The sequence below is a fragment of the Neoarius graeffei genome, chromosome 4 (genome assembly GCF_027579695.1).
Source record: "Neoarius graeffei isolate fNeoGra1 chromosome 4, fNeoGra1.pri, whole genome shotgun sequence".
NCBI lineage: Eukaryota > Metazoa > Chordata > Actinopteri > Siluriformes > Ariidae > Neoarius > Neoarius graeffei.
Window position 1 is genome coordinate 101,947,042 of NC_083572.1, and position 65,568 is coordinate 102,012,609.

General features: G+C 43.6%; 1 protein-coding gene across 3 annotated transcripts; it reads left to right on the plus strand.

Moving 5' to 3' along the window:
- Positions 1-28,476: 28,476 nt before the first annotated feature.
- LOC132885421 (gastrula zinc finger protein XlCGF7.1-like) lies at positions 28,477-60,723 on the plus strand. 3 transcript variants are annotated; one of them, XM_060920081.1, is made up of 3 exons: positions 28,477-28,656; positions 53,598-54,063; positions 54,968-60,723. In XM_060920081.1, the coding sequence occupies exon 3, from the start codon at positions 54,974-54,976 to the stop codon at positions 55,838-55,840; it is 867 nt and encodes a 288-aa protein (XP_060776064.1). In that variant the 5' UTR covers positions 28,477-28,656; positions 53,598-54,063; positions 54,968-54,973; the 3' UTR covers positions 55,841-60,723. The 3 variants fall into 3 exon arrangements, with proteins under 3 accessions (XP_060776064.1, XP_060776065.1, XP_060776066.1); XM_060920082.1 differs by lacking the exon at positions 53,598-54,063; XM_060920083.1 differs by lacking the exons at positions 28,477-28,656; positions 53,598-54,063 and adding an exon at positions 47,083-47,124.
- The last annotated feature ends 4,845 nt before the right edge of the window (positions 60,724-65,568 follow it).

Here is a 65,568-nt window from a genome sequence, read left to right on the forward strand (position 1 = left end):
CATCTCTGAATTTTATAATTTGCTGCAAGACTGTTCTCCTGACTCTTCTGAGTCTAAACTTAATGCATGGAAAACAGATCTACAGGAGGAACTATCACTGGAACATTGGCGCAACACATGTAAAGTAGCCCAGACAGGGACAGGCAATACACGCCTAAGACTCCTACAATATAACTGGTTAATGAGGGTGTATATTACTCCAGCAAAATTAAACAAATTTAACTCAAATATCCCAGACACATGCAATTGATGTGGGGTAGATAAGGGCAATTTATTTCACTGCCTCTGGCAGTGTCCAAAAGTGAGGGAGTTTTGGGAGGAGGTTAGACTGTTTGTACAGGAGATTCTCTCAATTAGATTAGAACTGGAACCTAGGCTCTTTCTGCTAGGTCTTTATCCAGAGGGACATAGAATAAAGCATCATGAAAAAATGTTTATAAATATGTGTTCCCTACAAGCAAAAAGGACAACAGCCTTATCATGGAAACGCTTTGGTAAACCCACTATTGTTGTGTGGTTTAGGGAACTGACCTCTTGTTTACCTCTGGAAAAAATTTCTTACACTCTTAAGGACAGACAGGATGTATCTCAAAATGTATGGGGTTGTTTTATCACTTACATGAAGGACAAGGATTTGTCGCATCTGTTGGACGAGCCTGGAACAGTTTAGGTGCACCCTCTGCACGTCCTAGTTTCTTTTTCTCCTGCTCTCTGGACTATATGATGTTGTACTTTTTGTGGACTCATGATAATGTGCCTTCATTGGGGAAACCCCCGGACTGCCACGTTTCTGTTTTTGTTTTGTTGATATGGTTGTATGGAGCAAGTATGTATAGTACGACAAAATTTGATCTGACGATGTGTTTGTACTTTTTTTTGTGTCATTTTGCACACTTTGCTGTTATTTGTTCTTGTGTCTTTTTGTAAAATGAAAATCCAATAAAGACATTGGATTTAAAAAAAATATCATTTTCTTTCTTTGCTTAAGTTTTGCCTTCTTTCTTTTTCACTTTCCCATCTTCTAAGTTTTTCTTCTTCTGTTAAAATTCATTTTCTTTTTCCTTTGTTCTCCTCTGCCATCATTTCCAGATGTATAATTCCATATACTTTTAAACTGGAAGTTGTTATTATTTATTTCGGCCCACGCGAGCGGAGCACCATACCTAAAGAAAAAATGGTAAACTCATCGAGTCAACTAACCGGCTACTTGCTCCCGGCCGTTTGAAATTTACAAACGCTGACAAAGTTGGTTGTTTTTTGCAAACACTTTGCAATGATTTGCTAGCTTTGAATTCCCTGACCTTAACTTGGACCAACACAGAACGACTATTCTCGATCCTTTTCGTTTGCAAACTTTTCGAAAGCAAAACTGGGCTTCCTGTGGTGGTACACGGACAAACCACAAAAAATCGACTCGATGGGTTTACCATTTTTTCTTCAGTATGGTGCTCCGCTATGACTGGTAATTACTAACACTGACCACTAGGTGGTGTGTATGACTGACTGGTGGTACACGTACACGGACAAACCACAAAAAATCGACTCGATGGGTTTACCATTTTTTCTTAGGTATGGTGCTCCGCTGGGAGCTCCGCTATAGAGGATGTGCAGTTACGTGACCCGTCCGTGTTTACGCCGCCATATTGGACGGCTTCAGGATTGTTTACCTTGTGCGAGCGTAATGGATCCAGGGAGTAATCCCCAAGAAAATTCGGAAAATACTCCATCTACATCGCGTGATAACTTGTCTAAGTTTGTTCAGCATCTTGAAGGTGACGTGAGGCAGCATCAGGGGTGATTTCTCAGAGACAACAAGGGAAGCCGAGCTTCCCCTAAAATTCTCTCCCCAAACTGCGGCGTCTACGACGTTGAATTCTCATTAAAACAATAACTTGCATACCATAATATGTGCCCAAGATTGTATTTATGTTCATAACTATCCTGTAACTTATTTGAGTGATGTCTGATGAACTTGCAGTTCGCTACGAGAATCACCTTTGCTGCCAGGCTGTAACCTTTCTTATTTCAATGGGCTCTATGGACTGGCAGCAGTGTTGCCAGATTGGGCGGTTTTAAGTGCATTTTGGCAGGTTTTGAACATATTTTGGGATGGAAAACGTCAGCAGTATCTGGCAACACTGACTGGCAGCCAGGTATCCGTTGCAGTCTACGAGACGGCTCTGAACAGCCAATTTTGGCTAGTTGTTATTGGTTAAAATCAACAAAATCGTCACTTCCAGGGAAGCCGGGCTTCTCTGGGACTAAACGAGACAGTGGGAGGGACAAGAAGCCGGGCTGATAAAGGATTATTGGAGGTAGTGTTTGAAAGACATGAGGAGGGCGGTACTTCGGCGAGGAACACGGAAGTATGATCAGTCAGTCCCTAGCGGATGTCGAGAAAGTGCAGTCGTGTGCCAAAGTGCTGTCCGAATTTCTTTTCATATAAACGTTTCTTCTCATTGATGTCTCTGTACATTACTCTGTAAATAAATGTAAATATTACTCGTTGTGCTCCGTTAACTTTCATCCATTCTATCAGTTTGATCATTCGTGAATTCACTCGTTTATTTCATTTGTAGTTCAATCTGGTTGTAGGCTAGCTTGAGCCTTATTGGGATCTGCAGTGCTAGCTGCTAACAGAAATTGGTGAAGTCTCTGGAAAGCACAACCAGCTGGTATGACAGGGTCACAGACCATTTTCTGGAAAAGGAGCGGAGGGCAGAATTTGTGTATAAATAGTGTTCATGTTCATGAATCTGAAGTGTGTATATTGTTCAGTAATGTTAAGAGAATGGTGGGCTCTGTGTTATAGGTTATGCCTGGGTATGATATTCAAGGTTCTGTGTGTTGCATAGCCTACCTGGTTATGAATTTCCAGACTGTGTTGCAGAAGATGTTCAAGGATGTGTTGCACAGCTGGGTGTTGTGTTAAAGACTCTGTGTTGCATATCAGGGTATGATGTTCAAGGCTCTTCATTGAATAGCCAGTGATTTTTGGATGTTTGATATTTTTGATTAAGGATATGAGGCACTAGCCTGGCAAGCCAGACTATAACATGAAATGTACAAGCAAAAATACTTTCTGCCACTAGGTAGGGTTGTCTAGTTCACTATGCTAATGGGGCACACCTTTCTATGCTTTGATATCCAGCCTACAGGTTTTAGGATGAATGCGTAAAATGGGCTTTCCCTGTTTTAAAAACCAGCAGCCGCCACTGGGCAGCGTTACGTGGAAAAGTGTTCCAGGTTGGGGATTGCAGATCCGTACAACTTGCCGCAATCCTTGTTCAGGGAAATTCAGAGCTGCGGTGCCGGCGATTTGCCCGATCTGGCCTACCAAGACATTTACAATTTTCTTGTTAATCGTGAATCGTGTTACACTGGCAAAGCCCTCAAAGCTTACAAGAGCCTGGAAGCTTATAAATATTTTGTTGCGGGATGGGTATCCCAACTATACCTCTGGAAGGTTCTGAAGAAGAATGTCTACTTGATAACCTCACGGGTAAGTGGCATTAAGACGTTTATCATAAAGAGACTATGCAGGACGTTTTATCGTAAGAATGTTCGAAATCTAAACTCAGTTCCAGATAATGACAGGGTTGTAAATATGTATGTTTTTGTCTGAAAAAAAAAATCACAAATCACAGACTATGCAGTTATCATTCAATCCGAAAATCAACTTAACAGATGTACTAGGAGTATTGAATTAGAAGATTACACCTACCTGATATGAAGTGTTCACTACAAATTCGGTTGGTAGAACTGGGGTACCAGTTTTCTCTTTGCACAGCGGACACCCATTTTGCGCGTCTCTCCTTGTCTGCGGGGAATCTATAAAATGACAGGCCCTCCTTTTGGCCCTGTCTATTGGTACAACCAAATGCTGAACAAGATATAACCATTCTCGAAAGATCTGCTCCCACACACTTGATAATTAGAACAGGTTCATCTAAGTTCTATGCGCGGCCATGCCGTCCAAGATGGCAGATAAACAAATATCACGTGACCTCGTGACGTCACGTGCATGCTCTCTATAGACCCTTTTTCAGCGTTGTGTGATCAAACAGTTGCGCACGCACCCTGGCAACAGAAGCAGTAAGCTTCCCAATTGATTCTGGGACAGACTAGCCTACTTATCAATCATTTAAATGTGGATATATACTGTTCTCAGCATCAACATGTCTGGTTGTTGCGTATACGGTTGTACGAATCGCTATTCCACCGGCGGACGAAAGTTTTATAGTATTCCTAAAGGATCACACCCATTTCAGAGCAACAGACGGTGGCTGTGGCTGCAGGCGATTAAATGTGTGGACTGGAATGAGGACATAATAAAAAATGCTTGTCTGTAGCACCCACTTTATATCAGGTAAGGTTATCTATCTACTGATTTTAATGGAAGCCTTGTTTACATTAGTGATTACCTGCATGGTGTAGAATAATAATCAAAAGCAGCTTAAGTTGTTGGATAAACTGATGTTAGCTTTGGCTAGTAGCACTAGCTGCTACTTTGCTATGCAGCTAAAGTTTTATTAGATTTGCCCATTAGCTTGCTAGGCAAAACAAATGTGTTTGTGTTTTACAGGCGAGATGTCATTGGACTCCAGTAGTCCTGATTTTGTGCCATCTGTGTTTACATACACAAAGCCAGAACCCAGGTGGAAAGATGGACAGGTAGGATTAGAGTTGCTCTTCTCAGTCATTTTTTGTTTTGTTTGTTTTCCTCTGTTGCATAAGCCAAACCTGTCAACCCTGAGACTAATCTCGAATTCCCTTCAGTTAAACTGATGTGTCCAAAGTCATAATAGGTAATGTTTCGTTAGATCTAGCTTTGCTGCTCCACCTCGTTAAGTCGGTGCTACATTGTTTTGGTGTCTACATCTGCTGTTTTGAGATATGGATAGTATACCTGTACATTTCTGTTGTTACTGTAGGTACCATAGGAAAAGGAGGAGAGATGACAGACCTGGTACCGCAGCAAACCAACATGTTCCTATTGAAACTCCAGAACAAGAATGCAGCATGGATCATTGTCCTGGTATGAATATATTTATGAATATATGAATGTATCATCTTGCAATTAACTGATTGATTGTCAGGTTTCCCACCCTCACCGGAAGAGTCAGCGAGCTCTGTGTGCGCGCGTGCATGCACGCTCCTGCAAGGCCCACTGCTCCAATTGTATGTATGTATGTATGTATGTATGTATGTATGTATGTATGTATGTATGTATGTATGTATGTATGTATGTATGTATGTATGTATGTATGTATGTATGTATGTATGTATGTATGTATGTATGTATGTATGTATGTATGTATGTATGTATGTATGTATGTATGTATGTATGTATGTATGTATGTATGTATGTATGTATGTATTTGTATGCATTGGTTGCAGCACAGGCTAATTTTTCACTTTTCTATTATAAAGCTGAAGAGGACATCCCAGTTCCAAAGAGAGAATACGATGATCTGAACCTGAGATACAGTCAGCTTCAGGAGGACTATGTCAATCTGCAACAGGAGTTTGACACACTACGAGCAGAAAATGTAAAGCTGAAAGAGGAGCTGCAACAGTCTACATTCTCCTACACCAATGTTAAGTGCAACATTAAACAATTGGTTTTTCTCACAGGACTGACCTCTGTGGTCTTTGAGTGGCTGATTACAAAAATAATGGGCAGCGTAGAGAGAATTCACAACAAACTTACAGTAGAGGACCACCTACTGATTATATTGATGAAATTAAGGTTAGGCCTATGTAATACTGACTTGGCTTATAGATTTCAGGTATCAAAAAACACCATATCAAATATTTTGCGGAGCTGGGTCCCTGCTATAGCCTTCATCCTCAAACCACTCATTAAATGGCCAAGTAAGGGTGCAATACTTAAGAATATGCCCAAAATATTCAAGCACAACTTTAAAAGATGCAGATGCATAATAGATTGCACAGAAACTTTCATTGCAAGACCCAGTAGTCTGACTGCCAGGGCCCAGACATGGTCAAATTATAAACACACCAACACCATTAAATATTTGATTGCCATCACTCCAGCTGGTGCAATTTCATATCTGTCCCCTGGGTGGGGTGGACGGGTTTCAGACAAGCAGAGCACGACGAATGAGTCAGGTTTCCTTGAACTTTTAGAGCCTAGGGATGAGGTTTTAGCCGACAGAGGATTTCTCATCAGAGATGAGCTTGCAGCCTATGGTGCAACCCTTCGTATCCCTCATTTCACAAAAGGAAAGAAGCAGCTTTCTGCACAGGAAGTGGACACAGCTAGACAACTTTCTCGTGTGAGGATCCATGTAGAACGAGTTATTGGTCGGTGGAAAAACTTTAAGGTTTTGCAAACCATTATTCCAGTGCCACAGGTTAACATACTAAATGATGTTATTGTATGTGGTGCCCTTACAAACCTCTGTAAGAGTGTTGTTCCCAAATTTGCTACACATAACCATGTATGACATGTAAAGGGAATTTACATTTGTAAAACATGTATTTAGGTCTACTGTTCTTAAAACTGCATTTTAATAAACCTCCTCACGTTGGCTGCTACTTGTCATCACCCCCCCCATACACACGCACGCACACACCCCAAACCATTCAGAATGCAGTATTACTTTTATTCCTAATGTTGTTACTAACAGAATAAAACTTTAAATATCTTGTAGTACTGAAGTGCATAGACACAGCAGTCAATAACATGAAATGCACTGAAGTGCATAGACACAATGGTCAATAACAACATAACGTAAAGAAAAGACTGCTGATTAATTCATTGTTTCAATACCTCAATATGTATGACTATTGGTGCTTTCACAAAACATTAACACAATGAGATGTTTGATAGGCAGTACTTTGGATGGTCAGAATTCAGAACATCATTTAACTTTTATCTGATTTTAGAAACCATGGAAAAACATTCCAGAGTCAACATCTAAGACCATCTGGTCTTCTATCACCGTACAATACATTATTGCCCACTCCTACACAAAGGCATTCAAGTCTCAACTGTCAGACATTTCCTACATAACCATGATGCTCACTTCCTTTTTATTTGTGCACAACTGTAGTGAATGTGGTTGTTGCATTTGGCATAGATTATCATTTTACCAAAATGTGGTCTTTCACAGTATTCACAGACTCTCTGTGACACCAAGACAGGATCATGTACGGTATTCTTGTCAGTAATTCTGGCAACACACTCGAGATAAAGAAGTTTTGTGCTTTTGGCAAAGCCTCCTGCAGAAACGTTTCATTTCTTACGATACATTGCACAATGAACTTCTTCATCCACAACACAAAGTCACAATAGCTTACACCACAGACAAACATGTGAAGTTGAGTGTGACAGTTTGTATGGGTGGGTGGAGCACAGAAGGACGGCAGGCCAGAACTGAGTTCACAAAACTCTTTTTATTTTCACTTTTCAGTGCAAAACTTTAACTCTCCAAGCCACACACACAAGACATCTGGTTGGGGAGAGAGCCCCCTTCCTCTCCCCTCTCTCTCCTTATATAGGGCGTGGTTGCTGGGAAGACACACAAACGCAGGTTAATTCACATCAGGTGTAGTGATTCTGCCACTTACCTTCCCTGATTCCGCCCTCTGGTCACAGACCGACGCTTGACCACGCCCCCACTGCCACATACCCCCACCGCCCGACTCAGGCCGGGCAGCCATCCGGCCCGCAGCCAACTCCCCCCCCCCCCCCCCCCTTGACAGGAGAGAAAGTCCGCCATGACCATCTGCGCCCCCGGCCTGTGGACCACCTTGAAGTTAAAGGGTTGGAGTGCCAGATACCAACGGGTGATCCGCGCATTGGCATCCTTCATGCGGTGGAGCCACTGGAGGGGCGCGTGGTCCAAACAGAGGGTGAAAGGGCGTCCCAGCAAGTAGTAACGGAGGGCGAGGACCGCCCACTTGATGGCCAGGCACTCCTTCTCTATGGTGCTGTAGCGCCCCTCATGCACTGACAGCTTCTGACTAATGTACAGCACTGGGCAATCCTCCCCCTCCACCTCCTGGGACAAAACGGCCCCCAGCCCTCTGTCTGACATGTCCGTCTGCAATATAAAAGGGAGAGAAAAGTCAGGGGAGTGTAACAGTGGCCCCCCACACAGTGCAGCCTTTACCTCAGAAAAAGCCCGCTGGCATTGCTCCGTCCACTGGATCAGATCTGGTGCCCCCTTTTTAGTCAGATCAGTCAGCGGGCTGGTGATGTCCAAATAATTAGGTATAAACCTACGATAATAGCCAGCCCCAGGAACTGTCTCACCCCCTTTTTGGTCTTGGGCCTCGGGCAGGCCGCAATCGCTGCAGTCTTGTTAATTTGGGGATGCACCTGCCCATTGCCCAAGTGGAAGCCCAGATACCATACTTCCACCCGCCCAATCGCACACTTCTTTGGGTTGGCTGTGAGACCCGCCCCCCTCAGCAACCTAAGGACGGCCCTCAGGTGTTGTAGGTGCCGCAGCCAGTCATTACTATAAATAATGATATTGTCAAGGTACGCGGCAGCATAGGTGGCGTGGGGGCGGAGGACCCTATCCATCAGCCGCTGAAACGTAGCGGGTGCCCCAAACAGCCCAAAAGGAAGTGTGACAAACTGGTGTAAGCCGAACGGTGTGGAAAAGGCCGTTTTTTCTCAGGATAATGGAGTCAAGGGGATCTGCCAATAACCCTTTGTCAAATCCAGAGTTTGAGTAGATTGAGGTGGTAAATCTATAGTGCCCCACCCCTGTCCGTTCGCCTCACCTCGTAGTCGATGTCCCCGACTCGCCGTGTGATTTCAAAGGGTCCTTGCCACTTGGCGATTAATTTGGAGCTCGATGTGAGCAACAGTACGAGTACTTTATCTCCTGGTGCGAACTCCCTAAGGCGCGTACCCTTGTCATACAGGCGGGTTTGCCATTCTTGGGCCTGCCGCAAATTCTCCTGGGTTAGGTGCGTGAGTGTGTGGAGTTTTGCGCGCAGGTCAATAATGTATTGAATTTCATTTTTCCTTGGTGAAGGTCCCTCCTCCCAATTTTCTCACAGCACATCTAAAATGCCGTGCGGCTTACACCCATATAACAATTTGAACGGGGAGAACCCCATGGAGGCTTGTGGGACCTCTTGCACTGCAAACAACAAGGGTTCGAGCCATTTATCCCAATTACGTGCGTCCTCGCTTATGAATTTCTTAATTATATTTTTGAGGGTGCGATTGAATCGTTCAACTAAACTGTCCGTTTGTGGGTGATAAACGCTGGTGTGGATCGGCTTAATACCTAATAGCCCATACAGTTCGTTCAGTGTTCGTGACATAAACGAGGTGTCTTGATCAGTCAGAATCTCTTTCGGGATTCCAACTCAGGAGATGACGCGGAAGAGTGCCTCTGCAATACTGCATGCTGAGATATTGCGAAGAGGCACTGCTTCCGGGTATCGCGTTGCATAGTCCACCAGAACTAATATAAAGCGTTACCCTCGTGCTGACCGATCTAATGGCCCGACGAGATCCATCCCAATTCTTTCGAACGGGGTCTCGATTAACGGTAGAGGGCGCAAAGGCGCTTTTGGAATGGCCGCTGGATTTACTAACTGGCATTCGCGGCATGCCGTACACCACCTATGGACATCACCGCGAATCCCTGGCCAATAGAACCGGGCCATTATTCGGGCTAGTGTTTTATCCTGCCCTAAGTGTCCAGCCATGGGATTAAAGTGAGCCGCCTGGAATACCAATTCCCGGCAGCTTTTTGGAATCAAGAGCTGTGTGATTTGTTCTTTAGTCTGAGTGTCCTGCGTCACTTGGTATACTCTATCCTTCATAATAGAAAAATAAGGGAAGGACAGGGTGGCGTTTGGCTGGAGCGTTTGACCATCGATTACTCTCACTTGGTCAAACGCATGCCGCAGAGTCTCGTCTTGCGACTGCTCTAACGGGAAATCCGCGAGGGATTCCCCGAGAGAGGGAGGAGGAGCCGGTGGCTCCTCACTCTGACGCGGAGATGACGTAGACGGCTCTGTGACAGCTGCTCCCGCCAAAGCGACACCGGGACCTCCCCTTGCTGAACTACGGCAGGACCCACTCTTTACGAAATGACTCATTAATTCCCCGAATCCCGGCCAATCAGTCCCCAAAATTATCAAGTGGGTGAGGCGAGGATTAACCGCCGCCTTTACTCTAAATTTTTCCCCTCTGAAAAAAATGTGGACTGACACCAAAGGGTAGCTGTGAACATCCCCGTGCACACACAACACCTTCACCCCCTGTGCTCCCCCCAATGCCTCGTCTTGCACCAGGCTTTGGTGAATTGAAGTTTGATTGCAGCCAGAGTCCACCAAAGCCTGATATGTATCCCCTTGGATACTCACCGGTATGCGATACGCTCCGGCCCTATCGAGGGCGGCTCCTGGCGTGTCGGGGATCCGAACCACCGCGCCCACTTCCATCACCGAGCACTGCTATTGGAGGTGGCCTGGCTCCCCACAGCGCCAGCAAACCGGCCCGGGCTTTCTTTCTGCACCAGTACTCTGGGGCTCACTCATCTGAGGGGGGGGGGGAGAAACAGACACGGAAGTGGGAAACGGGAGGACACCGCGGGTGCGGCAGACCTGCTGTGAGGGAGCCGGCCCCCGCCTCCGTGGTGGGGGAACGGGGCGAGGACGAGACAGAAGGGGAGGGGGAGAGAGAGAGAGGAGAGAAGCGAAGAGGGGATCTGTGATCCTGCCCCGGGAACAGCCGCCAAATGATCCTCCACCAACTCGATGGCCCGATCCAGCGACACCGGGCGATGGCACGGGACCCACTCTGCCATTCCTTTGGGAAGTTGTGCGATGAACTGCTCCAGTGCCACCAGGTGGACGACTCCATCGGCATCGCGGTTGTCAGCCCTCAGCCACCACCTGCAGGCGTCCCGGAGTTGCTGGCCAAACGCGAATGGGCGGCCGACCTCCTCTAGGCGCAGAGCGCGGAAGTGCTGACGATGTTGTTCGGGGGTGCGCCCCACATGCTGGAGGACGGCCCAGTGCAGGTCCATGTAGACCAGCCGGCTGTCGGCGGGGAGCTGTAGCGCGGCCAGCTGTGCCTTGCCCATTAGCAGGGGGAGGAGGCGCGCCGCGTGCTGTTCCACCGGCCACCCCAAGGCTTCTGCTGCTTGTTTAAATAGCGTAAGGAAGGCCTCGGGGTCATCGTGCGGGCCCATCTTCATCGGGGTGAGGTGGAGTGGACCCGCAGCGATGGAGATGGTGGCCCCCGCCGACGCGAGCAGGTGCCGGAACACCCGACGATCTTCCTGTTGCGCCAGCACCAGGGCCTTGAACCGTTGTTCTTGCTCCTTTCGGAGGGCGAGCAGTGCCTGGTGCTGGCTCTGTTGGGCCGTGGTGAGGGTGTGGATCAGGTCTGCGAAGGGGGAGGACTCCATGGGGCTGTTCTCTTCTGTGCTCGGTCCCGGGTTTCGGCACCACTGTGACAGTTTGCATGGGTGGGTGGAGCACAGAAGGACGGCAGGCCAGAACTGAGTTCACAAAACTCTTTTTATTTTCACTTTTCAGTGCAAAAATTTAACTCTCCCAGCCACACACACAAGTCGTCTGGTTGGGGAGAGAGCCCCCTTCCTCTGCCCTCTCCCTCCTTATATAGGGCATGGTTGCTGGGAAGACACACAAACACAGGTTAATTCACATCAGGTGTAGTGATTCTGCCACTTACCTTCCCTGACTCCGCCCTCCGGTCACAGACCAACGCTTGACCATGCCCCCACTGCCACATTGAGTTTGATAGGCTACGTTCACACTGCAGGCTGAAGTGACTCAAATCCGATCTTTTCGCCCATATGTGACCTGTATCCGATCTTTTATTGACAATATGAACGACACAGATCCGATTTTTTCAAATCCGACCCAGGCCGTTTGGATATGTGGTCCTAATTCCGATTCCTATCCGCTCTTTTCATATGCGACTTCAGTCTGAACCGCCAGGTCGCATTCATCCGACTTACACGTCATCAACAAGCCACAAACGTCACTATTCTGCACTGAAGTAGGCGGCGGGTCTCTCAAAAAAGTTACAACAACATGGCGCATAATCACGGGCGCAGATAGAGGGTGGGACGAGTCATATTTAAATTCACCTCGTTCGGTCCCCCCCACTTATAAGGAGGAAAAAACGTCTATGCTGTCTTTGCATAAGGCAAACCTCACGGAAAAATCAAAAGACTAATTACCATTCGGTTTATTGAGGTGCACAGCAGTGTATACATAGTTGCAACAACTCACATAAAACAAAACAAAGACTGATATTCGGTTGGTTGAGCTGCGCAGACTGCACAGGTTGCGAGCTTGAGCTTGGTTGCTATGGTTACTAACAACAAGTTTGACAGGCATATCGGGGTTGGGGTTGGTTTGCTGGCAGCTTTGTCCCCCCCAGTTTTTTGTCCCCCCCAGTTAAAAAAACGTATCTGCGCCCCTGCGCATGACATCAATGCGAGGGACGCTTCGGGCTGTGAAGGTTCTGAATCTTCTCAATGGAAGGACGCAGAGGTTAGGGAGCTGATTTCCATTTGGGGGGATGCAGCTATTCAAGCTAGATTGGATGGGTCATACCGCAACCGGGCGGTTTTACTTCCGTAAACACTGGCCATGCTCACTGCGTGTGACGTCGTCGTATCCTGCAATGCGCATGCGGAACACTTTTAGGTCGCTTTTCGTTCATACTGAGGATCACATACAAGTCGCATATATTTGTTAATGTGAACGACCTCACAAAAAAATCGGAATTGAGCATTAAGCCTTGCAGTGTGAATGTAGCGATAGTAGTATGTGTGTGAATGTTTTAACGACCATGACTTGTCCAGACAAAATTGCTTGTCTTCTGTACATCCTTGAAGGCTATTCCTGTATTTATAGGGGCACTTTATCTCTACCACCCCTTTGCCACAGCAGGTACATCTTGCTATCCCATCTGGCGATGAGCGAAGGTGTGGCTCAGAAGGTGCACTACTAAGCCACATGAGCTGATACTGAAATCTGGATGGCTTTGGGACATGAATGTAGTGTAAGCTTGTCTTGCCGTTTCCTCCATGTTTTGACCCCAGAGCACAGATGGGACATTTAATTCTGTTTTGTTGTAGTGCATTATATCATTTAAGTACGTTTTGCTCATCTTGTCAGTTGTGGTTGCATAGTGAAATTTGGTGCTAGTGATCCGACCAGCCCTATAGGTCTGCCACTGATTTGACCTCGACTGTTGCCTTGTCACAAATTCCAGTTCCTCACATTGCTGAGGTTGTAGTGTAGTTTTTAGTCTCTGAAACGTATCCTCACATTTCACCTGCATTTCCTGTGGTGAGAGCTCCCTGAGTGTTGCATCAAATAAAGCTGTCAAGGGCTCAGGTAAGTCTGGATGCTCCTCTGAATCACTGTCAGATGATGCAGTGTCTGTGTCACTGTTTTCCAGGCTGGTCAGCACTGCAGCACCTGGGTACACATCCCACAGTTCGCGAATGTCATTATCTGTCAACACTGACAATGAAGCAACAAAAAGACACAATTAGTGTGCATTATTGTATTTATTTTATTGTCTATTATGTACTGACTATACTGGCACAGTGTTTAGTATAGGGCAGTGTGCAATATACATTATTTAGAATAGGACAGTGTGCAATATAAAATATTGGTGACTATTGTGTATTTATGTATGTATTTACTGATCAGTGTAGTGCTTAGAATAGGGGTGTGTGCAGTAATAACTATTGGTCTCTTTTTAACACCATGTGCAATATTGTAATAGTGTTTGGGATGCTGTGTTTGTTGTTTAAAACTTGGCTGTGTGGAATGCAGACTATGCAATATTGTATGCAATATTAATTGTGGGCTGTTGGAATGTGGGAGGGGGGAGGGTCATTCCACGTCAATTCAACTGGGGCCCGCGCACTTAGGTCTCAAAAAATTCTGAAAAAATCACCAGATTTACCCATGTTACCTAGGAGAAACACTATAAATTTATTTGAATGTAAGATGTATACTCTCCATGTTACAGCCAGTTTTACTGGGGGAGGGGGGTGTCAATTTTGTTCAGACTTTTTTTTATCAAAGTTCACAAGCCCATAGCTCAAGAACTAAACCATGTAGGAGGCTCAAATTTTGCATGCTGGTACATAAATAGGAATAGTATGTAGCAAAACTGTCATTTTGGGTCTGGGTGATCCTGCATGGTCATAGCACTCCCTCAAAGATGATCAAAATTTTTTTGGAGTTTTTGGCTGTCTCTGTTTAGGCCTTCAGAAGACATATTTTTACCCAACATAGGCTCTTGATTTTTTTTCCCTTATTGAGATAAGTAGAAACACTCTCAAAAAAAGCAATAAACAGAAAGGAAACTCTATCAGTGTTTGAACAGAAGACCTCACAAGTCTGACAAATCATTTTGGATGTCATTTTCAGAGCACCGTAACACCTTGTGGGAATGTGCATAGATTTTTAAAATATTTTTTTCTTTATTCTCCATGATCCCTTCTTTTTAAAAACACCAATTTGGCTTGTCTTACTCGAATCTTTCTTTTTTATTTTCCACCCTGAACATGGGCAAAATGCACCATTGAGAGCAATATGTTTTCTATAACTTTAATGTAAAGAGTAAATAACCAAAGGCCAATTTTGCCCTGACATGATCACCTGAGAATGCCTGTGCAGGGGTGGAGGTATCCTTTTCAATTTCAATGATTCAGTGATTTTAGGGGCACCTGTGGTACTTACTATAAATAGTAAGCTACAAGTGATATGCCAAGCAGGGGCATCGTAGCTCAGCTGGCTAAGGTGCCATACCATAAATCCGGGGACCCAGGTTCAATTCCGACCCGAGGTCATTTCCTGATCCCTCCCCATCTCTCTCCCACTCATTTCCTGTCTCTACACTGTCCTATCCAATAAAGGTGAAAAAAGCCCCCCAAAAAAGTAATATGCCAAGCAAACTTAAAGTATAACAAGTAAACTAGTGAAATAACCAATGTTTATAACAGTATACTTAAAGTATACAATAATAAACTAAAAATAGGGACTCGAAGTATATAACTAGTACAATGGCAGTATATCGAAAAGTGTACTTGTGGCATACGAGAGGGATATACCAAGTACATTGATAGTATATAGATGAGTGTACTTGTTGTATACTTTAAAGTGTACTTTTGCAAACTTAAAATGAACTTTAAAGTATACTTTTATAAACTTGAAATGTTCCAATTTAGTCCAAAAAAGTATTAAATTTGTATACTTTCTAGTACACTAAAAGTACATGGTCTGTAGTATACTTGCTATACTTATACTGAAGCATACTTAATAAAATGAACTTTAAGTATACTACTTTTTGCTAAGGGCATGCAGGATCATCCAGACCCAAAATGACAGTTTTGCTACATACTATTCCTATTTATGTACCAGCATGCAAAATTTGAGCCTCCTACATGGTTTAGTTCTTGAGCTATGTGCTTGTGAACTTTGAAAAAAAAAAAAGAGTCTGAACAAAATTGACACCCCCCTCCCCCAGTAAAACTGTCTGTAACATAGAAAGTATACATCTTACATTCAAATAAATTTACAATGTTTCTTCTAGGTAACATGGGTACATCTGGTGATTTTTTCAGAATTTTTTAAGACCTAAGTGCGCGGGCCCCAGTTGAATTGATGTGGAATGACCCGGGACTGGTTGTGTGTGGGTACTATGGGTGGGTGAGTGTGTGTAGTAGTAACAAGTAACACCTTTCTCAGGCTATTATGGTGTCAAAACACTGAGGAGAAATCCTTGAGAATTAATTAAATGCACGATGGCAAAAGGAAACTTATCTAGGCTCTGTCAATTATTACACACACACTACATGCCTCTGGGTGTTGTACTACTCTTCCTTCTAGCTGATGCTGAAGCTGCCGGAAGTTGCCTGCCTAGCTTTGGTTTGTGGAAGCTTATTTCATTCACTGCAGTAGGTGTAACTTCTTTCCTGCTGTTATTCCACATGCACACTCCAGATGTAACTGATGCCTTTTCTGTCCTTCCCATCCTAACATATAACTCAATCTTGAACAGTATTGCAGCTGTATGGCTGCAGCATGACCCTAGCCTGAAATTCACAATAACATAATAAACATTTGCTGATCAATACATAATGTTATGACCGGGGATTGAAAGTAACACTCAAACAAACCTCGGCTCTGGTTATGAGGAAGGTAAACATCTAACTTACTAGACATGTGAGTAAAATCCTAAGATGAATCAGTTTATGTAACTGAATGGTGTTGGCTTCTGAAATTTTGAACCCTGTTGTCACTGTGTTCATGAACGGTAGTTTCAAACCCTGGTTATGAGAAAGTTGCAAGGCATATGATTTCTGATATGTAAAGGAGACTAATAGCCAACTGAAAGGACAACATAGAAGCATAATTCATCTTTGCATAACTAGCAGCTACATACTGCATTTCCCCAAACCAAAAACTACTATGTTTTGCTAACCTGTTATCAACTTGGCCAGGCAATGGGACATTGCATTGCAACCAACAAAGTTGCCAGCTTAAGTTTGTTAACTTAGGGGTCATCCATAATTTTCATCATTATCACGAGTCTACAAAGAGTAGACTTTTGAGCAACCCCCCTCCCCCCCCCCCAAAAGTGTACATTAGCGGACAAAAAAATGATGATGGATCTACGTGGAATAGGAATTCAAAATAAAACCATGTCTTGTATTACTTTTTATTAAAACATGTCCACATAAAAAAAACCCCAGAATGCTACACAGGACTCAGTTTCACATGCAACATAACTGTCAATCACTGTGTTGGTCTTCCTTTTTTCAGCTTATGTCCTGTAGAATCCTGATGACGCTGAAGCTGGTAACAATTTGGGAAATTCTGGTGACATATTTTACAACAGTTCTTGCGCAAGTCTTTATCCTGCTCTTCCTGAGCCAGTGCCCTCTCGCCTCCATGTACTTGAAGCATGTGGCGATTTTCGTTGGTCTTTGAAGTGTAGACATATCTGTGGAAGAAAAATTAGAGACTTATTATTTATTACTCAATGTAATATATTCTTTGGGCTGGGAGTAAAATTCAATTTGACCATATATCTTGTTATAATGGGCGGCACGGTGGTGTAGTGGTTAGCGCTGTCGCCTCACAGCAAGAAGGTCCTGGGTTCGAGCCCCAGGGCCGGCGAGGGCCTTTCTGTGTGGAGTTTGCATGTTCTCCCCGTGTCCGCGTGGGTTTCCTCCGGGTGCTCCGGTTTCCCCCACAGTCCAAAGACATGCAGGTTAGGTTAACTGGTGACTCTAAATTGACCGTAGGTGTGAATGTGAGTGTGAATGGTTGTCTGTGTCTATGTGTCAGCCCTGTGATGACCTGGCGACTTGTCCAGGGTGTACCCCGCCTTTCGCCCGTAGTCAGCTGGGATAGGCTCCAGCTTGCCTGCGACCCTGTAGAAGGATAAAGCGGCTAGAGATAATGAGATGAGATGAGATCTTGTTATAATCAGCCAAGAATGGGCTGAAGCAGTGTACCTACCTGCATTTTGAGCAGCACTCCTTTCCTCCTCCAGACAGATGCTCATCGGGTTTGCTGAATTTGTCACTGGTAAGGAGTTGTTGCATGGTCATATAATGCCCTGGGTTATTAGGATCAGGAGTGATGGGTGGCAACAGAAAATCCTTGGAACTGGGTATCTTCCACACATTTCTGGCAGTGATGTCACTTTGGTCACTGAAAGATTGGAAAGAATTTGAGGGCTATTAAAAAAGTGGTAGACACCATAATGTATTATCAGTGACTGATTCCTGATCTTTTGGGACACTTTTATTTGGCCACCCTGTAGTATATTTGAGAAAAATATTACCTGCAGGAACAGCTAGCATCCTCACAGGAAAGCTTCCTGAACACCAGAACTCCATGCCAACGATCCATGTGTTTCACCATGTGACGCCATTCATCACGAATCTTGGATAAATCATCAGAGTTCTGAATCGTGCGAAGGCTTGAGTCAAACATCTGTTTCACCATGTCATAATCTGTATGTCTTTTCGTATCCAGGCAGTTTGGATGTCATTCCTACTGATGTCACTCTGAAACCATCGTGTAACTTGCCCTCCTGGTACATGTCAAGTCTGTCCAGGGCATTGTCAAATACCTGCTGTTCTTTTTCCAGCCTTTCTTCTTGACTTAAATGTATCAGCTGTGGAGGAGGCTTTTCACCAGGCAAGTGATCAGGTAGAGATACACCGGCCAGCCAGCGGGAACATGATGACCACAAATGTTCGATTGGGTTATATCGAGAAAGTCCGGGAGCATTGCAAACACACACCAATAAGTCCAATTTCAAGTCTCTCCACAGCCTGCCAAGAAAGAACTCATTAATGTTGGACTTGGGGGTCCAATCTGGACCTCCATCTGTTATGAAGGCTAACACAGGCTTTTTCAGATGGGGGTTTTTCCGAAAGATGTCACTGATGTCATTGACATGATCCTCAATTGAAGTGGATGTGTTTTTGACACAACGATTATACACAAATAGAGGCCCTGTCCCAGGTAGTTTGCAAGTTTCTCTGCCAAACTTGTCTTTAATACTTGTCTCTAATTGGGAGTCTGATGCCTGCTGCTGCACCACCAAGTAACCATCTGGCTCTATCAAATATCCACTGATAGGGAAATCATGGTCCTTAAAATGAGCTTGATCCTCATCCGGAAAGAAATGGTGCAGTTGATGGTATCTAGAAACAGCCTGTCCACCGATGTGAATCTTGGCTTTGCTGTCACAAGGCAGCAAAGCACATTCATCAGGATACATGGCACACATCTCTCTCACATTTCGGACTGATGCAAAGTACTCATGGGCATTTTCATGTTCATTGCTGATGTCACATGACTTTACACCTACCCTGACATCTAGGCAATCAGTGTGCCTAGCTGCTTCTGCAGTATTCTGCCTGGATGGTTTCAGAAGATTATACACTTTTGAATGTGATATAGTGGTCAGTCCCTCAACATGCTTCACAACATGACTGTGAATATCTTCCAAGGTGACTCCACAAGATGTACCTGTGCCCTCTCTCCTGCGAACATGAGCAGCAAATCCGTGAAGATGTATGAATTCCATCATGACCGTCAAAAGTTCTGAGAACTGTTTCTGCAGGGGTACAGGGCCTGTTTTTCTGTAAATAAAACTTCCCTCATTGGGTTCAAGCTTTACCTCAAGGCATTCAGTGCCGCTGCTATCGACATCCCAATCAAGAGTCAGAAGGTCATGTACCAAATCAGGGTAAAAAACCATCTCCGTGTAATCCACAAGAACGTACTGCCTCCCTTTAACAACACAGAGAAGAGGAAAAAACTCTAAAAGTTGAAAGACAGCATCCTTCACAACGTCCGCATCAAGTGAATAGTGTCTCAATAATACTTGTGATGGTATACCGCACATACCCTGGTGGTGACAGGTCTCTTTGATAAAAGGGAACAACTTGACTTGAGCTGCAGATAATGGAAAGAATTTCCCACCACTTTCCTCAGTGTCAATCAATTTTGCCATCGCATCAACCCAAGACATTCCAAGGCTATTTGAGGCTATCAGTTTATATGAAGTCTGGCCTGTTAACTTGTTGAATTTCCTTGCCTTTTGAGCCCGTACACATGCCTGCAGAAATGGAATAGCCATCTCCATTGCATCTTTCACTTCGAAAAGTACAGGCAACATTGAAAGCATTTTAGTCATTTTTTGCTGACAAGATTGAAGCTGGACAGCAAGGTTTGTAGTAACCACTTTCAAATCAGAAAGTTCAATCAGTTTCTGTTTCAATTGGTTTATCTCAACTTTAGCTGCAGACACTGCAGTGCTTACTTTAGATCCAGCTTTTGTAAATGAACCAGAACCTTCCCACTGCTTCAACAAAGTGGAGAATTTCAGGTGTGATGAGGAAACTGTCACCAAAGCCCTCATAAATTCTGGATGACTCTTGACATCTTCAGACAGCAGTTTTGCACACGAAATTCCCAATGCAGTGCACAAAAGTGAACTGGCGTTTACTTCATTTTCTGTCAAACGCTTCTCTCTAGCAGGTTCATCAGCCGTGGCCTCTGGTGTTGTAACCGAGGTAGACACACTGACCAGTTTTGGAGCTGGGGCTGGTTGTGCAGGACTTTCATTCTGAAATGGAAGAAAAGAAGACTGACTGTATTATAATAATAATAATAATAATAATGTTAAATTTATATAGCACCTTTCAAAAAACCCAAGGACGCTTTACAATTATAGACAAAGAAAGACAAAAATAATAATAAAGTTTAAAAAAAAAAGGTAAAAAGACCACCAAGTAGGGGTCAGGATGTAATTCCTGTGGTGTAGCAGCCACAGTCCCACCAAAAGGCGCACGAAAACAAGTCCCACATTTCCAGCACTACGCCATGCCATGGATCCACAAAGTGAACAGAGAAGCTCCACCACACAGAGCGCTGGTGTGTCCCAAACCGCCTGCACAGCCGCCGCGACACCACCGAGCAACATCGCTCGGAATATCACGCCAAGCATTAAAGCACAGAGCGCTGGACAACCACAATGTAAAATGAGCAACGAGCTCACTGCAGTCCATAGCTCGGAGCGCAGGCATCGCCTACGGCGAACCAAGGCCTGGAGGGAAAACCAACGCCCAAAACTAGGCCCGGAGCTGCTACACCACCACCGGCGGACAAAACACTCAAACAAACATCAAACTACACAAACACACAGAAAAAAAAATAAAGAAATAAAATAAAAATTATATACTACATACCGTTTTACGAGAGAAATAATCCCGAATTGTCAAAGCCGACTTGATTTTTTCCATCCGGACGATCGCTTGCCGGCACAGCTCAGCTTGCTTTGAAACGTTCATTTTTGCTTCTTTCCAAGCAGCCTGTCCTGCCCGAACTGCCTCCTGCTGCATCTCAGATGAATGCAGGAAACAATAAACATTTAAAAACTGCTCATACTCGTTTAAAGGAGTCTTGTGAACAGCGGTATTTCTACTATTCACAAATTTGTAAACGTGGTCAAAATCTAGGTCAGCCATTGTTGTTGTACTGAAGAAAGAAATTGTAGAGCTAGCTGGCAACACCGATGTGGCGCGAAATTGAGGGATCATCATTATTTTCATTTTTAAAAAGTGTACGCCTGGTCATTGATCTCCTCCCCCCCGCGTACGGTTTGTACGCTCGTGATAATGATGAAAATTATGGATGATCCCTTAGTGAGCAACTATGGTTTTGGGAAACGTACCTCTGAACAGTTAGCTGCTATCTAAGACTCTACAACAACAAATAGCTGCTAATAGGCTAGTGCTACTTACCCCGCCATACAGGTGCAATTCCCAGTCAGGACATAGTTTTCTTGCTGGTTGATGATGACCCACGCTTGGTAGATAGTGTGTTGTGCCCTTGTCTCTGACTTGGTAGAACATCTGACTTTAAAACACAAAATTCTGCATCTATTTGATGGTACTGGACTTCCTGAACATGACCACAGACAACATACTCGTAAGCATCTAGCGATTTGTAGGCTCGTAATTTGTCCATGGTGTACACACTTTCAAGCACTATGTGAACCCTTTAGAATTTTCAATATTTCTGCATAAATATGACCTAAAATATCATCAGATTTTCACACAAGTCCTAAAAGTAGTGAAAGAGAACCCAGTTAAACAAATCAGACAAAAATATTATACTTGGTCAGTTATTTATTGAGGAAAATAATCCAATATTACATATCTGTGAGTGGCAAAAGTATGTGAACCTCTAGGATTAGCAGTTAATTTGAAGGTGAAATTAGAGTCAGGTGTTTTCAATCAATGGGACAACAATCAGGTGTAAGTGGGCACCCTGTTTTATTTAAAGAACAGGGATCTATCAAAGTCTGATCTTCACAACATGTTTGTGGAAGTGTATCATGGCACGAACAAAGGAGATTTCTGAGGACCTCAGAAAAAGTGTTGTTGATGCTCATCAGGCTGGAAAAGTTTACAAAACCATCTCTAAAGAGTTTGGACTTCACCAATCCACAGTCAGACAGATTGTGTACAAATGGAGGAAATTCAAGACCATTGTTACCCTCCCCAGGAGTGGTCGATCAACAAAGATCACTGCAAGAGCAAGGCGTGTAATAGTCTTTGCACTATCCCCCTATTGGTGCACTCACAGTGACTGAATGTGGAATATGCATTCACCATGAATGTCCATTCCATTGGTGTTGTGTTTTTCTTTGTCCTTGTGTGTGTTGAATGTACGGTATAAGTATGTGTCTTAAGAGCTACGGGATGTCTAAATTTCCTTTTGGATCATTAAAGTATCTAGCTAGCTAGCTAGCTAGTCGGCAAGGTCACAAAGGACCCCAGGGTAACTTCTAAGCAACTGAAGGCTTCTCTCATATTGGCTAATGTTCATGAGTCCACCATCAGGAGAACACTGAACAACAATGCTCTGCATGGCAGGGTTGCAAGAAGAAAGCACTGCTCTTCAAAAAGAACATTGCTGCTCATCTACAGTTTGCTAAAGATCACATGGACAAGCCAGAAGGCTATTGGAAAAATGTTTTGTGGATGGATGAAACCAAAATAGAACATTTTAGTTTAAAGGTCACAGGCAATGGTTGGCGGTGAAACATAGAATATCAACTTTATTGTCTAGAAGAACGACCCAAAAAGCAAATTCAATTTTCCTAGTGTCTGATTTGCACCCTAAAATTGAATAAAACGGTTAAAATATACTGTTTTGCCCAATTTCCAAAGGTTTGTTTACATCTCACTTATGCGCACTTTCACCACCAGGGGACCGTCATCGTGACGTCTCATCTCATCTCATTATCTCTAGCCGCTTTATCCTGTTCTACAGGGTCACAGGCAAGCTGGAGCCTATCCCAGCTGACTACGGGCGAAAGGCGGGGTACACCCTGGACAAGTCGCCAGGTCATCACAGGGCTGACACATAGACACAGACAACCATTCACACTCACATTCACACCTACGGTCAATTTAGAGTCACCAGTTAACCTAACCTGCATGTCTTTGGACTGTGGGGGAAACCGGAGCACCCGGAGGAAACCCACGCGGACACGGGGAGAACATGCAAACTCCGCACAGAAAGGCCCTCACCAGCCACGGGGCTCGAACCCGGACCTTCTTGCTGTGAGGTGACAGCGCTAACCACTACACCACCGTGCCGCCCATCGTGACGTCATTTAAGCCAAACAGACTGGGAGCAGTTCTGTGTTCACTTGTGAACCGAGCACACGTGTACGGACTTTGGTCATGAGAGGTTGTGTAAAATGTCTGAAAGCGATAGCGATTTTGAAGTAGGAATTCTCCAAATTGAATATCGAGAGGTGAAACCATGTATGTATAAACCTATGGCCGTTGCGAAGCAATCAGTGAATGTGGCTCACTGGTTTGACCGTGCGGCCTCAGAATCAGACAGCGACTTGGCCGACTCTGATCGCGGTGACCCCGGACCTCAACAAGACTCGCACCCAAACGATTTATCCTGGTAGTTATTATAAATTCTTACTTTCATCATAATACTAAATAAGAGCCCTTTTGAAGAATAATTAAACTGCCCTCCCTAGTGGATATAGGGAACGATTACTTGACAGTGCACTGGTAGGCCACATTATCCTGCCATCCGTGGCATTATACTATTTATAGCTGACTCTAAGCGAGGAAATATCCCTTTGTCTCATTTCCACAATGACTGTACAGGATCCCTCAGGATTCTTGACTTGTCAATTGCAAGAAAAAGTAAAAATGTTTACCTCCAATCTTCTCCTTTTTGCTTGAGCGTTGCTGCTCCGTTTCTTCTTTGACTGCTTGATTTTGTTTCACGCGCACAATCCACTCTCTCTGCCTTGTCTCCTCTTCCGGAAAAAGCCAACCCACTCACTCCGCCTCTTCTCCTTTTTCATTAAAAGCCAATCCTCTCACTCCGCCTCTTTTCCTTTTTCGGAAAAAGCCAACCCACTCTCTCTGCCTCTTCTCCTTTCTTGGAAAAAGCCAATCCTCTCACTCCACCTCTTCTCCTCTTCCCGAAAAAGCCAATCCACTCTCTCTGCCTCTTCTCCTCTCTTGGAAAAAGCTAAAAACTTCTTTCTGAACCGGTCCCGTTGTTACAGTTCACTGCACAACAATAAGGCATGGTTTTTCTTTGGAAATTCCTGAACGCACATCTGCACTCAAGCCGAATGGCAATGTAAGTAAACGGAAGTGGACTCAACTCAAGCGGTTTGTTTGACTTAAATGACGTCACGTGCCGAGTGGTCATGAAAATAGCCGAACAGAAATTCGCCGCAATCTGTGCTAACTTGCCATCATTGATGGAACAACGAATTCTGAATTATACCAGCGAATTCTAAAGGAAAATGTCAGGACATCTGTCCATGAACTGAATCTCAAGAGAAGGTGGGTCATGCAGCAAGACAACGACCCTAAGCACACAAGTCATTCCACCAAAGAATGGTTAAAGAAGAGTAAAGTTAATGTTTTGGAATGGCCAAGTCAAAGTCCTGACCTTAATCCAATGGAAATGTTGTGGAAGGACCTGAAGCGAGCAGTTCATGTGAGGAAACCCACCAACATCCCAGAGTTGAAGCTGTTCTGTACGGAGGAACAGGCTAAAATTCCTCCAAGCCGGTGTGCAGGACTGATCAGCAGTTACCGGAAACGTTTAGTTGCAGTTATTGCTGCACAAGGGGGTCACACCAGATACTGAAAGCAAAGGTTCACATACTTTTGCCACTCACAGATATGTAATATTGGATCATTTTCCTCAATAAATAAATGACCAAGCATAATATTTTTGTCTCATTTGTTACCTGGGTTCTCTTTATCTACTTTTAGGACTTGGGTGAAAATCTGATGATGTTTTAGGTCATTTATGCAGAAATATAGAAAATTCTAAAGGGTTCACAAACTTTCAAGCACCACTGTGTGTGTGTGTGTGAAGTAATTACACTGGGGAACAATTTGAAAAAAAATTTCTGTTGAGTTAGATTTTTATGCTGATTCCAAAATTGTAGTCAGTTTTTTTTCTAGCACGTCAAGTTTTTTCTCCACAGCTTACCCTCCAGATAAGCAAAATTCCACTGATTAGCTGTAGTAAGACTATTTGAAGGTTATGGAAGAACATTATCAGGGTAGATGGGATGTACATATGATGGCTGACTATTGTTGGAGCATCAAACGCGATAGTCCTCAAGCTGAACACTCAAGAAAGAGCTATAAATGTAAATTTTTACCTTAACTACTTGCACACAATTATAATTACAGTAGCCATATACTTTGTAAAAACATAAGTGTTAAATAAACATTGCAGTCATGCCTGTTTCTTTCATATTTCATTGTATGTCAATATTTGTAAATTTTTATAAAACAAGCACATATCTGTTAAGTACAGTATTTTTCATATTTTTTAAGAAAACGGGGATCCTATAGACCCTTTTCACGTGACGTCACGACAAACGCGGCCGCCATTTTGGACATGTACTACCAGTAGTTTACCACAGCCAACATTGAGGAACGGCAGCAAAGAAAGTTTTTACTTTCAGCAAGACTTCCATCATGCCACTATATTGTTGTGCACCTGGATGTAGTAACCATCAACAAACAAGGCAAGGTTTATCATTTTATCAGATCCCGACGGAGAAGATGGATAGCGGCCATTAACAGATTGGCAGCCCTCGGCATACCAACGCTTGTGTAGTGACCACTTTGTTGGAGGTAAGACGAATAAAATTAGCCAGAAAAGGCATTACATTGCTGTTAACATTCTGTGGCGGCGAGTGTGTAACCAAATAGGTTAAAATAACCCATTGTAACCTCTTTGTTCTTCTGTAGTAGCTATTGTTGACTAGCTAATGTCAACAACATCATAGCTGGTATGTTACTGTAGCAATGTTTACGTTCAGTCATTTGGATGACTGTTAAAACCTTTCAGTCTCAAGTTTTTCCTTTACTGTATTTACTAGTTTACTGTAATTATGATCCGGCAGCTATTTACACCGGATCCAGTGTAAATAGCTGCCGGAGCCAACGTCCGAGGTTCCGGAGCGCGCTCCGGCTTGCTCCCCCTCAAATTAAGCAGCGCGCTCCGGCTTGCTCCCAGAGTGCTCCGGCCGAGGTTCCGGAGCGCACTCCGGCTTGCTCCCCCTCAAATTAAGCAGCGCGTTCCGGCTTGCTCCCGGAGTGCTCCGTCCGAGGTTCCGGAGCGCGCTCCGGCTTGCTCCCCCTCAAATTAAGCAGCGTGCTCCAGCTTGCTCCGGAGCAAGCCGGAGCTCGCTGCTTAATTTGAGGGGGAGCAAGCCGGAGCGCGCTCCGGAACCTTGGACGGAGCACTCCGGGAGCAAGCCGGAGCGCTCTACGGAACCTCGGACGTTGGCGTGTATGTGTACGGCGATGGGTTTTTAACGACATAGGTATACAGATCATGTGGGCCGAAGTCAGGTAAAGACGAGGGCTTTGTGTACTTCCGTACGTCAGTGAACAATCCTGGTGGAAGCAGGTAAACGTCGTTCTCTAAGCCTGCTAACCTCAATTTTTGCAAATACCTCTCCCTCTGCTCGCCCTGTAAATGCCCTACGTCGCTGGATAGTGAAGGTGTTTTCTGCATCTCGCTCCTTTTTCTTTTATGTTTTTCGTTTGTCGCCTTCCTCGCATTCAAACGGATTCGAGCCGAAGTCCACTACATGTCCAAAATGGCGGTCGCGTTTACGAAAGTCACGTGACTGAAAAGGGTCTATAGGGGTTGTTTTACAATCAGGGTACAAAGTTTGTGTCACAGGGGTCCAAAATTCAAATTGATTCAAACTGGTTCTTGTACCAGTTTTTAAGTGAAGGACAAGTTAAAGAACAGATTTCAGGTAATTTTTTGACATATGTGTATGGTAGTTTTGTGTAATCTGCTATAAGATGGGAGAAACAAATGAAGTGATTCTCGGAGAGGACTTTTTTTTTTTTTGACAATTCAGAATCCACTACTTCCATAGTGCTTTTAAATATAAGGCTGTAAGCTTTGTGTTAGTTGTCTCTAATATTTATGTCCCAATATCTTGACCACATTTTAGGATGAAAATAATCATTTTAGATATGTTATTTTATATTGAAAAATTAGCTGTCTCGGAGAGGACATTTTTTTTGACACAATTACATACTAATTTGATCAAAATAGTCTGAAAACTTACTGGCATTCAACATTAAAACTTAACTATGTTTCTAATGATATGGAACCAAATATTTGTTTTTTGGTATAAAGAATGATTTAAGTGGTCAAAAAAGCACTTTTTCTAAATGACACGAGTAATTTTGCTAAATATGACATATATTGCCATACATTCACCAAAAATAATGTTATCACCAATTTTTTTTTTTTGCATGGTAAATAGAGCTGTCACAGGGCTACAATAAACAACCAAGTTTATTTAGTCAAGCCTTTTGATATTGAAGATAAGTGTTAAATGTGATTTTTAGCTTGAGTACCCTGATTATAAAACAACCCATAGATCAAAAACTTGACGTGATAGAGAAAAACTGAGATCAGTTTTGGATTCCGCACCCAAAAATTAGTTAAAAACAGCTGTCAGACCTAACTCAACAAAAATTGTGTTCCCCAGTGATATAGTAGTGAAAAAGCAGTTCAAAAAATGATCAAAGACTGGACTGGAAAAGGAAAAAAAAAACAATAATAATGAAGGGGAGAACTATAAAGATATGTAAGGAATGGGGTAAAGGTGACAAAATAAGAGGAGGTTATGAAAGGGGAAAAAGTCAGGAGATACTTTTCTTGGGGCAAGTTTGATCGGATGGGGCGGCACGGTGGTGTAGTGGTTAGCGCTGTCGCCTCACAGCATGAAGGTCCAGGTTCAAGCCCAGTGGCCAGCGAGGGCCTTTCTGTGCGGAGTTTGCATGTTCTCCCCGTGTCCACATGGGTTTCCTCCGGGTGCTCCGGTTTCCCCCACAGTCCAAAGACATGCAGGTTAGGTTAACTGGTGACTCTAAATTGACCGTAGGTGTGAATGTGAGTGTGAATGTTTGTTTGTCTATGTGTCAGCCCTGTGATGACCTGGTGACTTGTCCAGGGTGTACCCCGCCTTTCGCCCGTAGTCAGCTGGGATAGGCTCCAGCTTGCCTGCGACCCTGTAGAACAGGATAAAGCGGCTAGAGATAATGAGATGAGGGAGAATTTTTAAAGCCTAATAAATCAGAAAGTTTGATTTCTTTTAGAGATAATGAGATAAGATGAGATGAGAAGTTTGATCGGATATGACGGTTTAACACACAAATCAAAGACACCCGATGAGAGTGGTAAGATGGCGGCCAGATGGCTTCATTCTGACGAGCCGGTGAGCTCAGGGCCAAAATCGGGCAGCGATTTACGGTAGGGGGCAGTAATGCACTAAAAAACTAACTCCCAATAAATCCAAGAAGAAGAAAAAGAAGACGAAGAAGAAGCGCGGCGATTTTGCAGAGCTGAGTCTTCTGACTCGAATGTAAAAAATAGGACACATTTTTTCCCCACAGAATTATTAAAAAAAACCCACAATTTGATCTCGTCAAGTTAAAAAAAAAGATTGTTCTTGTATCTGAGATGGTTAACTACGCTCGGCTTTAAAGCCTGTTTAAGGTAAGTTGTACTAAACTGGAGTAAAGTTAGTAGTGGGTTCAGTTTTCCTCAGCTAGCCACAGATGTTTCTCTGCATTTACTCCATAACAAATATAACAAAAATAAGCAGGGGTTGTTTTACAATCAGGGTACGCAAGCTAAAAATCACATTTAGCACTTATTATCTTCAATATCAAAAGGCTTGACTAAATAAACTTGGTTGTTTATTGTAGCCCTGTGATAGCTCTATTTACCATGCAAAAAAAAAAAATTGGTGATAACGTTATTTTTGGTGAATGTATGGCAATATATGTCATATTTAGCAAAATTACTCTTGTCATTTAGAAAAAGTGCTTTTTTGACCACAGGTAGCTCCAAAAGGGATGCACTTAAATCATTCTTTATACCATAAAACAAATATTTGGTTCCATATCATTGGAAACATAGTTAAGTTTTAATGTTGAATGTCAGTAAGTTTTCAGACTATTTTGATCAAATTAGTATGTAATTGTGTCAAAATAAATCTCTCTGAGACAGCTAATTTTTCAATATGAAATAACTTATCTAAAATGATTATTTTCATCCTAAAATGTGGTCAAGATATTGGGACATAAATATTAGAGACAACTAACACAAAGCTTACAGCCTTAAAGCACTATAGAAGTAGTGGATTCTGAATTGTCAAAAAAAAAGTCCTCTCCGAGCATCACTTCATTTGTTTCTCCCAGCCCTGCTTAAAGCTACACTTAAAGTGCTGATGACACATTTTTGACATCTTTGGCAATGTTTTATAACATAAAAAGTAATTCCCGATGATCCATATATTCATTCACGAAGGCGCCTATTTTACAAGTTATGATAAAAAACGCGGCTATTTGGGCAAATTTGACAGGGCTGCAGCACCCAGGAGACGGAGGAGGAGCTATATGACGTCAGTGAAAGAACCTTCCTCCTAACTTACCAGTTTATTGTTGATGCGACAGGTGTTCAGTTTGTCATTATTAGTATTATCATTATACATTATTTTATATATATGAGTGATTCCACGCTTATGGGTACTGAAATGGGGACATGAACTTATTTTTAAAAATTCACCTAAAACCATTTCTTTTTTTTACCATCAGGTCACAAAACATGTAATCTTTAATGAATGATATGTTAAAAGATAACTTTAATTTTCTGAGATGTAATAAAAACATATTTATATGCCAAAGTCAGAACGTAACAGAAGTGTTGTGGACATATATATTCATATTCTCAATTTTAACAATGTAGAATTACTTTTTGAAACATAGGAAGGTGATGTTTTAGCAACTATAATTAATAAACATGTGTAGTAGAATAAACATACACATTCTTTCAATAAGATTAACATGGTATATAGCTAGATTGTAATTAATTTGTAACAGACGCGAGATGGACAATCGTAACAGAAGTAATGTAACAGACATCATTTTGGAACTCATAGGCTTGACTTTGGCATATAAATATGTTTTTATTACATCTCAGAAAATTAAAGTTATCTTTTAACATATCATTCATTAAAGATTACATGTTTTGTGATCTGATGGTAAAAAAAGAAATGGTTTTAGGTGAATAAGTTCATGTCCCCATTTCAGTACCCATAAGCGTGGAATCACTCATATATATTAGTTATTATGCCTTCGCGTTGTGTTGCCGGCTTTTGCTCCAAAACCTACAAGGATGGGGTAAGTTTATTCAAGTTTCCCAGAGATCCCGAGCTGCATGCGAAGTGGGTGAAGCAAGTCAGGCGCACTCGTGACAAGTGGGAGCCCTCACCAACATCCGTCCTGTGCTCTGAACACTTCGATTTGGATTGTTTTGACACCCTTCCCAGCTTAAAAGAATCTCTTGGGTGTTCAGTTCATCGCAAACGTGTGTTACTACCATCAGCAGTGCCTACACAGTGTTGCCAGATTGGGATTTTTCCCGCCCAGTTGAGCGGTTTCAAGTGCATTTTGGTGGGTTTTGAACATATTTTGGGCTGGAAAACTTCAGCAGTATCTGGCAACAGATACTGCTGAAGTTTTCCAGCCCAAAATATGTTCAAAACCCACCAAAATGCACTTGAAACCGCTCAACTGGGTGGGAAAAATCCCAATCTGGTAACACTGTCAGTATTCTGGAGGGGGTCTACTAGTAGCTATGCCAGATCCAAAGACAGTCCTCCTGTCAGAACATGTGTTGTGAAACGACATAAGATAAAGGTATGTAGAGCTATAGATTCTACATGATAATCATAAATGTAATCATAAAGTCGGCGTGATATCAGTCATGTATTTGCTTGTGAAAGCTTGCGGCTTTCATGTAACTGCCGCCTAGCAACGAGAGGCAAAGGGTAAAGAGGGTAGGCTATCATAGATTCTATTCGGAAGAGATCAACACAATTCTAGACTCCCAGAAGAGGAAGAGCTAGCACTAGAGAGTTCACCGGCGTTTTCATGCGCCATTTCCATTGAGTAGAACCATAGGATGTCTATCAGTAGAACAGCCAGTGAACCGCAGTGTGTTCTCCCGCTGACATCACAACATGGCCGCGAGCCACGGACCCAGTTTTCTTGCGCTGTGCAATTAAAAGTTGGATATTTGCGTAACAACAGCTTCTTTTCACGTAATTATAACAGAAATCTAATATGTTTGCCATGTTGTATAGTTTATTTAAGAAATTGCATAGAGTCATGTTCGTGTCATCAGCCCTTTAATCTTGTTATCAAACTATTACACATGCCTATGTTCATATGTGTATTAATTTCCTAAAGTGCAGATTTGATAGTTGTTTTTTTTTTTTTATTTGAATTTTGGACCCCTGTGACACAAACTTTGTACCCTGATTGTAAAACAACCCGCAGCATACACGTTCACATGGTCATGTAAGGTTGTGTAATCACACACACACCTTCCTTATTCAATTATTATCTTAAGTCAATTGTAAAAATGTGAAATAATCAGAGTCAGAATTCCTTTATTGTCCTTGAACAGTTTGTATTCCTAAAGGCCCCCGTCACACTTATTCGGAATTAGCAGGAATCAAGCAGAACCAGCCAGAATGACGGCAAATTTTTCAAAATTCGTGCCACATTCAGGCGGGAATTTCAAACTGACCAACATTCTTACAGCTGTGTAAGAATACCGTTCGAATACTTAGAATGCATTTGCTAATCAAAACAAGCTCGGGACGGTGGTGTAGTGGTTAGCATGGTCGCCTCACAGCAAAAAGGTTCCGGGTTCGAACCCAGCGGCCGGCGAGGGCCTTTCTGTTTGGAGTTTGTATGTTGTCTGCGTGAGTTTCCTCCGGGTGCTCCGGTTTCCCCTACAATCCAAAGACATGTAGTTAGGTTAACGTGGGGTGGCCTTGGGCTGAAGTGCCCTTGAGCAAGGTACCGAACCCCTGACTGCTCCCCGGGTGCTCTGGTGTGGCTGCCCACTGCTCTGAGTGTGTGTTCACTGCTTCAGATGGGTTAAATGCAGAGGATGAATTTCACTGTGCTTGAAGTGTGCATGTGACAAAATAAAGGTTTCTTCTCTTTCCAGTGGTATAGTTGTTTTTATGGTAGACCTTGTCATACATTTGTAATATGCATTTGAATTATAGGCACACAATGTTGTTTTTTTTTTTTTTTTAAAGCCAGCATGGTGGTGTAGTGGTTAGCGCTGTTGCCTCACAGCAAGAAGGTCCGGGTTCGAGCCCCGTGGCCGGCGAGGGCCTTTCTGTGCGGAGTTTGCATGTTCTCCCCGTGTCTGTGTGGGTTTCCTCCGGGTGCTCCGTTTTCCCCCACAGTCCAAAGACATGCAGGTTAGGTTAACTGGTGACTCTAAATTGACTGTAGGTGTGAATGTGAGTGTGAATGGGTGTCTGTGTCTGTCAGCCCTGTGATGACCTGGCGACTTGTCCAGGGTGTACCCCGCCTTTCGCCCATAGTCAGCTGGGATAGGCTCCAGCTTGCTTGTGACCTTGTAGAACAGGATAAAGCGGCTAGAGATAATGAGATGAGGGAGAATTTTTAAAGCCTAATAAATCAGAAAGTTTGATTTCTTTTGAACACATACTTAGTTGCCTAAAGAGTACTATAACATGAGTAATAAATAAATAAGAACATTTGAAAGATCTGGTGTGCTTTAATGTGGAGATATGGGGAGTCAAAGTTGCTCCAAAGCACATTTTTTTATGATTTTCAGCAAGCCATAACTTGGCAAATATTGAACTGTGAACTTTCTATTTTAGTATTTAAAGGCATCTGGCATTGAAGAACAATCCTTGGAAATTTCATGCGTCTTGCATGAATAGTTTAAAAGTAATGACTTATGGAAGTTAGGTCCATTTTCTGTAGCACGCATTTTAACAGTGAAATTGGGGCCACGCGCCTTTTTTAAAGCCCCTATATCTCAGAAACTAATGAAGGTACAAGCCAAAAATTTTGTACACTATTTATTGGGCACACTGACAATATTTCCAGAAAGTATGAAGCAAATCTGAGATGGTCAGTGGCGAGGCCTCTGGTGATTTTACATGGATTGACTCAGATGCAGTTCAAATGTACTTGGAACACAGTAGGAATACCTTGAAACATATTCGGCAGCTATTCTGGGAGCGTTCTGACTCCATTCGAGGCAAATTTGTACAGCATTCAAGGCACCTTCCAACCAGACTCCGGGCGGTATTCGGGCAGCAATCGAACCGCACTCAAAGTGCATTCTTAATATTCTTACTGCATTCTAACAGCATTCAAGGTATTCCTACTGTGTTCCAAGTACATTTGAACTGCATCTGGGTCAATCCATGTAAAATCACCAGAGGCCTCGCCACTGACCATCTCAGATTTGCTTCATACTTTCTGGAAATATTGTCAGTGTGCCCAATAAATAGTGTACAAAATTTTTGGCTTGTACCTTCATTAGTTTCTGAGATATAGGGGCTTTAAAAAAGGCGCGTTCATGCGTCTTGCATGAATAGTTTAAAAGTAATGACTTATGGAAGTTAGGTCCATTTTCTGTAGCACGCATTTTAACAGTGAAATTGGGGCCACGCGCCTTTTTTAAAGCCCCTATATCTCAGAAACTAATGAAGGTACAAGCCAAAAATTTTGTACACTATTTATTGGGCACACTGACAATATTTCCAGAAAGTATGAAGCAAATCTGAGATGGTCAGTGGCGAGGCCTCTGGTGATTTTACATGGATTGACCCAGATGCAGTTCAAATGTACTTGGAACACAGTAGGAATACCTTGAATGCTGTTAGAATGCAGTAAGAATATTAAGAATGCACTTTGAGTGCGGTTCGATTGCTGCCCGAATACCGCCCGGAGTCTGGTTGGAAGGTGCCTTGAATGCTGTACAAATTTGCCTCGAATGGAGTCAGAACGCTCCCAGAATAGCCGCCGAATATGTTTTGAACGTCTAAGAATTCAAACAGATTACAGCTCGAATACTTAGAATGTGCTTCGAATATCCCAGAATATGGGAGCGTTCGCTAAACTAGAGCGTGACGTAATATTGCGCATGCGCATAAAATTGGTTGGCGAGAACCATTCACAGTAGCTGACAAAGTTGCATCATCACCTAGTTTTTGTAGCAATTTATCGCAATATGCAAGTTCGTTGCCAACTGATGCGAAGCAAAGATGTGCAGCAAAGCTTCTGTACAACAGTAGCACCAAAGTTTTGCCTGATCCTTACGCAGTTACGGACAAATGGGACCCAAATCCAAGCACCTGGCCTAACCTGACCTTTGGCGATATCTACCTGTATGTGATTGACACGCCTTCAATATACACAAAAGAATCAATGAAAGCCTACAGTCTCTTGATGCATACAAGTGTTAATTATTTAGTTGTTTTATTGAAATACTCATTTATATTTGCTTTTTGTGCCTAGTAATAAAAAGACAGATTAAATAGGCACAATATAATCTTTGAAACATAAGTTAATGTTGTTGCTTCACACGCACACACCAAAGATATACAGTACTAAGCTTAAGCAAGTTCTACATTTAGAATGCACAAGCAGTGTTTTAAATCCAGGCTATGCTATTTATCTTCAAATACATATCATGAAAAGTTCGACCAATCTTCTAATGTCAAATGTTTATACTGCAAAAAGTACATAAATTTGCCGCGAGTGCGTCTGCGGAAATCGTACTCGTGTACTGCATACAAATCAGCTGCTTGTGCGTTTTTACTCATCTTTCGGTTGATATCTAAGCAATGTCATAGCACAACAAATTATTTCTGATGAGGAAATTTGATCTAACATCATAATATTAAACTGCAAAACAAAATAATAAAAAAAAATCATGTGTCTTACCAGATATAACGTGTCGAAAGCAAACACGATTGTTGTCAGTAGGTTCCCACTTGTCACACTTAATTGCTACGATCCAAAGCTTTTGGCGAGCTTCATGTTTCTTTGGAATACGGTAAAAGCTCTTGGGATCATTCTTGTCAAATCTGCATCTGCAGCTGATAACACAACACGACACTACCATAATTAATTAATGACCCAATAACTACGATCGGCCATTTATAAATAGCCTCTTGCCAACCGAAACATTATGTGACCATTTCGTGACGTCACGGTGAACGCTCCCATACGAAGAATTTTCTTTCTGATGGCATTCCGGCTCATTCGAGGCACATTTGGGACATTCTGGCAGGATTTGAAGTGGCTTGCCATTTTGATTTTTCCTTCGAACGCAACCAGAATGTTTCGAATGCTGTTGGAATGCCATAAGAATATTCAGAATGCAGTTAGAATACACTTCGAATGTCGTTTGATATTTCTCCTCTTCGAAAGCACCTCGAATGTTTTGAGCATGAGCAAAACATTCGGGCCGGCCACAAGAATGTGCCCAAATGTTTGGAATGCACTCAGAATTTTTAGAATGCACTTCGAATATCCTGGAATATACGAAGAATTTTCATTCCGGCTCATTCTGCCTCTAGTGTGACTACCCTATTATGGTGCATTGACAACAAAACACAAAATCACCAGCACATACATTAAAGGTCTACGAACACCTTTAAGCAGTGCAAATAAATATATAAGCAGATATGTCCATTATTTTTGTATATAGGTGGAATATATGGAACCCTAATGCTCTAAAGCCACAGAACTAAGCAACTCCATTTCAACTTGTGGTTGAAGGGCATGCGTAACCTGCACATCTGCTTTGTATCCATTATATCCATACCCATGATCATACATACATATCATACCTACATACATATACAACCCCGGGTCGAGTGTGGTGGGGTGGGGGGGTTGGAATGCTGTGTAAAATGTACATAAAAACAGAATGCATTGATTTACAAATACTTTTTGATTAACATGTAATTGAATTCAATACATAGACAAGATATTAAAAGTATACTGCCTTTCAGATTTTTCAAATGTAGGTCATGAAAAGAATTTTCCCCGACACCCAGTTATTTTTGTTTAATGGACCGAAAGCTACTGAATTCAAATCACAGACTTCCAATTTTCTTCTTCTTTTTTTTAAATAGAACAATTAAAGCTCATAGGCAATGGTTTTAATTTTATTCACATTTGAAACTTTATATGTTAAACCCTCTGTAATTTTCTTCTGGTCCCAAGAAGTATTGTTAATAATGTAGCACTGGAAATGTCAACTCTTATTTTGAATGCACTACAGCAGTGAATGTGCAAGGACTTTTATCTTGGAGGAGGTTCAGCTAGAAGAGGAAGCGAGGTAGATTGGAGGGATGAGAAAAAGACGGGCGCGTGAGCTCGGAGCGTGTTGGGGTTTTTGTTCAGTAGCCTAGAGCGTGAGCAGCCTCCTTATGTTGTATACTGGAGAAGTTGTTGAATAAACCTTCTGGAGTTCTACATACAGCTAACCCCCGTGCGATTTCTAGGTGCCCCCCCTCACAATTGAGCACACGAGTGGCCACTCATTCACTCCCCAGTCGGGCACGCTGGGTGCCCTCTCACCTTCGGGACTTTCAGTTATGATAATGGACACTTGTTTAAACTCTAATGGACACTTGTTTCATGCTTATTGTATTCTTCAAGCATTATTGGGAATTTGTTTTTCCTTGCTCTCTGTCTTACCTTTGGCTGCTCACCTACTCCAATGTTAGACTAGGAATTAGTCTGAGGCTTACCTTCTTTGTGTTTTGTTTTTGTTGTTGTTCCTTACCTTAACAGTGCTGTGCTTTTGTGTTGATTTCAAAGGAAATGAGGACGTTTCTTTGGGGGTAGGGGAGTATTATGTAGCACTGGAAATGTCAACTCTTATTTTGAATGCACTACAGCAGTGAATGTGCAAGGACTTTTATCTTAGAGGAGGTTCAGCTAGAAGAGGAAGCAAGGTAGATTGGAGGGATGAGAAAAAGATGGGAGCGTGAGCTCGGAGCGCGTTGGATTTTTTGTTCAGTAGCCTAGAGCGTGAGCAGCCTCCTTATGTTGTATACTGGAGAAGTTGTTGAATAAACCTTCTGGAGTTCTACATACAACTAACCCCCATGCGATTTCTAGATGCCCCCCCTCACAGAACTAACTTTACAATAAGTAATAATTAAAATAGTTGGCGGGGATCGTGGCGAATTTCTGTTTGGCTATTTTCGTGACCACTCGACGCGTGACGTCATTTAAGTCAAACAAACCGCTTGAGTTGACAGGGCTCTACATTAACTATTGAAACCACTTGTCCTGTCGGGCAAGTTGAAAGGAAATTTACTTGTCAACTTCACATTCGGACTTGTCCGAAGAAATATTTGAGAAAAAAAACCACAAACTATTTGTAACCCAACAATCTTTATTCCATTTGTTTCCGAATTCACAACATATGCATAATATCTATGAATCAAAAGTAATCAATGCTTGATATACTGAGGCAAAAGTTCAAAAATATAGTAAAACAGACTGATTGATACCATAATTCACCAATTATTATGCTGAAGTTCAGAAGCAACATATTCCAAATAGAGTAGAATTTATGAACATAAAAATTTAAGAACAAAATAACTATACTATGAGATCCAGAAACACTAACCATTATATATACACAGATCAGTACTCTGCAGTTCAGTAACAAATATCACAAAAAGTAACATTATCATAAAATTTATGACTTGATGAGATATCACTAGTTTGGACAAGAGAAAGAAATAACAATGTTACAAATAAAAACAACTGATAACAAAATGGACTAATACTGTAAATCACTGATTATTATACACTGAAATCTAGTTATCAAATGACAAGATAAATATATCTTATGAAAACTTCCACACCTTTATTGACTCAGATGAATGGATACAAATAAAGTTTCTATTCATCTTCATCTATCAACCCTTGAGTTCTGCGTGTTCTGACCCCACCCTGAAGCCAGAGCTGCACAGCTCTGAGCGTCTGTGGCAGCGGGGGCGTGGTCAAGCGTTGGTCTGTGAATGGAGGGCGGAGTCAGGGAAGGTAAGTGGCGGAATCACTGCACCTGACAGGAATTAACCTGTGTTTGTGTGTCTTCCCCAGTGACCGCGCCCTATAAGAGGAGAGGGAGAGCGGAGGAAGGGAGCTACTCCTGAACCTGGAGACGTGTGTGCGTGTGTGTGTGTATGTGTAGTTAAGGCTGAAAAGCTAAAATAAACGGGTTTTTGAGAACTCAGTTCTGGCCTGCCGTGCTTCTGTGCTCCACCCACCTAGAAGACTTGCTACAGTGGTGCCGAAACCCGGGGCGGAGCGCGGGAGAGAACAGCCCCATGGAGTCCTCCCCCTTCAAGGACCTGATCCATGCCCTCGCCACAGCCCAACAGAGCCAGCACCAGGTGCTGGTCGCCCTCCGGGAAGAACAGGAGCAAAGGTTCGAGGCCCTGGTGCTGGCGCAGCAGGAAGATCGCCAGGCGTTCCGGCATCTACTTGCGTCGGTGGGGTCCACCACCTCCACCGCTGCGGGCCCTTCCCACCTCACCCTAACGAAGATGGGCCCGCACGACGACCCCAAGGCCTTCCTCGCTCTCTTTGAGCAGGCAGCAGAGGCGTGGGGTTGGCCGGTGGAACAGCGTGTGGCGCGCCTCCTCCCCCTGCTCACGGGCGAGTCGCAGCTGGCCGTGCTATAACTCCCTGCCGACAGCCGGCTGGTCTACGCGGACCTCCGCAGGGCCGTCCTCCAGCGCATGGGTCGCACTCCAGAGCAGCAGTGGCAGTGCCTCCACGTGCTGCGCCTGGAGGAGGTCGGCCAGCCGTTCGCGTTTGGCCAGCAACTCCGGGACGCCTGCCACCGGTGGCTGAGGGCCGACAACTGCGACGCCGAGGAGATCATCGATCTGGTGGCGCTGGAGCAGTTCGTCGCTCGACTTCCAGAAGGAACCACGGAGTGGGTCCAGTGCCATCGCCTGGCGTCGCTGGATCAGGCCATTGAGCTGGCGGAGGACCATATGGCGGCCGTTAAAACGGCAGGACAGCGTGTCTCCCCTTCTCCTCTCCCCTCTCCCTTTCTTTCCCATCCTGTTCCTCTCCCTCGCCCCATTCCCCCACCGCAGAGGCGGGGGCCGGTTCCATCCCAGCCGGCCCGCCGCACCCGCGGTGTCCTACCGTTTCCTACTTCCGTGTCTGTGTCTTCCCCCCCTCAGGTGAGTGATATCCGGAACACCGGTGCAGAGAGAGCCTGGGCCGGTGTGCTGGCGCTGCAGGGAGCTGGGGCACCTCCAGCATCAGTGCTCAGCGACGGAGGTGGGCGCGGTGGTCCGGATCCCCGACGCGCCAGGAACTGCCCTCAATCGGGCCAGAGTGTATCGCATACCGGTGAGTATCCAAGGGGATACGCATCAGGCTTTGGTGGACTCCGGCTGTAATCAGACCTCAATCCACCAAAGCCTGGTGCAAAACAAGGCATTGGGGAGAGCACAATTGGTGAAGGTGCTGTGTGTGCACGGGGATGTTCACAACTACCCTTTGGTGTCGGTCCACATTCTGTTTTGAGGGGAGAAATTTAGAGTTCAGGCGGCGGTTAATCCTCGCCTCACCCGCTCTATAATTTTGGGGACTGATTGGCCGGGATTTCGGGATTTAATGACGCACTTAGTGAAGAGTGGATCCTGCCGTAGTTCAGCGGGGGGAGGTCCCGGAGTGGCATTTGTGGGAGCAGCTGTCACAGAGCTGTCTACGTCATCACCGCGTCAGAGTGAGGAGCAGCAGGCTCCTCCTCCCTCTCTTGGGATATCCCTCGCGGATTTTCCGTTAGAGCAATCGCGAGACAAGTCTCTGCGGCATGCGTTTGACCAAGTGAGAGTAATTGATGGTCAAACGCTCCAGCCAAACGCCACCCCGTCTTTCCCCTATTTTTCCATTATTAAGGACAGGTTATACTGAGTGACGCAGGACACTCAAACTAAGGAACAAATAACCCAACTTTTGATCCCAAAGAGCCGCCGGGAATTGGTATTCCAGGCGGCTCACTTTAATCCCATGGCTGGACACTTAGGGCAGGATAAGACACTAGCCCGAATAATGGCCCGGTTCTATTGGCCAGGGATTCGCGGCGATGTCCGTAGGTGGTGTATGGCAAGCTGCGAATGCCAGTTAGTAAATCCAGTGGCCATCCCAAAAGCGCCTTTGCGCCCTCTACCATTAATCGAGACCCCGTTCGAAAGAATTGGGATGGATCTTGTCAGGCCATTAGATCGGTCAACACGAGGGTATCGCTTTACTTTAGTTCTGGTGGACTATGCAATGCGATATCTGGAAGCAGTGCCGCTTCGCAATATCTCCACATGTAGTATTGCGGAAGCGCTCTTCCACGTCATCTCCCGAGTCGGAATCCCCAAAGAGATTCTGACTGATCAAGGCACTATGTTCATGTCACGCACACTGCGCGAACTGTATGGTTATTGGGAATCAAGCCGATCCGCACCAGCGTTTATCGCCCACAAACGGACGGCTTAGTCGAACGGTTTAATTGCACCCTCAAAAACATAATTAAAAAATTTGTAAGTGAGGATGCACGTAACTGGGATAAATGGCTCGAACCCCTGCTTTTTGCAGTGCAAGAGGTCCCACAAGCCTCCACGGGGTTCTCCCCGTTCGAATTATTATATGGGCGTAAGCCGCGTGGCATCCTAGATGTGCTGCGGGAAAATTGGGAGGAGGGACCTTCCCTGTGCAAAAATGAAATTCAATACGTTATGGACCTGCGCGCAAAACTCCACACACTCACACACCTAACCCAGGAGAATTTGCAGCAGGCTCAAGAACGTCAAGTCCGCCTGTACAACAGGGGCATGCGCCTTAGGGAATTCACACCGGGAGACAAAGTACTCGTGTTATTGCCCACGTCGAGCTCTAAATTAATCGCCAGGTGGCAAGGACCCTTTGAGGTCACATGGCGAGTCGGGGACGTTGACTATGAGGTGAGGCAAACGGACAGGGGCGGGGCGTTACAGGTATACCACCTCAATCTGTTAAAATGTTGGCGTGAGGAGGTCCCCGTGACACTGGTGTCAGTGGTTCCAGAGAAGGCGGAGCTGGGGCCGGAGGTTCAAAAGGAAAAATCGGCATCACCCACTGCTCCGGTCCCCTGTGGAGCCCACCTCTCCCCGACCCAGCTCGCGGAGGTTGCCCAGTTGCAAACAGAATTTTCTGACGTGTTCTCGCCCCTGCCCGGCCGCACCCACCTCATAGAACACCACATTGAGACGCCCCTGGGGGTGGTAGTGCACAGCCGCCCTTACAGACTGCCTGAACACAAGAAAAAGGTGGTTCGGGAAGAACCCGAGGCCATGCTCGAAATGGGCATTGTCGAGGAGTCCCACAGTGACTGGAGCAGTCCGGTGGTCTTGGTTCCCAAGGCCGACGGGTCGGTCCGGTTCTGTGTGGACTATAGAAAAGTCAACGCGGTGTCTAAATTTGACGCGTACCCAATGCCTCGTATTGACGAGTTGCTCAATCGACTAGGCACTGCTCGTTTTTATTCGACACTGGATTTGACAAAGGGATATTGGCAGATCCCCTTGACTCCACTATCCCGAAAGAAAACGGCCTTTTCCACACCGTTTGGCTTACACCAGTTCGTCACACTTCCGTTTGGGCTGTTTGGGGCGCCCGCTACGTTCCAGCGGCTTATGGATAGGGTCCTCCGCCCCCACGCCACCTATGCGGCCGCATACTTAGAGGACATTATTATTTGTAGTAATGACTGTCCGCGGCACCTAAAACACCTGAGGGCCGTCCTGGGGTCGCTGAGGTGAGCGGGGCTCGCAGCCAACCTGAAGAAGTGTGCGATTGGGCGGGTGGAAGTACAGTATCTGGGCTTCCACTTGGGCAATGGGCAGGTGTGTCCCCAAATTGATAAGACGGCAGCGATTGCAGCCTGCCCAAGGCCCAAGACCAAAAAGGGGGTGAGGCAGTTCCTGGGGCTGGCTGGCTACTATCGTAGGTTTATACCTAATTATTCGGATGTCAGCAGCCCGCTGACTGATCTCACTAAAAAGGGGGCACCAGATCCGGTCCAGTGGACGGAGCAATGCCAGCGGGCTTTTTCTAAGGTAAAGGCTGCACTGTGTGGGGGGCCACTGTTACACTCCCCTGACTTTTCTCTCCCCTTTGTTTTACAGACGGACGCATTGGACAGAGGGCTGGGGGTTGTTCTGTCCCAGGAGGTGGAGGGGGAGGACCGTCCAGTACTGTACATCAGCCGCAAGCTGTCGGTGCACGAGGGCAGGTACAGCACCATAGAGAAGGAATGCCTCGCCATCAAGTGGGCGGTTCTCGCCCTCCGCTACTACGTGCTGGGGCGCCCTTTCACCCTCTGGTTGGACCACGTGCCCCTGCAGTGGCTCCACCACATGAAGGATGCCAACGTGCGGATCACCCGTTGGTATCTGGCACTCCAGCCGTTTAAGTTCGAGGTGGTCCACAGGCCGGGGGCGCAGATGGCTGTGGCGGACTTCCTCTCCCGTCAAGCGGGGGGGGGGGAGTCAGCTGCAGGCCAGACAGCTGTCCGGCCTGAGTCGGGCGATGGGGGTATGTGGCAGCAGGGGCGTGGTCAAGCGTCGGTCTGTGAATGGAGGGCGGAGTCAGGGAAGGTAAGTGGCGGAATCACTGCACCTGATGGGAATTAACCTGTGTTTGTGTGTCTTCCCCAGTGACCGTGCCCTATAAGAGGAGAGGGAGAGCGGAGCAAGGGAGCTACTCCTGAACCTGGAGACGTGTGTGCGTGCATGTGTGTATGTGTAGTTAAGGCTGAAAAGCTAAAATAAACAGGGTTTTGAGAACTCAGTTCTGGCCTGCCGTGCTTCTGTGCTCCACCCACCTAGAACACTTGCTACAGCATCATATTCTGCATCATCTGCTTCACACAGGGATATTGCCATCAGCTTATCCATCATCTCAGAACTAAGAGATGCCCTCCAATCTGATTTTATTCTTTTTATAGCTGAGAACTCTCTCACAAACAGAGCTCGATATTTAGATATTTTCTAAATGTCTAAATTTTTATAATGAATACCATCAACAATTCAGAGATTTGGAAATGACCACATACTCAACGTAAATATACAGTTGAATAATGATCCTGCCAACAGAAATGTCAACAAATCCACATGTATGACACGATTAAAACCAATCATAAATGACCATTTACTTTTCAGCTCAAATACACGAAGCGGTATTAGCCAGTTTCGTAAGTGGAATATTGCGCATGCGCACATTGCTCTTTCTGAATAGAAACATCCGGTGATTCATCAAAACAATATGTCGAGTGAGATGCTTCGGAAATCATGTGAATAAACTGATAAATTTGATATGTAACCCGAATATCGGCGTATTTTGGCACTTGTCCAATCGGACAAGTAACTGAGACGATGAACTTGTCCGACATAAAGTATCACTTGTCCCGGACAAGCGGACAAGCATTAATGTCGAGCCCTGGTTGAATCCACTTCCGTTTACTTACATTGCCGTTCAGCTTGAGTGCAGACGTGCATTCAGGAATTTCCAAAGAAAAAACATGCCTTATTGTTGTGCAGTGAAGTGTTACAACAGGAGCAGTTCAGGAAGAAGTTTTTACTGAGAGAGAAGAGGCAGAGAAGAGTGGATTGGCTTTTTCTGGAAGAGAAGAGGCGGAGCGAGTGGGTTGGCTTTTTCCAAAAGAGGAGACGAGGTGGAGCGAGTGGGTTGGCTTTTTCTGAAAGAGGAGACAAGGCAGAGAAAGTGGATTGTGCGCATGAAGCCAGAGGGTTGTTTTTTTCCGGAAGAGGCGGAGAGAGTGGATTGCGTGCGTGAAACAAAATCAAGCAGTCAAAGAAGAAACAGAACAGCAACGCTCAAGCAAAAAGGAGAAGATTGGAGGTAAAAATTTTTACTTTTGCTTGCAATTGACAAGTCAAAAATCCTGAGGGATCCTGTACAATCATTGTGGAAATGAGACAAAGGGATATTTCCTCACTTAGAATGGGCTATAAATAGTATAATGCCGCGGATGGCAGGCTAATGTGGCCTTCCGGCGCACTGTCCAGTAATCGTTCCCTATATCCACTAGGGAGGGTGGTTTAATTATTCTTCAAAAGGGCTCTTATTTAGTATTACGACGAAAGTAGGAATTTATCATAACTACCAGGATTAAATCATTTGGGTGTGAGTCTTGTTGAGGTCCGGGGTCATCGCGATCAGAGTCAGTCAAGATGCTGCGAGCGGCCACCAACAACAACACTACAGATCTCCAGGAGTACATGGAGACAGTCACTGCCTACATGAGGAAGTGCATGGATGACGTTACAGTCACCAGAACCATCTCCATTTGGGCAAATCAGAAGCCGTGGCTGACAGGGGAAGTCCACAGGCTCCTGATGGCTCGGAACGCCACCTTCAGAGCTGGGGACGAGGTGGGCCTGAGGACAGCTAGGGCCAACCTGTCACGAGGCATCAGGGTGGCCAAGAGACAGTATTTCAGGAGCATTGCTGACTACTTCAATGACAGCAGAGACACCAGGAACCTGTGGAGGGGGATTCAGACCATCACAGACTACAAGCCCTCACTGCAGACCTGTGATAACTCCACCTCTCTGCTGAATCAGTTGAACGACTTCTTCGCTCGCTTTGAGGCAGACAACAGCACCACGGCACAGAAAACCTCACCACCTCCTGGCGACCAGGTGTTGACGCTGTCCCCAGACAGCGTGAGGAGAGCTCTCAGGACGACAAATGCACGGAAAGCCCTGGGTCCTGATAACATTCCTGGTTGTGTCCTGAGAGACTTGCCGAGGAGCTCACAGATTTCTTTACAGACATCTTCAACATCTCGTTGAGCCAGGCTGTTGTCCCCACGTGCCTCAAAGCCACCACCATCATCCTGGTCCCGAAGAAGCCGTCTCCCTCCTGCTTCAATGACTACCACTCACTCCCATCCTCATGAAGTGCTTCGAGTGGCTAGTCATGCAGCATATCAAGTCTGCCCTCCCCCCCACCCTGGACCCTTTCCAGTTTGCGTATCAGTCCAACTGTTCGACTGATGACGCCATCTCCACTGCCCTCCACTTAGCCCTCACCCACCTGGAGACAAAAGACTCGTACATCAGAATGCTGTTCATAGACTTTAGCTCAGCATTCAACACAATTATTCCTCAGCAGCTCATTCATAAACTGGACCAGCTGGGACTCAACACCTCCCTGTGCAACTGGCTGCTGGACTTCCTGACGGGGAGACCACAGGCTGTATGGGTCGGCAGCAACTCCTCGAGCACCATCACATTGAACACAGGGGCCCCCCAAGGACGTGTGCTGGGCCCCCTCCTCTTCACTCTGCTGACCCACGACTGCACACCAACATCCAGCTCCAACCTTTTCATTAAGTTTGCGGATAACAATGGTGATGAGACAATCTACATGAGTGAGGTGAGCTGCTTGGCAATGTGGTGCAAGGACAACAATCTCCGCCTGAACATGGAGAAGCGCACACCCAGCATGCTCCACTAACTATTGACGGTGCTGCAGTGGAGAGGGTGAGCAGCACCAAGTTTCTGGGTGTGCACATCTCCTGAAGACCTGTCCTGGAGCAACAACACCACATCACTGGCCAAAAAAGCCCAACAGCATCTGTACTTCCTCCGCAAACTGAGGAGAGCAAGAGCCCCGGCCCCCATCATGCACACATTCTACAGAGGCACCATCGAGAACATCCTGACCAGCTGCATCACCGTGTGGTACAGCGCCTGCACTGTGTCCTGCTGCAAGACTCTGCAGCGCATCGTGAGAGCAGCTGAGAGGATCATTGGTGTCTCTCTCCCTTCTCTTATGGATATCTATAACTCCCGCCTCACCCGCAAAGCCATCAGGATTGCAGGTGACCCCACCCACCCGTCTCACAGCCTCTTCAGCCTGCTGCCATCGGGGAGGAGACTGCGGAGTCTCCGGGCCAAAACCAGAAGGCTCAAGGACAGTTTCTTTCACCAGGCGGTCAGGAGGCTCAACTCCCTCCCTGTTCTGCCCCTCCTCCCCCCTCCTGCCATAGATTCTGCCCGTACATCCCCCTGCAGCATCTGACATCATGGCACCCTCACAGTCCCGTCCCCCGCCCAAACACACACACACACACACACACACACCATTCATTTGCACACTGAACTCAGGGACTGGACATTTCAGTTTACCTCGCTCATTTGCACTATTCCGCACCACCTCACCTTAACAGCTATTAGTTTGTTTATACTGCTTATTTCATGTTTACCTGCTATATCTCAAGTGCCCTTGACTGTTATTTTATGTCCCTTTGCTCCAATTTGTGTGTGTGTATATCTGTGAGTGTTTAGTCTGTGTCTATTTCTTATCTAGAGTGTTTATGCTGTTCTCATCTCATTATCTCTAGCCGGTTTATCCTTCTACAGGGTTGCAGGCAAGCTGGAGCCTATCCCAGCTGACTACGGGCGAAAGGCGGGGTACACCCTGGACAAGTCGCCAGGTCATCACAGGGCTGACACATAGACACAGACAACCATTCACACTCACATTCACACCTACGGTCAATTTAGAGTCACCAGTTAACCTAACCTGCATGTCTTTGGACTGTGGGGGAAACCGGAGCACCCGGAGGAAACCCATGCGGACATGGGGAGAACATGCAAACTCCGCACAGAAAGGCCTTCGCCGGCCACGGGGCTCGAACCCGGACCTTCTTGCTGTGAGGCGACAGCGCTAACCACTACTGTTTATGTTGTTTATTTCAGTTATTTTATTTTTATTTATTGCATTGCCTGTTTGCACCGTGGGTCAGAGAGGACTGAAATTTCATCTGTGCTGTATGTCGAGCATGTATAGCATATTTGACAATAAAGTTGACTTGACTTTTTTTTCATAAATATATACTCATTCTGAATTTGATGCCTGCAACAGGTTCCAAAAATCAGGATGGGGCAACATAAGACTGGGAAAGTTGTGGAATGCTCAAAAAACACCCGTCTAGAACATTCTACAGGTGAACAGGGTAATTGGAAAGGCTCAGTTGTGCACAAGCAAGGATGGGGTGAGGTTCATCACTTTTTTACTCAGGGATAGCGTTAGGATTTTTCGTTGTGGGTTCAGGGACCCACTTGACTGGCCAAATTGGGGTCCCTGGCACTTTTTTGTGGGTCCAAAATATTTTATATATTTTTATATATAACAGACAGAGCGAGTGTGTGTGTGTGTGTGTGTGTGTGAGATATCATTTATTCTGCATACTGCTCTCTTTCTCGCTCTGTATGCACCTGCGTGTTCACCACATCAGATGGATTAAATGCAGAGGAGGAATTTTGCTGTGCTTGAGTTTACATGTGGCAGAAATAAAAAATAAAGGCTGTTTCTTTTTAATTTACCCAAAAATGTTTATTCCACCTGAAAAGTATATGGCAAACCAGCTACCGGATTTGAGACACTATGGCATCCTGAACTATTTAGCATTTGGGACTTCTAAATATACTGGAGATGCTAAAGGCAGACAAAAGTACAGATGCTTAACAATATTTCGAGGCAGGTTTCCTGCATGCCAGAATTTTATGGGAAATTCCTGATAAAGATACCTTATGACAAAGGTAAGCTCAAACATGGACTTCTAACAGTAATAAACAAGCCAGGGCCTAGATCTAGCATATTTTATAGTGTTTAGCCGAATCTACATTATCAGTACATAATAAAAATGATGTTAACAGGGTTAGATCTTAACACTAGCCCGCTAGCCCATGGCTAGTGCAGATAGCCACGGGCTAGTGCAAAATCTCTGCTACTAGCCCGTGTTGGCTAGTGCAATAACTTGACATGGGTGTGGCCATCTTGAATCACGCAAAATCTGATACAAAATCTTTTAGCTCATTCTATTTATTGTACATGGTGTAATGCATTGTTGCTGAACATTACTGTCACAGTTCATTGACACAGGTTGTAACTGTGTACCATGATGAGTGCCTAATTTGTCAGACCTACCACAAGGTGGCACCACCATTCAGCACATTTAATATTCTGTAAGAGTAGGTGGCAGGGCAGTGGGGGCTGATGTCAGCCATGTTTGAAAAGTTTTGAGATGTGAGTAAGAGGAGATTTGCACTGAATTTGCAAGACAGCATAGTTTTTAACTGGCCTATCCATATGGCCAGTGATTGAGTGAATGAAGCATAACCTTGTGAGTATGAAAATTCAAGATGACTCCAAATCAGTCAGTTTTTAGAATTGAAATACATGTCACATTGTGCTTGTATGGCAAGGCATTAATGCCATAACATACAATTTAAAGCAATGTATTGTTATCAGTAGTTTATCATTTTGTATTTTGAAGAGTGCATTCACAATGTTTGCTCACTTGTAATTTCATTAATTTGCAGGAATGGAACAGAATTTTTAAAAATTGTGGCTGTTAAATTTTAGTTATTTTATTACCTATAAATTGTCAGTATATTATGAGCATAGAGGTAAATATCAAAGTTGATATGCCTGAAATAGAGACATGTTAAGGCCAGCTTTCTTTACCAGATTTTTTGTTGTTAATTTACTGCAGTTTTGGTTCCAGGTCCACCACTAGCCAATGCGCATAGAGCAAATAAAGTCTGAATAAAGCAGAATTGTGTTGTATAAGAATTTGCTATGTTTTTTTCCAGTCTAAGGCAACTGAATGATTTCAGTTCTAGTCCATTTTGCGAGATTACTACATGTACTAGTCTACTTAACTGTAAGCAATGACTACCTCTTTTATACTTCAAAGTGACAATTATGGTTTGAAACACAAAGTCACATATGAGAACCATAATGGATTGAATAAAGTACTGGTTTTGTTACACTGAATTGGGAGCTTCTGTTGTTTCAACTTGTTCATTGTTTAGCATTTAAAATTCTTTCAATTGTCACAGGAATTGGGCTTAAAATAGCGGGCTAGTGCAACACTCTGCGGGCTAGTGCAATTTGCAAGCCACTAGTCCGGCTGGCTAGTGCAGAAAAACCTTAAGATCTAACCCTGTGTTAATTGAGCCAAGTATTAGGTCTAATAAAATATATCGCGTCCAAAACCCACATCCAGATATATATTTTAATGCTGCACAGAGCTTTTACACTAACCTGATATAAAATGTTCTCCCCACACATGGGGATGTTTTGTTGGTGTCCTGTTTAACTGCAGCTTGCCATTTTTCTCATCTTGGGTCGCTGGGAAGTGGTGAAAAGTTAAACCAGGCTTATTTCCAAGTCTGTTATTACATCCAAAAACATTACAGATCTCTGGCATTGTTCTTTTAGATGTAATAACTACAAGTTTATCTGTAGACATACTGAATTGGGCTTACAGTCACTCATGTACACTTGTGCCGGTTGCTGGAAAGCACAAAGCTCACTAGGCAATATGGCCGTGGAAACAAAGCCACAGTTGTGATGTCATGTGAAAGCGACCACGATGTTGTGACCATTTCGTTCTGTTTACTTTTGCTTTGTTTGCTAACCAACATAATCTAACAGATTTGCCAAGGCAGTCAGGAAAAATTCTTCAAGTAGGGGAGCCCTGTGTCCCAGGGCGCATTAAAATTCTAAACATGCTTTTTTTTTTGGCATTTTTGTGCGTAAAAATGCACAATTTCTGCGTTAATGCAATCCCTGTTTCTCATTTTGGACCAACCGGGAGCAGGTTCTGTTTTGGTTTGTGCACCAAATTTTTAACTGTTTAAAGCATTTCAGCCAAAAATAAATTTGTTCAGAACCTGAAAAGTTGGTTCCCAGTTGGAACCAAAATATAGCTGGCTTTTCCAGCATGAACCATGGTGACATCAGTGGGCATGTCATTAGTTTGGAAAGGAAACTGAGCGTGGCAATGGAGAATGCAATGGAAATGGATACATCTTCAGAAAAATGGAATGAAATTAATATCTGCAAATATTGGCAATAATGGAAGAAATGTTCACAAGTAATCAATGCGCACCGCCATCTTCTACTGTTTCCTTACACTGCATTTTGCAATGTACACTGTTTTACTTCCACTGAAATACATCAAAATGAAATAAGACATCCTTTCAGGGCTTAACATTAACTTTTTATTAAGCCATTGTCCAGTTGGACAAGCAGCAAGATATTTCACTTGTCCTCACCATAACCTTATTATTATTATTATTATTATGCATTTATTAGTTCAATGAAAGTGGCTAAAGTTTATCAGAAAGCAGGTATAGTTATGATAATCACTATGCTTTAATGATTTATAATTTTTCAATAAAACTAACTGTAACAAAAAACAAAAACTATCCAATGCCCCATTATGGTGCATGTGTTATAACCCATTACCCGATCTGCAGTTTTAAGAGTTAGACTCACCCAAATTCAAAGCTTCTGGAGGAAATAGTTAAATCTTGATTAATCCAGTAAAACTTGAAATATATATTAATTTAAAGAAATGAAACTGAAAGAAAACAAGTTGTACATAAGAGTGACAGAATCGCGTTGTGAATGAAAACGAACCATAAGTGAGTTTGGCATGGTCATAAAACTCCCACAAAATATTTTATGACATTTGTGATTAGTTATTGTGAACCATAAAAAAGGAAAATACAATGGATGTCTGCATGAAATGATGGTCCACTACAGATATTTATTTTATTGAGGTATTTGATCACCATTTCTCTGATTTTGATTAATTTAAAGTCTAATAATCTATAATTAGATATTACAGCATGGTTATTTTTACACATGCACCTGCTGTACTCGGCTTCCCGGGAACTTCATGAACAATAACACAACTGGATCACTGAGGTCATTGACCTAGTTTTGTTGGAACTTTACGGAAGTAACTCCTAAATAATTAATATAAAAATGGTGATGTTCAACTCATCCCATTGGACAGGCAGATGTGGATTTATCACCATTGTGCATCAGCATTGTGAGCTGCTTTGCATTTTTTGGGGTGAGGTGTTCCCACTGATAATTCCCAGATGTCTCCCCCCCCATCAGCATGCACACTGATCATAAGAAAACATGGCAGGATGTTGATAGTTTGTTGACAACCCAGTTTACACAGAGATTCGATTTGCCAAAAAAAAACCCAAAAAACCTCGCTGTATAACTGCGTGGATTGAATTTCTGGGGTTTTGAAATCGGATCCTAACAGACTCATTTTCCATTTCAGAATGGCAGTTCTGTTTCCGACAAGCGATTCCATGATTTCCAGGTTTTTTCCGTGATCGCAGAAAATCATCCCTAATGATGTTATCCTGTCTGTGTCTCGCGTGACCATTGCCTGTTTTTCAACTCTGCCTTTGTCTCGTATTTTGGAACTGTTTGCCAGTATGCTTTTCAGCAAACTCTTTCAGCACTTACATCTGTCTATCGCCCATTAACATGACAGTCTAATGTTAGTTAATGCTACTAATAACATTAATTGTTTATTTAATATTAGTCAGAAATATTAATTTTAAGTTAGATCTAGTCTAACATGTTAATGTTAACATGACTGACTGACTAGATTTTCTATAGATCTATATGTAGAGTCTAGATCAATTAGTCCTAACTGTTCTTCCATTCTAGCAAACAGAGATGCTAGGTTCTGTGAGCCCCTTGCTGCTTTTCCCAATTCTTTTTTTCTTTTGCGTGTTTGTGGGCATTGCTGCTTTTCAAATGTACCTTGCTTCACTGACTCGTTTTTGTAATGAGGCAAAATGGTCAACAGAGCATGTCTGTAACCCTGCGTGAAGAGTGTGCTGTGATTGGTCAGCATGTGTTATCTTCATTACCAGTTGGCAACACTTGTTAGGGCACACTTTCTTTCTGTGGCAGAACATATGTACCCGAGCACTTGGAAAGTTCTAGAAAATTATGTCAGGGTGCATACAAGTCATGATTCTGAAAGGAATCCTGACTAATCAAGGCACAACTTTTTATGTCACGTACACTACGCAAACTGTACGAATTATTGGGGATAAAATCAGTTCATACCAGTTTTTACCATCTGCAAACAGACAGGCTCGTTGAATGATTTAACCAAACACTTAAAAACATGGTTCATAAGTTCATTCACATGAGATGCTAGATACTGGGATAAGTGGTCAGACCTTTTGTTGTTTGCAGTGTGTGAGGTCCCACAAGCATCCACCAGGTTTCCCCCATTTGAATTGCTGTCTGGGCACAAGCCCTGTGGCATCAAAGACATCATTAAAGAGAACTGGGAGGTGGGACCTTCTCAAAGCAAAAATGAAATTCAGTACGTTCTTGACCTGAGAGGAAAACTCCATGCACTGAGTCACATAACCCAGGACAGTTTGCTACAGGTGTAAGAACGTTAATCCTGCTTGTACAACAGTGGGACATGGCTAAGGGAATTTGCACCAGGATGTAAAATGCTCATTTTATTGTTCACGTTGAGCTCAGAATTACTTACCAAGTGGCAAGGGCCATTTGAGGTCACACAGCGAGCTGGGGAGGTCGACTATGAAGTCAGGCGCACAGATAAGGGCGATACATGTCAAATTTACCACCTCAGTCTCCTGAAACTGTGGAGAGAGGAGGTTCCTGTGGTTTTGGCAAAAGTAGTTCCTGGGGGGGAGAGCTGGGACTGGAGGAAAGTCCAAAAGTTGCAGCCCAATTCACCCCATTCCCTTCTGGAGACCACCCCTCACCGTCCCAGTGAGCTCAGGTTGCAGGCGGAATTCTGCGATGTTTTCTCCCCTCCCTAGTTGCACTGACCTCATAGAGCACCACATAGAGACTCTCCCAGGGGTAGTGGTGTGCAGCCACCTGTATCTTCTCCCTGAGCACAAGAAAAATGTTGTTCGGGATGAACTCAAGGCGATGCTTGACATGGGAGTTCTGTGTGGACTACAGAGAAGTCACCGTGTTGTCTAAATTTGACTGCTTGATTGGTTAGGCACAGCTCGCTTTGATTTGATGTTGGATTTAACAAAATGATATTGACAGATCCCCTTGACTCAATTATCCCAGGAGAAAAAAAATGTTTTTCACTTGGTTTGATTTACACTAATTTGTCACCGTTCTGTTTGGATTGTTTGGGGCCCAAGCAACATTTCAGCGTCTCATGGACTGAATCCTCAGTCCCCACAATGCATATGCCGCTGCCTATTTAGACATCATTATTTATAGTAATGATAGGCAGTGGCATATACAAGCTCTCGGGACTGTCCTGAGGTTGCTGAGATGTGTGGGGCTCATGGCAAACCCAAAGAAGTGTGCAATTGGATGGGTGGAAGTATGATATCTGGGCTTCCACTTGGGTCAAGGGCAGGTGTGTCCCCAAATTGATAAGACTGCAGCAATTGCAACCTGCCCAAGACCTAAGACCAAAAAGGGGGTGAGGCAGTTCCTGGGGCTGGCTATTACAGACGTCACCAACCTGCTGACTGACCTCACTAAAAAGGGGGCACCAGATCCAGTCCAGTGATTTGGAGCTGTGCGAACGGAATTTTGTGCAGGCTAAAGTGGTTTTGTGTGGGGGCCCACTGTTGCATTTTGCTGACCTTTTTTTCTCTCCCTTTTGTTTTTCAGACCAACACGTTGAACAGAGGGCTGGGGGCAATTTTGTCCCAGGTGGTGGAGGTGGAGGAGCGCCCGGTGCTGTACATGAGCCGCAAGTTCTTGATGCGAGAGTTTAAGTACAGCACCATCAAAAGGATTGTTTGGCCATCAAGTGGGCGGTCCTCACTCTCCGGTACTACCTGCTAGGGTGCCCTTTCACCCTCTGTTCTGACCATGCCCCGCTTCAGTGGCTCCACCGCATGAAGGATGCCAACATGTGGCTTACTCGTTGGTATCTGGCCCTTCATTCCTTTAAATTTGAGGTCACAGATGGTGTTGACGGACAATGGGAGAGGTGTGTGTGTTGTGGTGGTGGTGGGGGGGCAGCTGCAGGCCAGATGGCTCCCTGGCTAGAGTTGGGCGGTGGGGGTATGTGGCAGAAGGGGTGTCGTCAAGCGTCAGCTGTGAATGGCAAGGAGTCAGGTTGAACCAGCAGGTAACGTGTGACGAGTTACACCTGTGTCTAATTACTGGCTGTCTATTAACGTGCGTCTCTGTGTGTATTTCATATAGCCAGTAATGAGAGAGAGAGCTGTGTTCCCCCTATGCGTGAAAGCATGCGTGTTAGTAGTCACTAAAAAGTAAACTGTAAAAATAAATTGCACCTTGAACTGTTGCACCTGTCTCCAGTTCCTTGCTACCACAACCTCGGAAAGTGTTACATATGGGTCTTGATGTTAAATGCACAATGTCACACAGTATGCTGACTCACGAAAGTTACAACTCACTCCTGCTGCACATGCATGCCTTTGCCGCACACCATTCATTTGCAACAACAACAGTCCCAGAAATTTGTGATCGCACCTCATATGTCTGTCCAGTTTCTTTTGAGCCTGTGAAAATGGAGGGACTTGTATAAAAAAGAAATGGCTGTTATTCCTACATGGTTAATGCATTTTTTTTTTGTTAAACCTATTAAATTAAAGTTGAAATGCTACACTTCAACCACAACTTGATTTGTTTCTTGATTGTGGTGGTGTGTAAAAGCAAAATTACCAAAATCACCACTGTCCAAATATTTATGGACGTGACTATTTTGTGGTAGATATTTTTAAACCCTGTTTTGTGGACCAGTTCTATACCATCTTTATTGCACTTCTGAATCTTTTTCTTCACAAATGGAACATTCCTCCCCTTACTCCCCATAATTTTCATGCGAGTGTTGAGAACTCAATGCAGCTATACTAACCAAGTTCTTGGATAGAATTATGACAAGAATTAAACCAGACATGGTTGATTTTTCTTGAATTGCAATAATTGTTGCTTTTCAGATTTTGTGTGAAATTAATTTTATATGAAAAGCATACCAAGCTAATTGTTGGTCCTTTTTTCTGATCTAGGAATAAATGCTTAATTGCAAGTCGTCTTATGTTTGTAATTCTGCAAACATGCCAGGAGAACCCACTATGATGAAATCCAAAGAGATTGAGCATGAGAATTCGGTACCTACAAGAAGCTCCAGTGGTCAGCTAACTTCATCTGGTATTCCCTACACTTGCAAACAAAGACAAAAAACAATTTACCACTGCTCAGAGTGTGAGAAAAGTTTTAAATACAGAAGTGCTCTCCAAATACATCAGCGCATTCACACAGGAGAGAAGCCGTATCGCTGTTCAGACTGCGGGAAGAGTTTTACTGAACGTGGAAATCTTGTAAAACACCAGCGCATCCACACAGGAGAAAAGCCCTATTACTGCACAGAGTGTGGAATGAGTTTTACACAAGAGGGTAATCTCCAAAGACATCGGCGTGTTCATTCAGGAGAAAAGCCGTATCTCTGCTCACAGTGTGGAAAAAGCTTTAGGGAAGGAGGAACTCTTAGAAAACATCAGCGCATTCACACAGGAGAGAAGCCGTATCACTGCTCACAGTGCGGAACAAGCTTTAAGGAAAGAGGAACTCTCACCACACACCAGCGTATTCACACAGGAGAGAAGCCGTATCACTGCTCAGACTGTGTGAAAAGCTTTAAAAGGAGAAGCACTCTCCAAAGCCATCAGCGCATTCACACAGGAGAGAAGCCTTATTACTGCTCAGACTGTGGAAAAAGCTTTAGGGCTGGAGACACTCTCAAAAGGCACCAGCACATTCACACAAGAGAGAAGCCTTATTACTGTTCAGACTGTGGGGAGAGTTTTACTAAACGTGAAAATCTTGTAAAACACCAGTGCATTCACACAGGAGAGAAACCCTATTACTGCTCAAAGTCCTGAATGAGTTTTATGCGAAAGGATTGTCTCCAAAAACAACAGCGTGTTCATTCAGGAGAAAAGTCATATCGCTGCTCAGAGTGTGGAAAAAGCGTTAGAGATGGTGAAATGTTCGAAACACACCAGCGCATTCACACAGGAGTGAAGCCGTATCACTGTTCAGACTGTGGGAAGCGTTTTACTGATCGTGGAACCTTTGCAAAACATCAAGGCAGATCACTGCTCACATTGTGGACTGAGCTTCACTTCTTCAAATGCATTTAAGAAATACAAATGCATTACAGTGGAGCTGTCAGTATGTAAGACATGAATCTGTCAAGTCAAGAAATATAATTGCTATTAGGGGTGTAACAGTACACTGTGGTTTCAACTGATGATACTGGCTTTATGATGTGATTCAAATTGGTTCTCGGTATATGTTGAAGAAAATTTGAAGGAAGAAAAATGATTACTGAAAAGACTACTTTTTATTTTTTTATCATAAGCAATGCAAAAGCATTTTTGTCTGTAGAACACCAAAACAAAACACTATGAACAGAGGTTTAATATTTACATATTACAGTTTCATCCTATCTTAAAAATAAATAAATACATTTATAAATTCTCCCAAAATTTTTGACTGAATAAACAAAGTCTCTGACTCGGGGAACATGAGCTTCTGAAACAATGAGCTCCATAGCAGGACCTGAGGTGTTGTTTTAACTGGAAATAGAGCTCCAAAGTCGGCTAAGATGCCTTCATGTCACAAACTGGTTTGTGAACGAGCCCTTTCATGTCGCTCCTGATCTTGACTTGATGTTTTGAAAAAGACTGAATGTTTTGATTGGGTAAGCACCAGTACTTCATCGTGAATGACGTTCTCTGGTACACAACAAAGTCCGATCTACTCATCTATGCCTTTTGCGGTAATTTGTAATCAAATATTAGAATTAACCAACCTTGTTTAAAGCAGTTTTTTTTTTTTGGTTAAATGTGATCTGTGAACCACTTGAGCTGAAATATGTTGTATTAAACTGGTGGAAATTTTTGTCCAAATAATGATTGATGGCTGTCTTCTGATACCTTTTGGATTGCTGTAAACTAAAGTTAAATGTTGTTTTGCTGAGTAAAAAATTTTGACCACACAGATGAATAGCTGTTAGGTTTAAAAAAATAATAAAATAAAATAAAAAATTGAAAAGTGGCTTGACCTCCACCATACTAATGACACCAAGGAGCTTGAGTAATTCCGTTATTAATAATATTATGGGTTTGATAAAAGGGAAATGTGGTAATGAATAATTTACTTTTCTGTGGAAGTCTACAATTTCCACAGAATGTGTCTAGTAACTTTCAATCGGAGATCTTTTTGTGGATCATTAACCTCCGTGGGCCCGAAAAGAAAACCAACCAGTTTTGTGTGCTTACTTTTCTGGAGGACATGTAAGAGAACGCATGGAATATGTTATGTTGTTTTGTCCCCCCTCACTCTGATGATTGTTAGATTTGTTTAGATGTTTTCAGGGCAGATCCTCTTGGTCAGTGTCCCCTCTGGTTTACAGTGGCATGCCAAAGTTTGGGCACCCTTGCTGAAAATGTCTGTGAATAGTTAAGTGAGCAGAAGATGAACTGATCACCAAAAGGCATAAAGGTAAAGATGACACATTTCAACGTTTTATGCAAGAGTTGTGTATTGGAGATGTTTGGGTGAGATGGCTGTGAAGTTCCTAACGAGATTGTTTAATAAGATCCTAGAGAATGAGAAAATGCCAAATGAATGGAGAAAGTGTGTGCTAGTCCCAATATACAAGAATAAGGGAGATGTACAGAGCTGCAGTAAGTACAGAGGAATAAAATTGATGAGCCACACCATGAAGCTATGGGAAAGGGTATAGGAGGCGAGATTGAGAAGAGAGGTAGCAATCTGTGAACAGTAGTACGGGTTTATGCCAAGGAAGAGCACGTTGGATGCAATTTTTGCTTTAAGAATGTTAATGGAGAAGTACAGAGAAAGCTACATTGTGTGTTTGTAGACCTGGAGAAGGCATTTGATAGAGTGCCGAGAGATGAGTTATGGTATTGTGTGAGAAAGAGTGGAGTGAATGAGGAGTATATTAGAGTGGTGCAAGACATGTATGAGAACGGTGAAACAGCAGTGAGGTGTGCAGTTGGAACGACTGAATGGTTCAAGGTGAAGGTGGGACTCCATCAAGGATCTGCTTTGAGTCCTTTCTTGTTTGCCATAGTGATGGATAGCTTGACAGACAAAGTGAGGCAAGAGTCACCATGGAACATGATGTTTGCGGATGATATTGTGATATGTGGTGAAAGTAGAAAGGAGGTTGAGTTGGGTTTGATGAGATGGAGGTATGCATTGGAACGAAGAGGAATGAAGGTGAGCAGTAGCAAAACAATACATGTGCATCAATGAGAATGGGGATGAGTGTAGTGAAGATGCAAGAAGTAGACATTAAGAAAGTTGGTGAATTCAAGTACCTGGGGTTAACTGTGCAGGAAAATGGGGGCTGTGATAGTGAGGTGAGAAAGAGAGTGCAGGCAGGGTGGAGCAGTTGGAGAAGGATTTCGGGAGTCATTTGTGATGGGAAAGTCCCAGCAAAAGTGAAGGGTAAGATGTATAAGACAGTAGTGAGACCAGCCGTGATGTATGGATTGGAGACCGTACCCTTAACGAAGAGACAGGAGTCAAAGTTGGAGGTGATGGAGTTGAGGATGTTAAGGTTTGCGATGGGAGTGACGAGGTTGGACAAGATAAGGAACGAGCACATCAGAGGGACAGCACATGTGGAGAGTTTGGGAATTAAGCCAAGAGAGATGAGACTGAGATGGTATGGGCACATCCTGAGAAGTGATGCAGAGCATGTGGGAAGGAGAATGTTGAGGATGGAGCTGCCAGGCAAACGAAAACGAGGAAGGCCAAAGAGGAGATACATGGATGTGGTGAGAGAGGACATGAAAGTGGCAGGTGTGGTAGAGAAGGATGCTGAAGACGGAGCAATGGAGACGAAAGATCCGCTGTGGTGACCCCTAATCAGGAGCAGCCAAAAGAAGATGATGCAAGATTTGTGTATTATTTTTGTTTTGTACAATTGGAGAGTGAAAAAAGAAAAGGAACACCATGTGAAAGTTTGGGCACCCCAATACATTTGAGTTCTCAGGTAACTTTTACCAAGGTTCCAGACCTTGATTACCTTATTGAGCTGTGGCTTGTTCAAATTCTTCCTTAGGAAAGGTCAGATGATGCAGATTTCAAAGCTGTATAAATTCTCTGACTCCTCAACTTTGTCCCTAAAATCAACAGCTATGGGCTCCTCTAAGCAACTCCCTCGCATTCTGAATAATAAAATAATTGATGCTCACAAAGCAGGAGAAGGCTACAAGAACATAGCAAAGTGTTTTCAGGTAGCTGTTTCCTCAGACCATAATGTTATTAAGAAATGGCAGTTAACAGAAACAGTGGAGATCAAGGTGAGGTCTGGAAGATGAAGAAAATTTTCTGAAAGAACTGCTCATTGGATTGCTAGAAAGGCAAATAAAAACCCCTGTTTGACTGCAAAAGACCTTCAGAAAGATTTAGCAGACCCTGGGGTGGTGGTGCACTGTTCTACTGTGCAGCGACACATGAACAAATATGACCTTCATGAGAGAGTCATCAGAAGAAAACCTTTCCTGTGTCCGAGCCACAAAATTCAGTGTCTGAAGTTTGCAGATAAACATCTAAGCAAGCCTGATGCATTTTGGAAACAAGTCCTGTGGACTGATGAAATCAAAATAGAACTTTTTGGCCACAATGTGCAAAGGTATGTTTGGAGAAAAAAGGGTGCCAAATTCCAGGAAAAGAACACCTCTCCAACTCTGAAGCATGGGTATGGATCGATCATGCTTTGGGGTTGTGTTGCAGCCAGTGGCACAGGGCACATTTCATTGGTCGAGGGAAGCATGGATTCGAATAAATACCAGCAAATTCTGGAAGCAAACATCACACCATCTGTAAAAAAGTTGAAGTTAAAAAGAGGATGGGTCCGACAATAAGACGATGATCCAAAACACACCTCAAAATCTACAATGGAATACCTCAAGAGGCACAAGTTGAAGGTTTTGCCCTGGCCCTCACAGTCCCTGACCTAAACATCATTGAAAATCTGTGGATAGATCTCAGAAGAGCAGTGCAGGCAAGACAGCCCAAGAAACTTGTAGAACTGGAAGCCTTTTGCAAGGACGAATGTGTGAAAATCTCCCAGGTAAGAACTGAAAGATTATTAGCTGGCTACAAAAAGTGTTTACAAGCTGTGATACTTGCCAAAGGGGGTGTTACTAAGTACTGACCATGCCAGGTGCCCAAACTTTTTTGCTTCAGGTCCTTTTCATTTTTTGGTATTTTACGCCTGTAAATGATGGAAATAAAAATGTAATCTTGTGGAAAATATTAAAGAAATGTCTTGTCTTCAACTTTTTGCCTTTTGGTGATCAGTTCATGTTCTGATCACTTAACTATTCACAGTAATAGACATTTTCAGCAAGGGTGCTCACACTTTTGCATGCCACTGTACATGAATGCTTAGGAATGATTTTCAAAATATGAAATAAAAGTCAAAACAATGCAAAAGTTGTCCATGTGTGAGTATGATAAAATGGTTCGAGTACAAATGATGCATAAATATAAAATGTAGATTACATTAAAGGAAAAAAGGAAATAACTTTTTTTTTTGCCCATTCATTTTCGGTAACTGCTTGACCTGCAGACACGGTCAGGTTAGCAATATGAGGAATGAACAATTGGTGATACAGAAAATGAAATAATTATTATAATCTCACTGATGTATTTCAGGTGATGCTGTATAATAAGCCATTTGTTCTGAAAGACCCTGCTAGATGATGAAGACACTTAGGAACAAGCAAGCGATAAACATTAGCCTTATTCAGATTGGATTGTTCATCAGGGAACATTGTTAATAAATGTTTACATCTGGACAGCAATAAAATTACCACAGAGTGAGTTTCTTGTGGGTCATCATTTCTACGATTCCAGATGTTTGTCTCACGTGATTATGCTCCATTCACATTATGGCATCCAAGCATTCAAAGAGACGCTGGCTCTTCGGATTGTTCTTATTTCAATAAAACAATCACAAAGTGAACAAAAACCATCAAGTTTTCATTTCAGAACTTGAAGTGTTTAATATCTGGATGAGCATCACTGATAGTAGCAGTCGTGAAACTTTTTTTAATGTAAGACAACATCTGCAGCGGCGGCACGGTGGTGTAGTGGTTAGCGCTGTCGCCTCACAGCAAGAAGGTCCGGGTTCGAGCCCCGTGGCTGGCGAGAGCCTTTCTGTGCGGAGTTTGCATGTTCTCCCCGTGTCCACGTGGGTTTCCTCCGGGTGCTCCGGTTTCCCCCACAGTCCAAAGACATGCAGGTTAGGTTAACTGGTGACTCTAAATTGACCGTAGGTGTGAATGTGAATGGTTGTCTGTGTCAGCCCTGTGATGACCTGGCGACTTGTCCAGGGTGTACCCCGCCTTTCGCCCGTAGTCAGCTGGGATAGGCTCCAGCTTGCCTGTGACCCTGTAGAACAGGATAAAGCGGCTAGAGATAATGAGATGAGCCATCTGCAGAGAGAAATTTGGACGCGTATCCAGATGGGTCTAAATTTCCTGGAAGAGTGGCGAGTTTGGTGAAAGGCAGTCGATAATTTGACTAATAATTTTCTTAAAGGCGGCTAAAGAAAAACTTTGACATGGTTGACCCGGATATAAATAGTGGTGCATTCCATTTCAACTGAGAAGCCAGAATTTCTGAGTTCCCAGTCAGAAATTTCAACTGGAACGCCCCTGAATTCAGATGTCCAACTTGGAAAGTCAGAAGATCCTGACCAACCCCGACCTCAAAATCCAAGATGGCTGCTTCTTGCATTAACAAAGTGAAAAACAAAACTGTAGTAATATGCTGATTATTAGCACCTCTGTCTTATTTGTACACACTGTTCTGTTAAACTTTTATCTGTGGACATGTTGGTACAGGTTTTGTACGTGCAAAATATCATATAACCACATATGTTGTTATCCACATAACAATGGCTAACGTGGCTAGAGCAAAGGTCCGTGTATCATCCGATCATTCAAGTATTCCATTCAATCTGGAAAATGAAAAACAAAAAAAAACACTCAATATTTCGTTTTCCTGTTTTTCTGTATGACCAAAAAATGAGGGATTGGTGTTTGTTTTCCTTTTTCCAACTCAAAACAGAACAAATAATAAACAGGGAAACCAAAACGAAATAATAACTCTAATTTACGATTATTGATTTTGTCTAGGCGGCACGGTGGTGTAGTGGTTAGCGCTGTCGCCTCACAGCAAGAAGGTCCTGGGTTCGAGCCCCGGGGCCGGCGAGGGCCTTTCTGTGTGGAGTTTGCATGTTCTCCCCGTGTCCGCGTGGGTTTCCTCCGGGTGCTCCGGTTTCCCCCACAGTCCAAAGACATGCAGGTTAGGTTAACTGGTGACTCTAAATTGACCGTAGGTGTGAATGTGAGTGTGAATGGTTGTCTGTGTCTATGTGTCAGCCCTGTGATGACCTGGCGACTTGTCCAGGGTGTACCCCGCCTTTCGCCCGTAGTCAGCTGGGATAGGCTCCAGCTTGCCTGCGACCCTGTAGAAGGATAAAGCGGCTAGAGATAATGAGATGAGATGAGATGATTTTGTCTATTCCCCATGCTACATTAGCCTTCCCATGATCCTCAGCGACAGTCCATCATCATCTCTGCGTCTATGAAACAGAAAAATTGCATGTGCAACCCTGTTTCCAAAAAAGTTGGGACAAAGTACAAATTGTAAATAAAAACGGAATGCAATGATGTGGAAGTTTCAAAATTCCATATTTTATTCAGAATAGAACATAGATGACATATCAAATGTTTAAACTGAGAAAATGTATCATTTAAAGAGAAAAATTAGGTGATTTTAAATTTCATGACAACACATCTCAAAAAAGTTGGGACAAGGCCATGTTTACCACTGTGAGACATCCCCTTTTCTCTTTACAACAGTCTGTAAACGTCTGGGGACTGAGGAGACAAGTTGCTCAAGTTTAGGGATAGGAATGCTAACCCATTCTTGTCTAATGTAGGATTCTAGTTGCTCAACTGTCTTAGGTCTTTTTTGTCGTATCTTCCGTTTTATGATGCGCCAAATGTTTTCTATGGGTGAAAGATCTGGACTGCAGGCTGGCCAGTTCAGTACCCGGACCCTTCTTCTACGCAGCCATGATGCTGTAATTGATGCAGTATGTGGTTTGGCATTGTCATGTTGGAAAATGCAAGGTCTTCCCTAAAAGAAACGTCGTCTGGATGGGAGCATATGTTGCTCTAGAACCTGGATATACCTTTCAGCATTGATGGTGTCTTTCCAGATGTGTAAGCTGCCCATGCCACACGCACTAATGCAACCCCATACTATCAGAAATGCAGGCTTCTGAACTGAGCGCCGATAACAACTTGGGTCGTCCTTCTCCTCTTTAGTCCGAATGACACGGCGTCCCTGATTTCCATAAAGAACTTCAAATTTTGATTCGTCTGACCACAGAACAGTTTTCCACTTTGCCACAGTCCATTTTAAATGAGCCTTGACCCAGAGAAGACATTTGCGCTTCTGGATCATGTTTAGATACGGCTTCTTCTTTGAACTTTAGAGTTTTAGCTGGCAACGGCGGATGGCACGGTGAATTGTGTTCACAGATAATGTTCTCTGGAAATATTCCTGAGCCCATTTTGTGATTTCCAATACAGAAGCATGCCTGTATGTGATGCAGTGCCGTCTAAGGGCCCAAAGATCACGGGCACCCAGTATGGTTTTCTGGCCTTGACCCTTACGCACAGAGATTCTTCCAGATTCTCTGAATCTTTTGATGATATTATGCACTGTAGATGATTATATGTTCAAACTCTTTGCAATTTTACACTGTCAAACTCCTTTCTGATATTGCTCCGCTATTTGTCGGCGCAGAATTAGGGGGATTAGTGATCCTCTTCCCATCTTTACTTCTGAGAGCTGCTGCCACTCCAAGATGCTCATTTTATACCCAGTCATGTTAATGACCTATTGCCAATTGACCTAATGAGTTGCAATTTGGTCCTCCAGCTGTTCCTTTTTTGTACCTTTAACTTTTCCAGCCTCTTATTGCCCCTGTCCCAACTTTTTTGAGATGTGTTGCTGTCATGAAATTTCAAATGAGCCAATATTTGGCATGAAATGTCAAAATGCCTCACTTTCGACATTTGATATGTTGTCTATGTTCTATTGTGAATACAATATCAGTTTTTAAGATTTGTAAATTATTGCATTCCGTTTTTATTTACAATTTGTACTTTGTCCCACCTTTTTTGGAATCGGGGTTGTATATATCAATTAATTTATTCATACATCCTATTCATTTAATATATTAAGCTGATGATCTCTTAATTATTATCTCAATATAATAGTAATCTGTACTCGAGTTGAGGGGGGATGGGGGGGATGCCATCCCCCCGGAATAAAAAATGGTCAAAATCATCCCCCCTCTAAAACGGGCATCCCCCCTCCCTTCCCTTGAGCAATTTTATCAATAAATGTGGACATTACTTCTATTTAACATTGGAATTAGAAATGCCATTCCACATAGCTTTGCTGAAACTGAGCATACAGTAAGTTACCGCGAGAGAGGGCACGCGCAAGCGAAGCGTTTGAGGAGGTGACATTCAGTTGGGGTTCTGTTATTTTTGATTTCATTCGGCGTCAGTGACAGCAGCGGATTGCAGCATCATGGCCAAGCGGAGTGGACAGCAAGACCTAAGCAAGTTCGGATTTAAGATCACAAGAAAAAACATTTCAGGAGGTAAGTCAAGAGTTACGAATATCAGTCACACTTTCTGCGAGCCCACTATCATGCTGTAAAGTTACCGATATATGTAGCCTAATTTGTGGGCGGCGGATAACAACACAGCTATCATAATGAATGTTAGTTTGGAGTCTAGCCAGCTATCGATAGCTTACTCAGGTTCATGTTAGCTTTGATTTCTTGTATATGGCCATTAATTTAATCAGCCTGGACTTTCATTTGTTATTCTTCAGGCAACAAATTCTATTGACTTGATATGAAAAGATTCAGTTGTTCATTTACATTGCCTGCTGAGGTTTTAATAAATTATTTACCAAACGATTTAAAAGGAGCCTACCATGACTAGTGCAATTTGAAGTGTAACTTCATAGTCATGGTAGGCTCCTTTTAAATCGTTTGGTAAATAATTTATTAAAACCTCAGCAGGCAATGTAAATGAACAACTGAATCTTTTCATATCAAGTCAATAGAATTTGTTGCCTGAAGAATAACAAACGAACGTCCAGGCTGATTAAATTAATGGCCTTATACAAGAAATCAAAGCTAACATGAACCTGAGTAAGCTATCAATAGCTGGCTAGACTCCAAACTAACATTCATTATGATAGCTGTGTTGTTATCCGCCGCCCACAAATTAGGCTACATGTATTGGTAACTTTACAGCGTGATAGTGGGCTCACAGAAAGTGTGACTGATATTCATACTGTAATTCTTGACTTACCTCCTGAAATGTTTTTTCTTGCGATCTTAAATCCGAACTTGCTTAGGTCTTGCTGTCCACTCCGCTTGGCCATGATGCTGCAATCCGCTGCTGTCACTGACACCGAATGAAATCAAAAATCACGGAACCCCAACTGAATGTCA

Bases quoted from the DNA above. Each gene is read 5' to 3' on its own strand.
- LOC132885421 (XM_060920081.1), top strand. From the start codon at position 54,974: ATGCTTAATTGCAAGTCGTCTTATGTTTGTAATTCTGCAAACATGCCA.